We start from the raw sequence: 72,089 nt of genomic DNA, 5'->3' as shown, positions 1-72,089 counted from the left end.
GGTTGCATATGACTCTGTGGAGGTGAACACAATTGGCATATTTGCCACTACAGTCAGGCCAACAGTGTAAACTAAAAATAAAAATGGCTTAGAATCAAACAGACAAAAAAACAACAACAAATGTTACAGTTTCTTTTTAAATCTTTTTACTTCAGGATAAATAGCAGTGTCAGTATGTGAGATTTTTGTTTCCCTCCGAAAAATGTTAGAATATGCTCTGCCAGAGAAATATGTCCTGAAGGTTCTCGGAAAATCATGGACACGTAAGCATTGCTAACTCTTTCTGATATTGGGAACAGATGCTTAACCTAAAAAAAGATGCAGGAGAATTGTAAATCGTTACTAAAGAAACATTGAACTGAATTTAGGACACATCTTATTTTGGGAACACTAAAGTACATAAACAGGTTTTTATTTCCTCAGTTGAAAACGAACAAGTCAATTTCTGGAATTGCTCCTTTTAATACTAACTTGGGCTTAAACATAAATATTTAAAGGAGAGCTGTCGCTTCCTAGGAATTTAAATTTTATTTTAAAATATCACCTATGACAGATATGTATATATTTTTGAGATGTGGAAATGAAAATTAAATGTAGAAATCTACACCTTTTTATCCTGCAGATGAGTGCTGCCATCTATGTTCCTTGTCAATCATGGTCGCCAATGACACGCATGCCACCATGTTGTGCATGTCAGTCAGGACCAGATCTACTCTCCCTGCGGCCTGGAGGCCAGTTTTCTCAAGTGCTTCATACATACTGTACATGCGAAGTTTGGTGTATGTTTGGAATGGTGAATGGTGAATGTGACAAGTTTAGGGTTTGAGATTAGATGGTGAACATGGCTAGGTGTGTGGTTGGATGCCAGTATATGACCGGATGGTGGTAGGTTACATGTTATGTGGCAGAGTGTGTGGATGTGAGTCTATTTCTCCTGTCTCCAATCGTCCCCACTCCTACACTTTCATGTCCCACACTCATATTACTGCCTGCTGCTGGATAAATCTCTCCTTACCCTAGCCTCATAACACTTCCCTCAATTCCATACTCTAGTTCAATCTCCCGCAGTAAATACTTGATGTTAATGCAATTCTAACAATTTAATTTATGTTAAACCTCCGCGCTCATCCCCTTTCTTTTCTTGTGAACGCTCACTCCGTGTGTATACAACCTGTTTGTTTTGAACTCTTTCAACCTCCTTGCAATTACCAAAACCTGGCTATCTTCTTCTGACACTGCTTCCATTGCTTCTCTTGCACATGAGGTCCTCCACTTTAGCTGTACCCCTAGGCAAGGTGAAACACATGGTGGTGGTTTTGGGATCTTGCTCTCTCTCCTGAACCAATCAGCACCTGCCTCTACTCCCATCTCACTCCTTCTCCTCTTTTGCAGTTCACTGCATTCATCTGTTCCCTAATCTCTCTCTCAAAGTGGCAGTCCTCTATTGCCCTCCTGGACAATACTTCACTGTCTGGCTATATCACTTTCTCTCTCCATATGTGCCATCACTAATACTTGGGGACTTCAACATCCCCTGTGATAATCCATCTGCAATGCTCCCTCTCCGTCTCCAGTCACTCCATGACTGAATTAAAAATTTGTTATTTACATTCTTGTTCACACCTTACTAGCTGCACTCTTGACCCCATCCCTTCACTTCTAATACCTTCTCTGTCTTCAACAATCATTCCTCTTTTTAGTCACATTTGTTAGTGACTCATCCTTTTCAAGTTCGTGTCAATATGAGTATCTCAAGGCTCTGCCTTGGGTTCTCTACTATTCTCCATTATACTTGTTCTCTGAGTAAGCTTAATAACATATACGTCTTCAGATATCACCTTCATGCCGATTCACTTCTGCACTCTAGATATCTCTCCCACTGTCCTTCCTCAAGTCAACGACTGCTTATTTGCCATCTCTTCCTGGATAGCCTCACGCCACCTAAAGATCAATATGTCCAAGGCCTAACTCTTTCTTATTCCCCCACTAACTCTACTCCAATTTTCGCCTTCTCTATCACTGTTGATGGCATCACTATCTGTCCATCATCTGAAGTTTGCTGTTTTAGAGTTACACTTGATTCCAATCTGTCATTCATCCCACACGTCCAATCTTTCTTCATCCTGCAACCACCACCAAGGCAGTATCTACAAATCTCACCTATTTCTGAGTGCTGACACCACTAAGCAGCTCATCCGCTCCCTTGTTATTTCTTGTATTGACTAGTGCAATAAGGTCTAACAATGACCTGCTTCCTGCATCTTCTATTATCACCTCCTCCCATGCTAGACTGCAGGTTTTTTCTCATGAGGGACCAATTCTCTGGAATGCACTTCCCCGTGCTGTTAAACATTCCCTAGTTTCCCTTCCTTTAAGTGCTCACTAAAACTATTCTCAGTAACTAATGCATTCCACTAAACCAATAAATGCCCTCATCTCACTCTGTATTGATACCATTCTCACCTTTGCTTCTTGTTTCTCCTCCTTTCCATCTAGATAATATGTTCCCACTGGAATAGGGCCCTTAACATTTCCTGCATTTCTCAAATTTTGTATTTGATTGGATTTTGCCAAGACAATTTATTATTATTATGATTGGTGTTTATATAGCGCCAGCTTATTCCACAGCGCTTTACATTCGATACGATTACACAAAATAGTATTCAAACTCAAAAGAAATTGGTCTATATGTTTCAAAACTCTTTAAAGTAATACAATATGAGCAGCGTGTTACTCTGCTGCAAAGGGGTTAGATTGGGGGACTGTGCACTCAAATGGTAGATGAAATTTAATGTAGGGAAATGCAAAGTTATGCACTTTGGGCTAAAGAATCCAGCTTCCAGTGGGTAGACCTCTCCTAGTCCAGAGAGTGTAGCAGGAACAGCTCTTATAAGAGCTATTGAATATACTCAGGGGAGAATCGTGATATAGCAATCCCCAGAGTGAATATAGTTCTGCAATCCCCCAAACATGAGCCAAGATTATATGAAGGGGTAAACGAATCTCTCTTTAATGGGAGCCACACTTGGCCTTCTATGACAATCCCCATGCAAGGGGTACGCCCACATGGACCTTTGTCCAACACAAAGACACAGACCAATAAGAACAGTGATTAAATGCAAGAGACTCCCAATTGCTAATATGATTAAAGGGATGTAGCCATAGAGGCCACCGGTATGGATGTAAAGTACCAGTTTAGCTAACTGACTTCCTCACTCACTTATTTTAATTCAACACCAATCTACATATCTGCTAAAATGTTGCTCTGTATCGAATGTCTTGTTTTATTAGCAGACTAGTAAGTTCCAACATCTACCCCACTGCTGTAGAATATAGCGACACAACGCCAATATACACACAAACTACTCTACAATGCAGTAAAACTTCGACTAGGTTAAGCCTGTAATTAAGCTTTTTTATATTACCATAAAATTGTGCATACACACTAGCCACTGCCAAGCTTTTGTGAAAGAATGTTTTTAACACGCTGTTGTGGCGTTTGCCAATGCTATGTACCACCCTGCACAACTAAAATAAAGAATTTATAATAAAAAAAAAAAAAATGCAAGAGACTCCCATAACAAACATACAATCCCTCCTGAGAGCGCCAGGACAGTTTAGGGCTTAACCTTCTACTTGAGCAACAAATCTGCTATGAGAAGCCATCATTCAGACCAAAAGGTGCCAGAGTTTTAAGATTCTGGGATAGAGTGTATCAAAATGGCACAGACAAAAGGCAATTTGGACAAACTATTAAGGCATACAATTCTGGCACATCAGGCATGTTTGAATAAGGGCTTCTCATGTGCACCATTCAATGCATAGTAATCTTACACTCTTAGTCTCTTTAATGTAATGTTTGTGATTATTTTGTGTATCTTCTTTAGTGTATATGTAAATTGATCTCTTGAATTGTTGTTTATGATTCATTGTTTACATTTAATTTTGCAGTTTGTACCTCCTGCTTCTCTCTAAAAAGACCACGTAGTTGTCCTGACCCCATGCCTACAACGTATATTCAATAACTCTTCTAATTTGCCATCCATACAGTTAGTACATCAGTTTCTAAATAAATATCAGTTTGGAATGTCTCCTTTTATTTTTAATTCTACATTTATTTAAAAAATGGGGGGAAGTGCCATTAACCGGTTTCTCCCTTAATAAAAATTAGTACCCATTTTTAGCATGCTTGAGTATATTTGAAGTGCCAGGTCTATGGGACTACTAATGTCCGCACTCTACAGGCAGTAGGACATTTGAGTCAATATACCTTTAATACTATTGCTGCACTTCATTAATAAACACTGTTTTGATTGAATGTAGTTTAGGCAATAACTTCAGAATACTTTGCCCATACACCAGGTCTTTAATTTTGGAGGGGTTTTATACTTGCTGAGTTGCAAAATATGGTTAGATCAATGCTTTCACATAGCTGCAGGAAATTTGGCTCCTTATAAACACCTACTATACCCATCTGCAGCCTTGGATAATTATAGGGGAGTGGTTTACGTATCTTAGCAATACACCGCATACACCTCTCACACAGGTAGGATGGATGCAGAGCTCTGCCCTGGTATGCCCTCCTCAGAAAGTTAATGAGGTGTGTTAGCAGGCCTGTTACAGTAATATGGTGTGGCAAGCATTCTGAGGCAGACGTTTTTTGGGGGATGCAGACTAAGGAGGAGTTTTGGATTGGGGTACACCTTAGGGCTCCTGGCTCCAGCATGTATGGTTGGGCCGACGTTCCTTCTCACCATTACCATGTAAGGTACAATCTTCATTACCTTACATATTTTGAATTTAAAGTGAAATCAAAGTTCAAATTTGAAGGTCAAAAAGCTGAACTGTACAATCGTCAGACTGGACCTACATGGACCAATGGTGCGCCAATGACTGCCTCAAACCCATTACTGACTTTTCCACAAGACGCTCACGCAATTTGAATAAATCATATCTTTAGGGGTGTCTCAATGCTATATGCCATGTTACAGGCAGGGGGTGACAAAAAATCCCTAGGTTCATAGCAAGATGGGAAAAGGAGACTGGGGTGACTCTCACAAACCAGGACTGGAACATAGTATTTATTTAGCTCGATATACCAAGAAATAACCTATAAAATCCTAACTAACAGGTACAGAACTCCGGACATTATTCACTGCATGACCCCCGCAATCTCTGAGTTATGCTGGTGCTGTGGCTCCACCACTGACACTATGCTCCATATCTGGGTGTCCTGCCCTGATAGCTCAACCTATTGGACACAGATTCACTCAAAGATTAGGGAAATATCTGCTTCAGACATCCTTCTCCAACCCACTCACTATGATTTTCACCACTCTAAGATGCCACTAAAAGCTTACAAGAATTAATTGACCAAACATTCTTAGTGCCGCAAAATCCCTGATTCCGGTGTAATGGAAGCGTCCGGGAGCGCCGGCCCTCCAGCAATGGGTAACTAAGGTAGAAGAGATATATGAAATGGAGTCTATTACTGCAGATCTCAGAGGCACCTCTGAAAAGTTAATGAAAATCTGGACCCCCTGGTTAGACTACATATCTCATGCTAACCGTTAATGTGATCATTAAGGTGGAGTGTCTTAATGTCTCCCATTAAGAGACTGTAGCATGACATTTGCCGCAAAACCTAGACTTATTATGAACTAGACTGAAAGTCAGGTTTATATAGAAATATGACCACATCCTGCACCCCATTTTTTGTCTTCTCTTCTTCTTCTACCCTTTTCTACCTGCTGATATTCTCCTCTTTTCTTTGCCCCTCTTTCCTTTTATGATAGATCAAATATTTGACCCTTTTTACCAGGCCATTGATGCACATCTGAAACATCTTGCCTGTAGGGCACGATTCAATTGATTCCATGATTTTTACTGACATGGCTAAGCAAACATTATGATACACGTTATGATACATTAAACACTTCTGTTCTAAAGACATGATATCTTATAAATAAAGATTGCCAAAAAAAACAAATTCTCTAAGTCAACTATGCTTTCAGTTTGGCTGCTCTGACCTTAAAAATTTATATTCTCTTTGAATTCTCACTTTAATAAATAACCGAGAGTGTTTCTGACTATTCCTAAATTCTGGGCACAATGTGTTGCAATCTAATTATTGAAGTGAAGTTATATATGTGACTCTTTGGGGTGTTCTGTCATTCAAAGTAATTTTGGTATGAATTGTAAAGTTTAGTTTAGTCTGACTTGGATTATTTTAGGATTAATTTATTTTTGACTGCTGGTGTTAAAACTACTTTTCAAAGAGCTTGAATACATTGTGCTTGCAGTTTTGCTAGCAAATGTATAGATTGGGAGAAAGACTATCTTAAGAATAGTTTTTTTCCCAACCGTCTCACAATTCCCACAATAGATCCCTCTGCTCTCCATCCAAATGGTCATTTTCTAGTTGGCACTGCTAGTGACATGATGCCACTCCTTTCAGATGCCAACACGCGAAGCGCAGAGGAGGAGCATGGGTAGACTGGAGATGGGTTTTATAAACGTGTAACAACCACCTCTTTATGGATATTGCAGCGGGGGAGTGAAAGGACAGGTAAGTGGTGATGGTTATCTTTAATTCTTATCTGGTAAATTGTTTCTGAACCTGATCACAGTTATTTTCTCTGATGCATTATTGGTGTTTTGGTACATGTTAAATAGTGGTCTGTAAAACTAGATGTGCTAACGATGTTTTTTGTTATCTTTGCTGTAGTGATGGGTGTCACGAACGCACCCTACTCCAAGAGTGTGCGTGACGTAGCTGTGGTGGTGAAAGGGTTAAAGTACACTATTTGTCTTCACTAGACCGGAAATAATGACAAAATCCCCCTTTCTAACACCACCCACACTTAAACATAATAATATAACTATTACTATCCCACCAAATATTACTTAGTACAATATTTAAGGAATTACAAAAGTACTAACTAGTCTCTTCAGGTAACGTGATTCTTAACCAGACAAAGGCAGAACTTAATAAATGAATGTTTATTATGAACAAAGAATAGTCACAGTGCATATAACAATATATGATAAACAAGTTATTTACACCAACAACAGATAAAAACAAAAGGATAAAATACAGAAGTCCTAATTACTCACTGTAGCGGAGTAGCAGTATAATCACGGTATCTCCGCTGGTAGTCAGGATAAAGCAGGTAAAAACACAGGCAGCGTAATAATAATCCCTGTTCCCCAAGGACTAGACGACACCAAGTCTGGGAGCCAACTGTCAACTGACCTCTGTGGGGGTCCCAGCTTCAAAAGATGTAACCCCTGTTGACCTCAGCAATAACATCTCTGTAATTTGTACCATTACTACACAAACTACATTAAAGGATAATATTCCAAGGGTGTAATAATAAATTATACACCCTTGCCGTGACATGACGGGGATCTGCGAGTCCTGCTTAATCACCCCTTTCTGTATTCTTTCTATGAAAAACTTAAAAAAAAACAAAAACTTATATTTCCTTAAAACTAGATATGCAAGATCGTGTTCCTTGTTGTTGTGATTTACAACAGAATCAATGTCTATGCTTCTATATTAAGCTAGCTTGAATAAGCTCCAAAACAAGCCTTGTGCTCAAACTTGTGGCTATGGTACTCATCAGTCCAAATACATAGCACAAAAGTAAAAGAAAAGTTATGTGCTGACATGAATACCATAGATATTGCTGCCAGGTTGTGAAAATCCCTTGAATGACTGCAAAATACCTGCAGCAAGGCTTAGTGGCAACAGGCCCTGAGGTTTCAGTGAGCACAGTAAGGTGCAGTACTAAACGCAGAAGGTTTCCATGCCAGAACTCCAGGACGTTCCCCAATACTGACCAAAAAGCACAAGAAAACTTGGCTCCAATATGCTCAAAATCATATAAATAGATGTTTTGGGATTCTGTTCTGTGGAGCGATGATACAAAACTGGAACTTTTTGGCCCAATGGATCATCGGTATGTCTGGAGGAAGAAGAATAAAGCATATGCGGAAAAAAACACTCTGCGTACAGTTAAAGGACCACTCTAGTGCCAGGAAAACATACTCGTTTTCCTGGCACTAGAGTGCCCTGAGGGTGCCCCCACCCTCAGGGTCCCCCTCCCGCCTGGCTCTGGAAAGGGGAAAAGGGGTAAAACGTACCTTTGTCCAGCGCTGGGCGGAGAGCTCTCCTCCTCCTCTCCGCCTCCGTTCCGCCCCATCGGCTGAATGCGCACGCGCGGCAAGATCTGCGCGCGCATTCAGCCGGTCGCATAGGAAAGCATTTACAATGCTTTCCTATGGACGCTTGCGTGCTCTCACTGTGATTTTCACAGTGAGAATCACGCAAGCGCCTCTAGCGGCTGTCAATGAGACAGCCACTAGAGGCTTTGGGGGAAGGCTTAACCCATTAATAAACATAGCAGTTTCTCTGAAACTGCTATGTTTATAAAAAAATGGGTTAACCCTAGCTGGACCTGGCACCCAGACCACTTCATTAAGCTGAAGTGGTCTGGGTGCCTAGAGTAGTCCTTTAAGAATGGTGGTGGTTTGGTGATACTCTGGGACTGCTTTACATCCTCTGGCACTGGAAAATGGCAGTGTATGAAAGGCAAGATGGCTTCATTGAAGTATCCTAGGAGGAAACCTCATGCCATCTGTGAGGAAGCTGAAGATTGGACGTCATTATACTTTCCATAAGACAAGGATCCCAAACATACCTGAAATTCCACCAAGGCAATCATCCAGAAGAAGTCCTGTAAAATTCTACAGTGGCCATCACCATCACATGACTTGAATTCCATATAAAATGTTTAGTGGCATTTGAAGAAGGCAGTTGCAGCATGCAAACCCAAGAATATTGCTGAACTGGAAGCCATTGTTCATGAGCAATGGGCTAAGATTCCTCTGCAGCACTGCCAGAAAATGGTGTCTGTCTATGCTTCTCGTTTGCACCAGGTCATAACAGCAAAAGGGTGCTCTACTATGTGCTAAAGATGCCTGCCATGAATAATTTTGAGACATGAGAAGTCATTATAAGTTGCATTTTCTGTAGAATATGGGGAAACCACTTGAAGCATTCGTTGTGTTGAGCTATTTCAATTGATTTTGTTTGATTTGTTCATTACAAACAGCTGAAAGTCTTTACATTTTGACAAAAACCTGATTGGGGTTTTAATAGTGTTGATTACAACTGTATGTATTGGGGCTGATGAATACTAGAGTCAAAGCTGCCGCCCAGGAGTAGTGGGAGTTTGAGCACAGGGTTTAATTTTGTGTGTTTTTTTATTTGGTTTTGTATAACACAGCCATGTTACAATGCTTCCTCCCACCCTATGTTTACCCTATTAAGGGTTAAAAAGTGTGTAGGAGTTTAGAATAATACTCTGTCTTACAAATGCTTGTTGTTTAGCACAGAGCAGCAATGTAAATTGTTAGTGTAGGTCACATCTAAGAGGTTTGCCTTGACGTGGCAGGTGAGCTTGCACTTTAATGGCCATTAGAGTTTATACTAAAAAAAACTCCAATTATTTAAATGTCCATAGGGATTTTGGATAGTGCACAATCCAAAATTGTTTTGGTTTTTATTCTATGTATTGGGGCTAATGAATACTATAGTCAAAGCTTCCGCCCAGGAATAGTGGGCGTTTGAGCTCAGAGTTAAATTTGGGGTTTGTATTTACTTTTGTATTACACAGCCATGTCACAGTGCTTCCACCAACTCTATGTTTACCCCTATTGAGGGTTAAAACTTTTTTTTGTTTTTTATTCTATGACTTGGGCTGATGAGTATAGTCATTGCTGCTGCCCAGGAGTGGTGGGAGGGCTTTATTTTGTTTGTTAGTCAGAGACTTTATTCTTCTTCTGCTGGTGAGTGTGGACTTTTGAAGCTACACGTAAGAGTTCCATTTTTAGTGCAGCAGTAAATGGAATAGATGCTCTTCCATATAAAGCAGCCAGAAGGATGAGTAATGATGTATGATGATGTAAAATTAATTAGATGTCAAAGTAGGGTAACATTGTAGGACTAGGGAGATTCAGTGCGTCATGTCAGTGTTTACCAGATTAGATTGACAGAGATTTCATGAGGTGCTCAATATGCAGGGAATGTCCTAAGGACTAAGTGTCCTATAGAAAAAGTGGAGAAGAGAGTCAGCGCTAATGAATCCTAAGAGAAAGAGGCAGCAATCCCAAACAAGGACTCCCTCATGTGTCCTTGAAAATAATTGGAGCGATAGCAAACAAACAAAAGGATGGGGCTGTGCCCCAATATACAAAGTGGATACATATAAATCCTAGCTTGGATAAATTCCTGTATGTACAGAGTCCAGAAGAGTGGAACTGTGATCCAATGATCCAATACAGGAATTTATCCAAGCTAGGACTTTTATTTATCCACTTTGTATATTGTGGCACAGCCCCATCCTTTTGTTTGTTTGCTAAGTGTCCTATACTCCAGGTTGAACCATCAAGCTTAATTATATCTGAAGCTAGGTTTTCTGATGGAATAGGTACTAGGAAGCCAACTCACACTCCACAGTCCAATCCAAGTCAACAGCCAAGCAAACATTACATAGAAAAATCCAGTACAGAAATACTAGACCGAGTCAGGATCAAAAGCAGGACCAGCAAGCCCCAGGCTGGAAACTATATTCAGAAATCCCATTCAGTGAGGAAATCTGTAGGGGGCTGATGTGGAGCAACAGACAGAGAACAAGCAAGACAAGACAAGACAGAGCAGAAGATCAGGAAACACAGAGACAGGGCTAAATTGGTATGGGGCGAAAAATAGAACAGTGCCAGCATGCTAATGATGAAGAAAACAAAAAGCCCAGTGGTGTTTTAAGTAAATGGTTGCCAAATAGACGTGTGCACTCAGTTTTGGTCTGGTCAGCTGTTCAGTCGATTTTTTGTAACTCTAAAGCATCATGGTGATATAAAAAAACAAGCAAACAACAAGGTGGTATACAGGAATACAGTTTCCGAACGTGTGGCTAAAAGAAGGGTGATGAAAAGGAGAGGAAAGAGGGTAATTCACTAAACACTATATGGACAAATACGATGAAAATTACTCCATTCCGAACACAATGGCAATTCTCGTATTTACAAAAGCCATATACGGTTTGAATTCAGTCTCCCCGAGCGAATCTGCAGCAATTGCACACATGTATTTAATGTATGTGGCTTTATAACCTCCAGAAGATTAGTTACTACCGTCTAGGTTGTCCCTTCCCTCCATGTAGAAGCTCCAAAGTGATTAAGTTTTTCCGCAGGATCAGTTGCATCTCCAGGATTCATACTTGGGGGGACACATAAGGGGCCAGGGACAAAAGTAGGGGGGAAGTTATAAAATGTGTGTATGTGTATATATATATATATATATATATATATATATATAATGCCAGTCAGGGCTGCCATCAGAAATTTTAGGGCCCCTGACACAGCTCAAGATCTGGGCCCCCGGGGCCAGCCCCGAGTCCGCCCACAAGGATGAAGTGTGTGTGTGTGTGTATAGTGGATGCGGTATGTATGTCATAGATGCAGTATGTATAGTGGATGTAGAATGTGTATAGTGGAGGCGGTATGTGTGTCATGGATGCAGTGTGTATAGTGGATGCAGTATGTGTGTCATGGATGCAGTGTGTATAGTGGATGCAGATTGTACGTTTTGTGTAATGTATGTAATGTTTGTATGCATGCATTAGATGCAGAGTGTGTGTAGTGAATGTAGGTGTGTGTATAGTGCATGCAGAGTGTGTGTTTTTGTAGTGGATGTAGTGTGTATAGTGAATGTAGTGTGTTTGTAGTGAGTGAAACGTGTGTATAGTGAATGTAGTGTGTGTGTGTGTGTGTGTAGTGCAAAGTGTGTTTAGTGAATGTAGTGCGTGTGTAGTGCAGAGTGTGTTTAGTGAATGTAGTGTTTGTAGTGAGTGCAGAGAGTGTATAGTGAATGTAGTGCAGAGTGTGTTTAGTGAATGTAGTGTGTGTGTGTAGTGCAAAATGTGTATAGTGAATGTAGTGTGTGTGTGTGTGTGTGTAGAGCACAATGTGTATAGTGAATGTAGTGTGTGTAGTGAGTGTAGTGCGAAAATCGCTCTCTCTATATATATATGTGCTTCTCTATGACAAGCGTTCAGCGTCGACATGCAGAGCATGGAGATGTTGAATGTCAGTGCTGCAAAAACCCTGCAGTGGTAGACTATACTCACCAGAACAACTACATTAAGCTGTATAATATAAATTAAGCTGTAGTTGTTCTGGTAACTATATAGTGTCCCTTTATGTTTGTGTGTGCAAAGGGGAAGGGACTGCAGAGGGTGCCGAAAGGAAGGGGCTGTAAAGGGTGTGAGTGGAAGGGGCTGCAGAGGGTACAGGGGGGAATAGAGGCTGTAGTGGGTGCAGAGGAGGGACAGGATGTAGTGGGTGCAAAGGGTAATAGGAGCTGCAGTGGGAGCAGTTGGGTAGGGGATTCAGTGGGAGCAGGGAGGTAGGGGCTGCAGGAGGTAGGGGCTGCAGTGGGAGCAGGGGTAGGTGCTACAGATGGAGCAGGGAGATAGGGGCTGAATTAGGTAGGGGTTGCAGAGGGAGCAGGGAGGTAGAAGCTGTAGGGGGTATGGGCTAGGGGCTGCAGAGGGAGCAGGGGGTAGGGGCTGCAGAGGGAGCAGGGGGTAGGGGCTGCAGAGGGGGTAGGGGCTGCAGAGGGAGCAGGGGCTGCAGAGGGAGCAGGGGCTGTAGGGGGTATGGGCTGCAGTGGTCGCAGGGGGTAGGGGCTGCAGAGGGAGCAGGGGCTGCAGAGGGAGCAGAGAGGTAGGGGCTGTAGGGGTTATGGGCTGCAGTGGTCGCAAGGGTTAGGAGCTGCAGAGGGAGGTGGGAGGTAGGGGCTGTAGGGGGTATGGGCTGCAGTGGGTAGGAGCTGCAAGGGGTATGGACTGCAGTGGGATCAGGGGCGTAGGGGATGCAGTGGGAGCAGGGGGGTGGGGATGCAGTGGGAGCAGGGGGGTGGGGGCTGCAGAGGGAGCAGGGGGGTTTGGGCTGCAGAGGGAGGAGGGGATACAGTGGGAGCGGGGGGTAGGGGCTGCAGAGGGAGCAGAGGGGTAGGGGCTGCAGAGGGAGCAGGGGATGCAGTGGGAGCAGGGGGGTAGGGGATGCAGTGGGGGTAGGGGCTGCAGAGGGGCTAGAGGCTGCAAAGGGAGCAGGGGGTAGGGACTGCAGAGGGAGCAGGGGATGCAGTGGGGTAGGGGCTGCAGTGGGAGCAGGGGGGTAGTGGCTGCAGAGGGAGCAGGGGGTAGGGGCTGCAGAGAGAGCAGGGGATGCAGTGGGAGCAGGGGGGGTAGGGGATGCAGGGGGGTAAGGATGCAGTGGGAGCAGGGGGGGTAGGGGATGCAGTGGGAGCAGGGGGGTAGGGGATGCAGTGGGAGCAGGGGGGTAGGGGATGCAGTGGGAGCAGGGGGTTAGGGGCTGCAGAGGGAGCATGGGGGTAGGGGCTGCAGAGAGAGCAGGGGATGCAGTGGGAGCAGGGGGGGTAGGTGATGCAGTGGGAGTAGGGGGGTAGGGGATGCAGTGGGAGCAGGGGGGGTAGGGGATGCAGTGGAAGCAGGGGGCTAGGGGATGCAGTGGGAGCAGGGGGTAGGAGATGCAGTGGGAGCAGTTGGGTAGGGGATTCAGTGGGAGCAGGGAGGTAGGGGCTGCAGGAGGTAGGGGCTGCAGTGGGAGCAGGGGTAGGTGCTACAGATGGAGCAGGGAGGTAGGGGCTGAATTAGGTAGGGGTTGCAGAGGGAGCAGGGAGGTAGAAGCTGTAGGGGGTATGGGCTAGGGGCTGCAGAGGGAGCAGGGGGTAGGGGCTGCAGAGGGGGTAGGGGCTGCAGAGGGAGCAGGGGCTGCAGAGGGAGCAGGGGCTGTAGGGGGTATGGGCTGCAGTGGTCGCAGGGGGTAGGGGCTGCAGAGGGAGCAGGGGCTGCAGAGGGAGCAGAGAGGTAGGGGCTGTAGGGGTTATGGGCTGCAGTGGTCGCAAGGGTTAGGAGCTGCAGAGGGAGGTGGGAGGTAGGGGCTGTAGGGGGTATGGGCTGCAGTGGGTAGGAGCTGCAAGGGGTATGGACTGCAGTGGGATCAGGGGCGTAGGGGATGCAGTGGGAGCAGTGGGGTGGGGATGCAGTGGGAGCAGGGGGGTGGGGGCTGCAGAGGGAGCAGGGGGGTTTGGGCTGCAGAGGGAGCAGGGGATACAGTGGGAGCGGGGGGTAGGGGCTGCAGAGGGAGCAGAAGGGTAGGGGCTGCAGAGGGAGCAGGGGATGCAGTGGGAGCAGGGGGGTAGGGGATGCAGTGGGGGTAGGGGCTGCAGAGGGGCTAGAGGCTGCAAAGGGAGCAGGGGGTAGGGACTGCAGAGGGAGCAGGGGATGCAGTGGGGTAGGGGCTGCAGTGGGAGCAGGGGGGTAGTGGCTGCAGAGGGAGCAGGGGGTAGGGGCTGCAGAGAGAGCAGGGGATGCAGTGGGAGCAGGGGGGGTAGGGGATGCAGGGGGGAAAGGATGCAGTGGGAGCAGGGGGGGTAGGGGATGCAGTGGGAGCAGGGGGGGTAGGGGATGCAGTGGGAGCAGGGGGGGTAGGGGATGCAGTGGGAGCAGGGGGGGTAGGGGATGCAGAGGGAGCATGGGGGTAGGGGCTGCAGAGAGAGCAGGGGGGTAGGGGATGCAGTGGGAGCAAGGGGGGTAGGGGATGCAGTGAGAGCAAGGGGGGGTAGGGGATGCAGTGGGAGCAAGGGGGGTAGGGGATGCAGTGGGAGCAAGGGGGGTAGGTGATGCAGTGGGAGCAAGGGGGGTAGGGGATGCAGTGGGAGCAAGGGGGGTAGGGGATGCAGTGGGAGCAGGGGGGTAGGGGATGCAGTGGGAGCCGGGGGTAGGGCATGCAGTGGGAGCAAGGGGGTAGGGGATGCAGTGGGAGCAAGGGGGGGTAGGTGATGCAGTGGGAGCAGGGGGGTAGGGGATGCAGTGGGAGCAGGGGGTAGGGGATGCAGTGGGAGCAAGGGGGGTAGGGGATGCAGTGGGAGCAAGGGGGGTAGGTGATGCAGTGGGAGCAAGGGGGGTAGGGTATGCAGTGGGAGCAAGGGGGGTAGGGGATGCAGTGGAAGCAAGGGGGGTAGTGGCTGCAGAGGGAGCAGGGGGTAGGGGCTGCAGAGAGAGCAGGGGATGCAGTGGGAGCAGGGGGGGTAGGGGATGCAGGGGGGGTAAGGATGCAGTGGGAGCAGGGGGGTAGGGGATGCAGTGGGAGCAGGGGGGGTAGGGGATGCAGTGGGCGCAGGGGGGGGTAGGGGATGCAGGGGGTTAGGGGCTGCAGAGGGAGCATGGGGGTAGGGGCTGCAGAGAGAGCAGGGGATGCAGTGGGAGCAGGGGGGGTAGGTGATGCAGTGGGAGTAGGGGGGTAAGGATGCAGTGGGAGCAGGGGGGGTAGGGGATGCAGTGGGAGCAGGGGGGTAGGGGATGCAGTGGGAGCAAGGGGGGTAGGGGATGCAGTGAGAGCAAGGGGGGTAGGGGATGCAGTGGGAGCAAGGGGGGTAGGGGATGCAGTGGGAGCAAGGGGGGGTAGGTGATGCAGTGGGAGCAAGGGGGGTAGGGGATGCAGTGGGAGCAAGGGGGTAGGGGATGCAGTGGAAGCAAGGGGGTAGGGGATGCAGTGGGAGCAGGGGGGTAGGGGATGCAGTGGGAGCAGGGGGGTAGGGGATGCAGTGGGAGCAGGGGGTAGGGGATGCAGTGGGAGCAGGGGGTAGGGGATGCAGTGGGAGCAGGGGGGTAGGGGATGCAGTGGGAGCAGGGGGGGTAGGGGATGCAGTGGGAGCAGGGGGGGTAGGGGATGCAGTGGGAGCAGGGGGTAGGGGATGCAGTGGGAGCAGGGGGTAGGGGATGCAGTTGGAGCAGGGGGGTAGGGGATGCAGTGGGAGCAGGGGGGTAGGGGATGCAGTGGGAGCAGGGGGGGTAGGGGATGCAGTGGGAGCAGGGGGGGTAGGGGATGCAGTGGGAGCAGGGGGTAGGGGATGCAGTGGGAGCAGGGGGTAGGGGATGCAGTGGGAGCAGGGGGGGTAGGGGATGCAGGGGGGGTAGGGGATGCAGTGGGAGCAGGGGGGTAGGGGATGCAGTGGGAGCAGGGGGGGTAGGGGATGCAGTGGGAGCAGGGGGTAGGGGATGCAGTGGGAGCAGGGGGTAGGGGATGCAGTGGGAGCAGGGGGGGGTAGGGGATGCAGGGGGGGTAGGGGATGCAGTGGGAGCAGGGGGGGTAGGGGATGCAGTGGGAGCAGGGGGTAGGGGATGCAGTGGGAGCAGGGGGTAGGGGATGCAGTGGGAGCAGGGGGTAGGGGATGCAGTGGGAGCAGGGGGTAGGGGATGCAGTGGGAGCAGGGGGGTAGGGGATGCAGTGGGAGCAGGGGGGTAGGGGATGCAGTGGGAGCAGGGGGGTAGGGGATGCAGTGGGAGCAGGGGGTAGGGGATGCAGTGGGAGCAGGGGGGGTAGGGGATGCAGTGGGAGCAGGGGGGGTAGGGGATGCAGTGGGAGCAGGGGGGGGAAGGGGATGCAGTGGGAGCAGGGGGTAGGGGATGCAGTGGGAGCAGGGGGTAGGGGATGCAGTGGGAGCAGGGGGGTAGGGGATGCAGTGGGAGCAGGGGGGTAGGGGATGCAGTGGGAGCAGGGGGGTAGGGGATGCAGTGGGAGCAGGGGGGGTAGGGGATGCAGTGGGAGCAGGGGGTAGGGGATGCAGTGGGAGCAGGGGGTAGGGGATGCAGTGGGAGCAGGGGGGGTAGGGGATGCAGTGGGAGCAGGGGGGGTAGGGGATGCAGTGGGAGCAGGGGGGTAGGGGATGCAGTGGGAGCAGGGGGTAGGGGATGCAGTGGGAGCAAGGGGGGTAGGGGATGCATTGAGAGCAAGGGGGTAGGGGATGCAGTGGGAGCAAGGGGGGTAGGGGATGCAGTGGGAGCAAGGGGGGTAGGGGATGCAGTGGGAGCAAGGGGGGGTAGGTGATGCAGTGGGAGCAAGGGGGGTAGGGGATGCAGTGGGAGCAAGGGGGGTAGGGGATGCAGTGGGAGCAAGGGGGGTAGGGGATGCAGTGGAAGCAAGGGGGTAGGGGATGCAGTGGAAGCAAGGGGGGAGTAGGGGATACAGTGGGAGCAGGGGGGTAGGGGATGCAGTGGGAGCAAGGGGGGGTAGTGGCTCCCAAAACCCTCCCAAACCTTACCTCTCTGGTGTTGATAGATATCCCTAAGTGATATAAAGTGAAAAGAACAAAGAGCCCATAGAGCCTCTATGGGCTCTTTGTTCTTTTCACTTTATATCACTTAGGGATATCTATCAACATGTGTAGGCAACCAACACTCTAAGTCTGGTTATGCACATGTAGTCACCCTTATCTTTGTCTTTTTCACCTCTGACTGTACCTGGGGTTATGTCATTTTTTATTATCTGCTGAGATTTTCTCACAGAATCAGCTTTAGGGATTTCTAAAGGTACTACTGTAACCATTATTTTTTAGTGTTACAGTTGTATTGCCATTTATGCATCTATTTAGGGGGACGCTAAGAGGATTGTGTGTATCCCCCATACTTTAGATTCCGTAGGTTATGTATGCTAGGACATTATTTACCCATACATGACAACCCTATGCTAGCCAGTCCATTACTTAGTACACTGCAGACCAGATACTGCGGATGTATAGGTACCTAAGTATTGTAGACCGCTGTACAGTCACAAGGCTCAGCACTGGGCACAGCTGTACATGACTGCACCCCGGACTCCCATGTTAGTAATTTACTTATACCTACTCTATGGGCCCCTAGCTCTGGACCTGGACATTTGTCTTTACTTAATAAAGTCACTAGCCAGCTAGCATTTTGGGAGCTCTGTAGGCGCATAGGGAGTATATTAGTTTATGTGCACAGAGGTGAGCCATTTAGGCAAGTGCTTCACCACTATTTACTGGTGTTTTCACTTCATTATATTTACTTTATTTGTAAATTTATTATTATTTTGTCTATCATTTCCAGCTGTACACTCGACCAACCTGGTTTATTCCAGCGGTTGAGGGTCCTTTTTCATGTGTTGCTGTATTATAGTGCACGGTACCATAACCCTGTATATTTACTGACACTGTATATAAGTACTAATCATTGTCGTCCATTGCATGTTTAACACCATAACCACTAATAATTGTATTGTGACCTTAACTTGTGCTTTGACCTATGCTAACCGTACTGTAACCGCTATTTGTAAAAGACGATGTTACTGGGGTGTGTTATAGACGGGTAATTCATATATAGAGAATTATAGCGTGGGTGACTGTATAGTTACGCCAAAGGGCATAATATTGATTATATAGTGACTGGTGTAGCAGCTGTGTGTGTACGGGAATTCCCTGAGTGTTTATTGTTATTGTGTACGTTTCACTTGGTAACCGTACCACGTGGTGCTGTTGCCAGAGGAAACGGGTGTGACTGTTGAATAGTACGCGTGTATAGTATTCGTTGTCGACGACGTTCCATTGTTAAGTATGGGTGCGTCGCAGTCAACGATTCCGGATCCCTTAGGTTGTATGGTGAAGAATTTTAAAAAGGGATTTAAAACTTGTGATTTTGGGGTTAAAATGTCTCCTGTACGTTTGGTCACTTTGTGTACTAGGGAGTGGCCTACTTTGGTTGCGGCATGGCCGCCACGTGGCAGTTTGGATCCAACTCTGGTACAGCGCTTACACGTGGCTGTATCAGGTAGGCCTGAACTTTACGGCCAGTTTCCTTATGTTGATTGTTGGAGACAGGCCGTAAATGACTCGCCAAAATGGCTCCGGACATGCCACGAGGAGCAGTGTCGCCTCATGGTAGCTAGGACTTGTTCGTCCACTAGGACTGGTGTTAGGCCCATTTTGGACACGCCCCCTGAGTCCGAGATCCCTTTGCCGCCCCCTTACTTTCCGTTAAGAGGAAGTGACGCAAACGCAGGAAGTCCTGCAACCCTCCCCTCATTACCCCCATCCACTTCCGCTACCTCCTCCAGTACAGGATCCACCCCCCGCGTACTAAATCTCCCCTTCCGGAATCAGAACCAACCCCCATTAAAAACGAATATCCTGATTTGGCGCCACTTCAGACTTCCGGTCAAGCTTCATCTAGCTCGACTCGAAGTGTTCTATTTACAACCTTTTCCCAAAACCAAGCTCCCACATCCCCATACCCTATTTCTCCCCGACTGGAACCTATGACTGACGCCCCTCCACGTAGCCCCATACAGACCCGACAGTTGACCGGTGCCCAACAATTAAGACACTATCAGATGCCTCTTCGTCTGAATCCTGGGCCAGCCTATATCGATGCCGCAGGCCAAATGGCACATGCTGACCCAGTCTTTGTATACGTCCCATTCACGACAACCGATCTTTTAAATTGGAAGACCCACAATTCCTCGTATACTGAGAAACCACAAGCTATGACTGATCTGTTCACCTCAATAGTACAGACACATAACCCGACATGGGCTGATTGCCAGCAGTTATTAATGACTTTATTTAACAATGAGGAAAGGACAAGAATAAATCAAGCAGCCATTAAAGCACTAGAGGATAAAGCCCGTACTTTAAACCAAGCCAATCCATCAGCATGGGCCGCAACACATTATCCCAACACCGATCCCGATTGGAACGTAAATGGTGCTGATATGGCTCAACTCAGAGCCTATAGAGACGCTATAATTGCTGGCATGAAAGCCGGAGGAAAGAAAGCTATTAACATGTCGAAGACAGTTGAGGTGATTCAGAAAAGCGATGAAGCGCCCAGTGTCTTTTATGACCGATTATTGGAGGCATACCGCTTGTATACCCCCTTTAATCCGGAAGACGCTGATAATTCCCGAATGGTGAACTCCGCCTTTGTCAGCCAAGCTTACGGAGATATTAAGCGCAAGCTACAAAATTTAGAAGGGTTTGCAGGTATGTCAATCACCCAACTAATGGAGGTAGCGAATAAGGTTTATATGAATAGGGAAACAGACAGCAAGAAAGAGGAAGAGCGCAAGATGCGTAAAAAGGCTGATATGCTAGCGGTAGCGATCGCAGGCGTAGATAGACGGGGCCCAGATAGAGGCGATAGTAGATGGAGTAGGGAGCCTTTGAGTAGGAATCAGTGCGCGTATTGCAAGGAAGAAGGGCATTGGAGGAACGAATGTCCGCAAAGAGAGCAGTACGAGAGAGACCAACCCAGGGCAGGCTACGGAAACTTTAGAGGCAGAGCGAGAGGTAGAGGAGGCCCCGGAGGGAGTAATGGTAATAGAGGGAGTAATGGGAACAGAGGAAGTGTTAGGGAAGACAGGTATATTCCAGCAGCGCAAAGGTCCCGCGATAGAGAAGGCAGGGACTTCGTAGGATTGGCTGACACGGTCATGGAGGACTATTGATACCGACCGGGCTCCATCCCCCTTGGTCGAGCGGAGCCTATGGTCGATGTATCAATAGGGGGGAAAAGGAGTGCGTTCATGATCGACACTGGTGCTGAACATTCAGTGGTGACTAATCTAGTTGCTCCTCCATCTGGAAGGACTATTACTGTGATAGGAGCAACTGGAAGAAGTGCTGAAAAACCGGTTCTTAAAAGTCGACTCTGTACATTGGGAGGCCACGTAATAATACATCAATTCCTTTATATGCCTGAATGTCCAGTCCAATTGCTGGGACGTGATATGCTATCAAAATTACAAGCGCAGATTACGTTCCTACCAAATGGAACAACATCTTTAAAGTTTAATGGACCTTCAGGTATCATGACATTATCCGTACCAAAGGAAGAAGAGTGGCGACTTTATACAGTGTTGACTAGCCAAAACCCTAGGAGTGATGAGACATTATTTAACATACCAGGAGTTTGGGCAGAGAACAACCCACCAGGACTGGCCCGCAATATTCCACCTATAAAAATTGAACTAAAACTTGGGGTTTATCCAGTGAGCCTAAGACAATACCACATCCCGCAGAAGGCTAAGAAGAACATCCAATCCTATCTGGATAAGTTCATACGGTATGGTATCCTAAAATTCTGTACTTCCCCCTGGAACACCCCATTGCTGCCTGTTCAAAAGCCCGGTACAGATGAGTTTCGACCTGTGCAGGACTTGAGAGCAGTCAATGATGCGGTTGTTAGTATACATCCAGTTGTACCCAATCCATATAACCTGCTTGCTTTAATTCCGGGCGGGGCTACTTACTTCACAGTCTTAGACCTCAAAGATGCCTTCTTTTGCCTCCGAATTGCCGCAGAAAGTCAATGTATTTTCGCTTTCCAATGGGAGAACGCTGTAACGGGCTCAAAACGCCAAATGACTTGGACAAGACTGCCCCAAGGGTTTAAAAATTCACCTACCCTATTTGGTTCAGCCCTAAGTCAAGATCTACTGGATTTCGAGTCCATCCCAGGAGAGTGTGTATTGTTACAATATGTAGATGACTTGTTGATAGCAGCAGTTACAAAAGAAATCTGTCAGCAAGCAACGCACGATCTACTGCACATTCTCTGGAAGGCAGGATACAAGGTGTCTAGAAAGAAGGCTCAGTTGTGTTTGCCAACTGTCAAATATCTGGGATTCCATATCTCTGAAGGTCAAAGAATTATGGGGCCAGAGAGAAAAGAAGCTGTCTGCCAAATACCAATACCCAAGAATAGAAGACAAGTGCGAGAATTCTTGGGGGCAGCAGGCTTCTGTAGGATATGGATTCCCAGCTATGCGATACTGGCAAAACCTCTGTACGCAGCTATCAAAGGTACAGAGCACGACCCCTTCTTATGGACCCAAGAACAGCAAACGGCATTTGAAGATGTGAAGAAGGCTTTGATGAGTGCCCCAGCATTAGGTCTACCTGATCACACACGACCATTCTACTTATATGTACACGAGCAAAGAAGAATGGCTGTGGGAGTATTGACACAGTACTTGGGATCATGGCAAAGACCTGTTGCCTACATGTCTAAGCAATTGGATGCAGTGGCCAGCGGACTTCCACCTTGTCTAAGAGCCGTAGCTGCAGCCGCCCTGCTAGTAGCTGAAGCCGATAAACTCACTCTGGGTCAAGAACTTTATGTACGAGTCCCACATGCAGTACAGACGTTGTTGGATTACAAAGGAAATCATTGGTTTAGTAACAGCCGTATGACCAAGTATCAAGCAATGTTGTGTGAAAACCCAAGAGTGCATTTAGAGACTGTAAACACCTTAAATCCAGCTACCCTTTTGCCACAACCTACTGAAAGTCAACATGATTGTTTGGAAGTAATGGATGAAGTATTCTCAAGTAGACCAGATCTTCGTGATTTTCCCATCCAGAACCCCGATGTTCAATATTATACCGACGGCAGTAGTTATGTGAAAGAAGGGATCCGCTATGCAGGATATGCAGTGACAACAATAGACAAGGTGATAGAAGCTCGGCCACTGGCGAAAGGAACATCAGCACAAAAGGCAGAATTAATAGCACTAACACGAGCGTTACAATTGGCTGAAGGTTTAAGAGTGAACATCTACACGGACTCCAAATATGCGTTTTTAACCACTCATGCCCACGGAGCTTTGTATAAAGAAAGAGGACTACTGAATTCAGAAGGCAAAGAAATCAAATACGCAGCTGAAATCCTACAACTATTGGAAGCAGTGTGGGAGCCGAAAGAAGTCGGTATCATACATTGTCGAGCGCATCTGAGAGGAGATGGTGATGTAACTAAGGGAAATCGGATGGCAGATAGTGCAGCTAAGCGTGCTGCTGAATCAGGAAGACAGGAGTATGTGGGGCATATAGCTGCTCTTATACCAACTCCACTGTCCCAATGGACTCCAGTTTATACAGCTCAAGAAGAGGAGTGGTTAAAGACTGAACCAGGAAAGTATTTGGAGAACAAGTGGTATCAGCTAGAAGATGGAAGAATAGTTATACCAGCATCACTAGCGGTAGAAATTGTCCAAAATTATCACAACGGGACACATTCTGAGAGAGACAGTACAGAAGAATCTCTCAGGAAACATTTCTACATACCAAGATTGTCCAACTTGACTCAGGCCATTGTACGAAGATGTGTAACGTGTGCTAAAAATAATGCAAGACAAGGACCAGTAAAGCCACCAGGAGTCCAGTTTATGGGGGGACTCCCCATGTCCGATCTACAAATAGACTTTACAGTGATGCCTAAATCGGGTGGACATCGTTACCTGCTGGTAATTGTGTGCACCTATTCAGGCTGGGTAGAAGCATGTCCTACTCGTACAGAGAAAGCAGGAGAAGTTGTGAGATTCCTGCTACGAGAAATAATACCCCGATATGGACTACCCTGTTCTATAGGATCGGACAATGGTCCAGCTTTTGTTCATCAGTGCCTACAACAACTGACTCATATGCTTGGTATAAAGTGGAGGCTTCATACTGCATATAGACCCCAGAGCTCTGGTAAGGTAGAGAGAATGAATAGAACTATAAAGAACCAGTTGGCTAAAATGTGTCAGGAAACCCAACTTAAGTGGAACGTTCTCTTACCCATAGCTCTATTGCGAATCCGCAGTACCCCTACCAGAAGGATGGGCCTCTCTCCTTTTGAAATTATGTATGGGCGACCACCTCCCGTACTTGGTAACTTAAGGGGGGATTTGAGTCAGTTGGGAGAAGGAATTACCCGGCAGCAGGTTGTAGAGTTGGGTAAGACTATGGAGGAGGTACAGAAATGGGTACAAGATAGATTACCTGTGAATATTTATCCCCCTGTTCATAGTTATCATCCAGGAGATCAAGTGTGGATTAAAGAGTGGAATAATGTACCGTTAGGGCCCAAGTGGAGAGGTCCTTATGTTGTTCTTTTGTCTACCCCTACAGCGATAAAAGTAGCCGAAGTGACTCCGTGGATACATCACTCCAGGGTTAAACCAGCAGCAGTCGATTCTTGGCAAGTCACAGCAGATCCAGAGAATCCCTGCAAGATCCGGTTAAAACGCACTACTCAGTCGGAGTAACGAGGAACTATTGTGGATTACAAATTTTATTATTTTTGGGATTTGGTGCGTGAGTGAGAAGGCCATAATAAAGCCTGTCCGCTTACCAACACATAGTATATAAGCCAGGAAAGTCTCGAAGGGACACCTGTGAAGACGAGCAGAACTCCATTCCCTGCAGCCCTCACATCCTGGAAGCTGAGGCGCCTTCGCACGGACGAAGACTGAGGATGACGGCGAAAGATGTGCTTTTGATAGTGTTTATTTATATGTGTTTTTATATTCAGGAAGGTAGAGGTACCGACACTCCTAGCTGTGAGGTATGCATTAAGACTACGAGAACAGGTAACCATATTTCCCAAACCCTAATTTGGCATTCACAATACGAGTGTAAAGGAGATGTATCGAGATGTAGATACTTAAATATAGACTATAGTGTGTGCCATTTAGGAGTAGGAGAACCTAAGTGCTTCAGTCCGGAGTATCAACCTCGTACAATTTGGTTGACTCTCAGGAATGGAGATCCTCAGGGGACCCTAATTAATAAGACGGTGTTAGAATCCGTACATTCTTCGGGTGTTCTGCTATTTGATGCATGTAAAGCGATATCGAGTGGTAGAAAGCCGTGGAATGTATGTGGGGATCTTAGATGGGAGAGGACGTATGGGTCTAATGATAAATATATTTGTCCCAGTAGTAAAAATAAATATGTAAGTCCTAGATGCCCAAATAAAGACTATAACTTTTGTCCATATTGGTCTTGTGTGGGGTGGGCGACTTGGGGACAGACAGTAGATAAAGACATGATAGTGACTAAGTTGCCGACTAGCCCATATTGTAAGTCTATGGAATGTAATCCCATCCATATACTTATAAATAACCCCGATAAGTTCTTAGACAAATATGGCAATTTATTTGGGTTTCAGATATACGGGACGGGTTTAGATCCTGGGACATTATTGTTTATAGGGATAGAGACTGATACGGTATCCTCCCAAACTCATCAAGTATACCATTCCTTTTATGAAGAGATGAGTATAGATAATAAGATCCCCCATAATGCTAAAAACCTGTTCATCGATTTAGCCGAAAGTATTGCCGGTAGTCTTAATGTTACCAACTGCTATGTGTGTGGAGGTACTAACATGGGAGACCAATGGCCTTGGGAAGCAAAGGAGGTAATGTCCGGTTCTGAGGCAGTTGACCAACTAATATCTACACAAGCCGATTATCATATGAGTGTTAGAGGTAAATCTGAGTGGAGATTAAAGACCTCCATCATAGGTTATGTTTGCATAGCAAGGAAAGGAATAATGTATAACACTTCTGTAGGAGAATTAACTTGTCTAGGGCAAAAAGCTTATGATGATGATACAAAGAATACAACTTGGTGGTCGGCTTCAAATGTCTCAGAACCATCTAACCCGTTTGCTAGATACGCCAATTTAAAGGATGTGTGGTTTGATTTATCCATCACATCTACCTGGAGAGCCCCAGCAAATTTGTACTGGATCTGTGGTAAGAAAGCCTATTTGGAGTTGCCACAGGACTGGGAAGGGGCATGTGTGTTGGGTATGCTCAAACCATCCTTCTTCTTGTTACCGATTGAAACAGGTGAGACTTTAGGTGTTAAAGTGTATGATGTGAATCATAGGAAGAAAAGGGGACCCATAGAGATAGGCACCTGGGAAGATAATGAATGGCCTCCCCAGCGTATCATAGATTATTATGGGCCAGCCACGTGGGCTGAGGATGGTACCTTTGGATACAGAACCCCTATTTATATGCTCAACCGTATTATAAGATTACAGGCGGTGGTTGAGATTATCACTAACGAAACATCACAAGCGCTCAATCTTCTAGCGAAGCATAACACCAGGATGAGGACAGCAGTCTACCAAAATAGATTAGCCTTGGATTACCTTTTGGCAGTAGAGGGAGGTGTATGTGGGAAGTTTAACCTGAGCAATTGCTGTCTTCAAATAGATGACGAAGGGCAAGCAATAGCTGAGCTTACTAGCCATATGGTTAAACTAGCGCATGTGCCTACTCAGGTATGGAAAGGGTATAATCCAAGTAGTTGGTTTGGTAGCTGGTATGAGTGGTTTGGAGGGCTTAAGGCAGTGGTAGGTGGAGTCCTACTAATTTTAATGTTGTGTCTAGTCCTGCCGTGTCTTATACCCTTAGTAGTTAGGTCTGTGCAAAGCCTGATAGGAAATATAGCAGAGAGGAAGGCCGCTGCACAGATAATTGCGATTTATAAGTATAAGGCTTTAGATCAGGGAGAACCAATGCAGGAAGATGAGTGTTAAAAGATTCACATCATATGATAAGTCTGGTCTGGTTCAAGGTAACTTGCGGTGTAAGCAAACCAAGGTTAAGTGATGCCTCAAGTAATTGTAAAATATCAAGAGGCATCAAAGGGGGGAATGTGGTGGAATCTCGGTAAAAATAAATTTAGTAGGCCGAGATTACCACGTGGCATGTGTACGTGCATATGCTGACGTATCGATCAGTTGGTTGCACGAGGCAAGATACGATCAGTAGTGTACGGAGCATGTGCAAGAATACAGGATGTAGTATTCCCCCTCCTCCATTGTGCTGGACAAGCCATGCGGTCAAACAGGAAGTTAATTCTTATTTGTGTTGATTGGTTAAGAGAATGTGCGGGTGGAGCTTAATATGGGAGGAGTTATGTGCCTATATAAGGAGCCTGCACTATTGTCCGGGGCTCAGAATTTGCTGTATTTTGGTGACGTTAGTCCCTCTGAGTCCCGATCGGTGATCCAATAAAGAATCTCTTCCTTCCTGAAGAAACCTGTGTCCATCTCTCTGTGCTTGGCTTCCGTCAGTTTCTCCGGTATCAGGAGCAGTAACCTTCCTGCAGTTCCTCTCTTCACCCTTGCGTGCTGTTTAGTGATATGATGTCACTCCGGCCCCAGCATCACTACAGAGAGTGCGCAGGGGAGCAGAGAGAAACTGCAGGAACATTGAGAGGAGACACACTGGACACCAGGGAAATATCCACTAAGCTCTCCCAAAGGTAGGGAGGCTGGGTGGATTTAAATAAAAATAAAAATTGCAATTTGTGAGTGTGTGAGAAAATGTGTGTGTGTTTGTGTTTCAGTCAGTGTGTGTCTCAGTCAAAGAGTGTGTGCCTGTTATTGTATGTCTGTCAGTGTGTGTCTCAGTCAGAGATTGGGGGCGGAGCTTGCATTCAGAACTAACGTAGAGTGAGCCCTGGTGCAAAAACTGTTTTGGGCCCCTGAAGACACATGCCCATCAGGTGGCCTTGACTACACGGCCCACTCGATGGGCCCTGGTGTAACTGCAACAACAGCACTCCCTGTAGTTCCACCGTTGTGCCTTCTTTATTACAGGCAAGACACTTTTTTTACGGAAACTGGAAAACCTTTTCAGAAGATGGCTGGCTGGGTGAGCACATATAGCTCATGTATAGGAGCTTTTGAGATTGTGTGTGTGTGCTGAAAGGGCCTGTAAGCTGTGTGTGTGTGCAGTACTAAAGTGCATCTGTATTGGGGTTGCATTGTGTGCTTAGCAAGGAGCTGTAGTGTGTATGTATGTGTAAATATAGGGCAAAAATAGAACAGGGACAGCATATATATATATATATGGGGCACAAATAGAACAGTGCAAGCATGCTAATGATAAAGAATGATGAAGAAAACCAAAAGCCCAGTGGTGTTTTAAGCAAATAGGTGCCAAATAGACTTGTGCACTCAGTTTTGGGCTGGTCGGCTGTTCAGTTGAATTTTGTAACTCTGAAGCATATATATGAGATTCGGTGTGTAATGGGGTGAAGCATGTATGTATGCATGCATGTGTGTGTGGGGGTGAAGGTATGTGGTGAAGAGATGATGTGTGAGAGGTGCACTGTGTGTGTATGCAAAGGTGTACTCTGTGTTGATGGGAGGTGTACTGTGTTCAGGGGGGTGTAGAGAGTGGGGTAGGGAGGAGCTTTACAATTTTTACTTTAATAATTGTTTGAAAAAAAAAGAATAATCCCCTTTCCCTGATCTTACCTTGCAGGGAGGGGGTTGGTGGCACAATCAGATATGTGGTGGTTGAGAAGGCTGCCCATCCATCGGGTACAGGGAAGGTCACAAGATGCGAGGTATCTCTCTTGGAGCTTAAGCACTTATACAGACTGACCCATACAAACCCACAGACTGACCCATACACACAAACACACACACACACACACACACACACAGACTGACCCCCCCACACACACACACAACCTGACCCACACACACACACACACACACACACACACACACAGACTGGTCAATTTACAGACCCATATACACACACAAACACACACTGCCCATACATACACAGATTGACCCATACACACACACACACACACACACAGACTGACCCATACACACACACACACACACACACACACACACACACACAGACTGACCCATACACATGCAGACTGACCCATACACACACACACACACACACAGACTGACCCCCCACACACAGACTGACCCATACACACACACAGACTGACCTCCCCACACACAAACGGAACCCCCACACACAGACTGACCCCCACACACAGACTGACCCATACACACACACACACAGACTGATCCATACACACACACACACACACACACAGACTGACCCCCACACAGACTGACCCATACACACACAGACTGACCCATACACACACACTCAGACTGACCCCCCACCGCACAGACTGACCCATATATACACAGACTGACCCCCCACCGCACAGACTGACCCAGACATATACAGACATATACAGACTGACCCATACACACACAGACTGACCCCACCCCACACAGACTGACCCATATACACACACAGACTGACCCTACCCCACACAGACTCACCCATACACACAAACTGACCCCACACACAGACAGACTGAACTCCCCACACACACAGACAGATTGACCCCCCAAAACACACACAGAGCCCCCCACACACACAGAGACTGACTAACTGACCCATACACATACACAGACTGAGCTCCCCCACACACACACAGACTAACCTCCCCCTGCCCCCCCCCCACACACAGAGAGACTGAACCACACACTGACTCACACTTACCAGCAGCTGCCTCAACCAGGAGGAAGCCCTCCCAGTACAGTGCCCCCTCTGGCCGCTCGTGGGAAAAGGGTGGAGCACAGTTCCACTGTGACAGTGCTGTTGCAGCTTGTGAAGAGAGCACTCCAAACCTTCAATTTCAGTTGGGGGGGCACTGCATGATGGGGGCATGGCCCCCTCTGGCCACCCCTAGTGACGCCCCTGCACAGGATATACCGCTGTCTCACCCAAACACTAGTCGAGACTTAGTAAAGGGTTAAAATTAACTGTTTTGGGTCAAGGTAAACAGAATTTATACACAGACCCCCAGCATGAAGTCTCTATTGTATTCAACATAAACCCGCCCAGGCGTCTTTGTGTCTGGGAGATAATTGAGTCAGCTCTCGATAAACCAATTATCTCCCAGATCAGGGTGTGACTTGGAAAAAATGTGGCTCGGAAATTTAGAGGCAGAGCAGCCGAGTAGGAGGGGCGGGAACAGAGAGAGGCCGTGAACATTTTAGTTTGCTGTTCCTCCGGGGCATCTCATGCTGAAGAGCACTTGCATGGAAACAATTCCCTGTGTTTTACATAGCACAAGCAAATGTAACTACACTATTGCAATGCATTTGCTGTTGATTACGTGTGTGCATAGAATTGATTGTCTGTGGTATACTGTGTGTAAAGCAGTCTGTTTGTGGTGTACTTTGTGTGGTTAGGGACTAAAGTGTGTATGTGTTTCCAGTGGCTGTAAAGATTGTGTGTCTAGGCGCTGTAGAGATTGTGTCTGTCTATCTGTCTAGGGCAGGCATAGGCAACCTTCGGCAGTCCAGATGTTTTGGACTACACCTCCTATGATGCTTTGCCAGCATTATGTGTGTAGGAGCATTATGGGGGATGTAGTCCACAACATCTGGAGTGCCAAAGGTTGCTTATCCCTGGTCTAGGGGTTGAATGTATGCATTTGTCTGTGGGATGTAGTGCATCTAGGGGTGTACTGTGTGTATAAGGGCTGTAGTGTGTGTGCATACAGGGAAAGTAGTGTGCATGTTTTGAATACAGGGTGTAGTTTGTGTGCACAGGGTAGTTTGTGTTTGCTTTGGGCCTTTAGGTTGTATGTTTCTAGGGGCTGCAGAGTGTGTTTGTGTGTCAGGAGGATGTAGAGGATGTAGTGGATACATTTGTATATGGGATGTAGTGTGTGTCCAGATGGTGTGGGCATCTAGTAGATGTAGTGTGCATATATTTTGGGCTGTAGTGTGCATGTACATATGGGCTGTAGCGTGCATGTATATTAATATAGGCTGTACTACATGTATGTACACTACAGGGGTTACAATGTGTATGTACAGGGGCTGTTTTGTGTGTGTGTGTGTGTGTTTGTATAGGGACATTTCATGTGTTTGTATAGGGGCTTTACTGTGTATGTACAGGAGCTGTTTTGTGTGTGTGTGTGTGTGTGTGTATAGGGGGCTTTTGTGCGTATGTACAGGGGCTGGTGTGTGGGGGTGTGTGTATGGATAGGGGGCTTTAGTTTGTATGTACAGGGGCTGGTGTTTGTTTGTATAAGGGGGCTTTAGTTTGTTTAGAGCTTTTATTGTTTAGAAGAATAGGGCTTCAGGGTTCTGGAAGGGAATATTAAATATATGTACAATGTATTATAATAATAATTATATATATATATATATATATATATATATATATATACACACATACATACATTATGTATTATGCAAAATTAAATAATAGTTTTAAAAAAGTGATACCCAAGACAGAGAATTGACAGCAAAGGAAATTAGATATTTATTCACATAACAGGCAAATATGGGGTATGATGAGTGGACGTTTGACCAAGACACTAATACCTCACAAGCTAGTAAGATGTCTTTCAATGTGACTCTACAAGATGGTGTTGATATACTGTGTTGCTTGCACTGCAGATCTGGATGTACCATGCATGTGTATCAAATGTTTTGCCTCACAACGCTTTTTCTTTTCTGTACCCCAATTGCCCTTTTCCATGAATAAACAAAAACCAATAAAAATTGTAAATTGGAAAAAAAAAGGACATTTGTTCCCCTTCCCTTCTGTTACCTTTGGCCAAGAGAGGGGTATATCCTAGTGGTCTTATGGGCTGAGTGACCACTGACTGCTGCTTCCAGGGAGCTCCGGCGTTGCCATGGAAACCCGCTGTAACGCTCTCAGTAACCAAAGCTTGCGGGAGCAGAGCACATGGCTCCCTGGCCCAAGCAGGAGGTGAGATCAGCAGCTCCCTGCGAAACTCTGCCTGTCTGTGCAATGGGCCGGTGAGAAAGATCTCCAATCTCCTCAACGGCCCATCAAGGGACTTTGTTGGATGTTTGGGCTACGCTCACTGAGAGTCAGCCCTGCATGGGCCGGATGGGAAGATCCTTTGATCTCCCTGGTCGGCCTCGGCCCTTGGCCATCGAAGCCCACCGGGCATTTACACGGTTTGTCAGATGGCCAGCCCAGGCCTGTCCCAGATACAGAAAGCAGAACATACAAAAAAACTAAAATACATACAACATAGCAAAGCACAATACAAAAAAAGGTGTAGCACTACATACAAATATTAGATCGTCCAGAATCTGAATGAGTATCACTCCAAAAAAGCCACAGTGATGATGGTATAGGAAAAATGATCTGAAAGAGAAATTAAATTCTCATAGTGTGAAACTGTAATCCAATATACTTAATATCGCTCTATATAAGGAACCACTCACATATTTCTGAGCTATCAACCAAGCTCAGGGATAAACGCTCTCAGGTCCGTAAAGGCGACCTTCCCCTTCTTCAAATTAGATAGTTCCCCACGATGTAGCTAGGGCTCAAACAAAGTAACATATGGTGCATATGGCTGGAACCAGTATTTCAATAAATAATAAAAGTATATTGTACTCACAAGGATGGAGCCACTCATAAGGCTTGTTTTCAACACGTTGTGTAGTTAAGGACGACACTCCTATATAGCAGGAACCAATAGCCCAATGGATCAAATTAAAATACTTTATTAAGTTAATCTGAATATAAAATTCTAATGGCCAATTAGAATATACTTAAAATCAAATACACTCAAATATATAAAAAAAATATCAAAATAAGGGCATAAAGGTGATAGTATAAAAGTCCCCAGGACGCGTTTTGCCGAACTTCTGTCGGCTTCCTCAGCTGGGTAAAAGTCACAATACAATCCTCCTTCTGCCAGGAGTCCTGCTAATATACCTTGTCCATAATTCTGAGCACGATGTACAGCTGTTGTTTAGCGCGCCGATACTGCTTCGTTCTCGGCGGGCACTGTGTGTATTCCAAGCCTCCCTCTCATTGGGGTCCACTTCCGCATATGACGTAATCCGGATTCTGTTCAGTTAACGATGTAATCTCCTCTTTAGTAAGAACGTCGATCTCACATATCGAGTGTTCATATAAGTGCAGAATACCGTCCAAGGGACGGAAAGAAAAGAAAATCATAAATACAACTTGATGGACGCAAGTCTCTTTTCAGCTATGTAACTATGTAACTGCTAAGATAGAAAGAATATATAATTAATACATTGAATCCAAAATAATCTTATATTACAAATATATATGAAGGGCAATACAACAAAAAATGCATGTCCTGAATATAACTACTTATATCTAATGTCCTTATATGTAATGTTATCCCAACATGTGCATTTAAACTTCAATATCTATTTCAAAGCAATTTTCATGAATATCTATAACAGAGGTTCTACAGAGCAATCCTCACTATTTTCATCATGTCAAACTTCCTGCAACAATGTACACATAAGGATACATTTGTGTGTTGCTACAAATGTGTCAATTCCCATTTAAAAATATTGTTTCTATATTCTTAGTATAGAGGAAGATTAAAACAAATCTTAAACTCATATCTATGTATAGCGTGGCTATGTATATTTTGTACATTATTCTATAGTTTTCACTTCCCAATTTAGTTGGTGAACCCCTACTTATGAAGAACAAACCCCCAAAAATGGCAAAAGATAAAATAAAATTAATTAATAAACTAATTTGAAAAACAAATCTTAAAAATGGCTTAAAAATGGTTGTCCGCTTCTATACAATGCAAACATGAATCAAAAAGTGGCAGATTTCAAATTCGGAGTTTAGTTCGTAGGGGATAAGGGTATTTAATTTGAAGATCCATTTCATCTCTTCTTTACTAAGTTTCTGGTCAAAATCCCCCCTCTCCAGTCTTTTTCCACTCTTATTAGTCCTAAGAAAGTACTACCTAACGGCGATTGATTATGATGAAGTTTATAATGGAGAGGTACGCTATGGTTCTCAGCTCCCTTCATTATATTCCTGCTGTGTTCCTCAATCCTAATGTGGAGTGCCCGAATGGTTTTACCTACATAATTTAAACCACAGGGGCATTGCATTACGTAAATCACATTGTTCGTATGACATGTGATAACTTCTCTTATTGCATATTCTTTATTTTCCTTCTTCCCTGTTCTTCTGCATGCCAAGCACTGACCACAACCGAAAAAAAGTTTTCTTGCTTAAAAAACTTATCTTTCTATTTCTTATCCCTAATATAGCTCGACGTTAAAACACTTTGTAAATTCCTCATTCCTCTATGGATAAATTGAGGTTGTACAGGTAAAAATCAGATCCTGGCGAAGAATGGGCCAGAACCTTTTAACAATTTTCCTAATTCTATCATTTTCAGTGCTATAATTGCAGATAAAAGGCACTCCTTCCATATTATGTTGTGTACGATCCTTATATCTCAAGAGGTTATTCCGTTCTCTTTCTTTAGCTTGTATCCTTGATTCTTCTAATTTAGTATCCTCATATCCCTTATCTAAAAAAAATCCTGTTTAATCTTCATTGATTGGTGGTTATAAAAAATGTAAAATTTACCTCTGGGGGCACCAGGGAGTAAAATGGCAGCTTACCCTTTCAATAAAACTATTGGCGTCTACAGCTTTTAAAAAAATTATTGTCTTGATTTTTCCTTCTTCTATAAAAAAGGTCAGATCTAAAAAAGATATTTCTTGCTCACTCCAGGTACTGGTGAGGCTAATCCCCCATGTATTTGAATTCAGGAAAGCTAGAAATTCTTGCAAAAATTGGACTCCTCCTTTCCAGATAAAGAAAATATCATCGATGTAACGGCCATAGGTGACCAAGCTCTCCCCCCAGCCATGCCCATCATATATAAAATATTGTTCCCAATATGACATAAATAAATTGGCATAGCTGGGAGCGAACTTAGTCCCCATGGCCGTCCCATTAACTTGCAAAAAACATAGCAAAGCACCCCCACATGTTATACATCCCAGGAAAGGTCTCTCTGTGGCACCCAATCTGTCTAAAAAGTGCTCGGATTAGATAGGTCTAGCCCAAATTAGATGTAAGTCAAAAGTTCAGCAGGATGCGGTTAACCTCCGATAGGGCTCCAGAGTGCTGCATAGAGATCCCCGTCACCTAAAACCACTGCGCTTTCCGTGAGTATCTGGAGCTCCCCCAAAATCTTGGTGTCGTTGGATGCCTCTGTCAAAAAGCGCCCTGTTTGCTGGTTCAGGTGCCAAGAGCGCTCTGTTTAAAGTTTCAGCAGACTGCTGCGACTCTGCGATCAGATGTAGAGTGTCACAATTACTATATGACCCAACACGCAGAACTATGTAACATATAATAGAACACACAAAGAACAAGTACAACGTCTACCGGGCCTTAGAATGGCTGAACTTAAGAATGGTCAAAATACTAGCCGAAGTCAGGGACACTGAAAGAGACACAACAAGGAAGCAAGCCAAAGTTCATGGATACCAGAATAAGGGAAAGTAAAAATACAAGCCAAAGTCAAATACCAAAATTAACTAGAACTCTCTGACAACCAACTAGTAGAAACCACGATAGGGCACTGACAAAATGCTATTTTGGGTTTAAATAACCCTCTTGAGGTTGTAATTGGTTGTACCTGGCCTCAAAACGTGCGTGCGCGTCTATGACGTAACGTCACACGCACTTTGGCACCATCTTTGTTGTGGGCGAAGGTAAGTTTCCTATTTAAACTGGAACTGCAGTGGCCGGCGTCCCTAAGAACGCTGGTGTCCCTAAGAACGCCGCACTTACTGGGGACCAGAACAAGAGGGGATCGGGCAGCGATCTGCCGCGACATGGGTAAGTATAAAACATTTCCGTCTGCGTGGCTGCTTTGTTTAAGACATAGAGTTCCATAAGATTTCAGAGCCACTCCCGGTCTACTGTACAAGATCTTCCCGGCTGGTCTAAGCTGCTCCTGATGCCGCGAACAAGTCTGTGTGGCTCGGGAGACACAGGATGGAGGGTGAGAACACATGGAGTATTTATAGTACTGCTGTGCCTGTAGTCACTGCCACTTACAGGTTTGAGTCACTGATTTACAGTTTGACAGCTCTTTTTTTGTTAACTATCTGTAGAAGCATACGCCTTTTTCTTTGCTAGTTTTGTTAGTGTTGTTTGCTAGTGTTGTTGCCTAACTAACTCGTTAGTGTTATAGCACCTTTAAGTTTGAGATAACCTGGGTCATTGATCCTAGTATGTGAGACTGATTAAGTTACTACTGTCCATTACCCCTGCCAAAGGCACAGTGCCATTTACTTACACAAACTTTGATTTGGAGATAGATATATCCAATTAATAATAGCTTAATTGGTCCTACTGTAAGACTGGTGGTTAGCTTACTGCTGTGCTTAGCCACTGACACACTGCTCGCAGTGTAAGTGTGCGAGCACTGTGTGCTTTGTAGTGTTTCCTAAAGTCAAACACAATAACGTTACACAATAACATACACACTTTTCCGCTGAATCAAGTTGTTACTTTATCCGATACACATTCAAATCAAAATGTTTTTTTTAATCATAAAGACAAACCCATTATGTTGCACTCTGCTAATCCAATGAAGAATTTGAGAAAGAGTATTGGAAGGGTTCGTGTTTCCTAATCCACCCTCAGCAGTAGTGCCAAAACCTCCCAAAGTCTTAACAGCTCTTCCTTTGCCACAAGGTGTGCAACCAACACCACTGACACAACCATCATAAGTACCACCTCTAGTAGTAGTATTCAGCCTCAGAATGAGGATAGTCCAATTTACCACAAAGGAGGTAAATGTGTTTTACTCTGCCTTTCAATGCTCCAATTTCTCAATCAAAAGCAGCAGATCTATTTGTAGCTGCAGTAGCAGACTCAGCTAGGCCCACAAAGTTGCACAATAATATATGCTGCTGCATCTACAGCTCCTTCAACCACAGCTAGTTCAAGTGTTGCAGCTACTGTGTTTTATGGTGCTCAAAGCAAGGGATTGGTGACACAAGAGGCCAACAGGGAAAACCTTTTCTAAAGAGGTAAAGTAGATTACCTAAGTAGATTCCTCAGTTTGTATTACCAAGGAAAGAAGCAGAAATAGAAAGTACTAGAGCATGAAGCAAGTACACTGGTACTGTGACTGATTCTGCATGACCAACTACCACCCATCAGTACCATCTCCACTATTACCACCCTTAGGTAGAGCATGGGGATGTTGTGCATAGTGCCACTAGGCATCAGGGACAGGTGGACTCCCAGTCCTCATCAGCCCAGGGATGATGCAAGGGTTAAAAATCATTATTTGTCCGCACTGGAAATAATGATTTAAAAAAAAAACACCTACACCTAACTCTAGAGTCAAAAGCTGCCACCACCAAGATAATTTATGAAATGGGGAGCCCTGGTCCCCCAAGCACAGGAGATAAAAAAAAACAAAAACAAAAAAAACACAAATACAATTTAGCACAACTTCTATGCGATATGAAAATACTAATAAATTGGTCTCTTCAGGTAATGATTCTTTACTAGACAAAGGCAGAACTTAATAAAAAAGGATTTTTATAATGATCAAAACAGTCACAGTGCATTCATAAACAAATAGATGACAAGAAAGAATTTACACCAACAGCAGTTAAAAATAACAAGGAGAAATTAACAGAAACATCCTAATTACTCACTCAGCTGTTACAGTATTGTTTTTTTCTGTCTTGGGAGCACCGGTAGAAATGTGCAATTACCAAAATTAGATCTGACTCTCAGTGAGGACATGGTTCATTAGCATTTTATGGATTTCATATCTTTCTCCTCATGTCAGATGTTCAAGTCATTCCGGAAGGAGGTATAAGATGGAAAGAGACGTATCTGTAGGAACTTCCCCCGGACACTACCCTCTTGATCAGTCTAGATGACAAAAAAGGTTTTATTTCTCTTCTACGCCTGCCACAGAAATAATTCTTACATCTGTGAATTTGTTGTAATTTATCAATTCTATTGACACGCTACACTCCATATCTAAGACCCAACACAGCAGACTCCACAGTTCCTTAAAAATGGCTCAAGTTACACTAGCCATGTTTAGACTCCTTCTGCAAGGTATGCTCTCGTTGTTATGAATTACATATGCCAGGAGGCATGGTTATTAATCTCTGGGTAATTGTTAGGTAGACCTTTATTAAATTTGGGTGTACAATTTCCCGCATGGCTGAGGGACACTGCTGGGAGCCTGGCTTCAAAGTGATGAATTTATTGTGTAAATCTTTTCTGTGAAGCACACATTCTTATACAACCATATTAACCCTTCCTGTGATGTAATCAGCCCTATCGTCTATACCAGGTAACCAGTTCATGCAAAAACTACGCACATCACACTTATTAACAATATTTCAATAGTGCAGCAATAGTACTAATGGGGTGGCCATTGGACTAAGCAATATTGTAGTCATTTTTGCATTACAGCACACTAAGCTTAATGGCTGCCCGAATGTTTGCCCAAATATTTTTCATGAACAGCATTAAAAAGATCCGAACCTTTACATGGATGAGCATCAGATGTTCCGAACAAGAAATTCAATTCTTGACAGCAGATTCGTAACATAATTGGGAATATAAGGGTGAGGCTGGCATTGGGACACTGGCAATATGGATGCAGCTGGCAATATGCACTGTACTTAAGGTTGTTGACATAAATGAAGTTGGCAATGTATCCCAGCAGCCTCTAGTACAGTGCGCATTGACAAGAAGTGGTTTGCTCACCAGACATGGATTCTCTCTCAACAACGGGTATGGTGACTACTAATAAGGTCAAGAAAAGCTTAAGTAGGACTCTGCGGTGGGTAAGTAAGAGAACTTGTGTGAGTCTGTCAGCAATCCTTTTGAGGGATATGTATGTCCCAAAACAATATTAGGAGCAGACTGAGTGTGTCTGAGGCCTATACGCAGACTGGACATTATTCACCAACAACCTAAATTCTACAACACATGCCCAGCCGCTCTCAACAGTTTCTCCAGGCAGCCATCATTCATTATCAATGAGACTCAGTAAGTGAGTCTGCGCAATGGATGGCAGAAGAAATTACAGTAGTCTAATAGTTTTTTTTTAACATCCTTAAAGGAAATTTGCCCAGTTTACTACGGGCAATAAGATTTTTCTTTTCAGTTTTCTTACTCCAACAGTTATCTGGTAGGGAGCTGTCTCAAGTGTCGCATTAGTGGCCTGAATAGCAATTCTATCATTAAGAAATATAACAACCATATTATGCAATGCTTAACACAGCATAGTCATATAGTGTGACAAGAAATGCATGTAATTATATGCATATCATTTCCTGAAAGATTTGACAAATATTGTGTGTGTGTGTGCAATGTTATCTATTTGTGCATCGCATCCCAAATTAAATAATGTATGCAGCACTGCTATTAAGAAATGCATGATCTGAGTGTACAACCCAAAACATTTTTATTGATTGAATTGATGCACTGCATATCAGAATTGCAATTATGAAGAAAATTCTGCAATTTTCTCAAAATGTTGCAAATCTGGAAATCCGTGAATAATCCTGACTGATGAGTAAAAAAAACAACAACTATATTTTAGGAAGTGCACAAATGAAGACCATTGCCATTAAATATATGTGTGTGTAACTGTCTTTCCCTAGCCACTAGGTGTAATGTAAAATTAAGTGTTAGAATGGCTTTGACTTAAAATCATATATTGTTTTAGAATGAAGAGCACCATTTTATTTCATAACTTTAATTACACAAATCCCTTTAAAATAAAAAGACATTGGCCCATATATTTAATCAGGAATCACACATTTAGATGTATCGGTGACATCCAGCAGTGTGGTGTTTAGACTCCATTCTAATTAATAAAACAGCACCAAATAACTTTGGGAAGTTAATTTATTTTGTTCAGCATATTTCCAATAAAGAAGTGTGAACTTCAAGCCTGGGAGTGCAATAACTATAATCGGCCACTAGATGGAAGCATAATACAACCTTTCCCCTTCCTCTTCCTCTACACACTGCCTGACTACGTTAACTCCATAATTTGAATAAATATTAAAATATGGTATCGTCAGTGCCTTGCCATTATACATAAAGCCGGCAACTGCATTATGTCTCTAACTCTCAGCACGGAGCACGGTATCGCAGTTATACGGTGTTATATCAAATTGCACGGCCATTTTTATGAAGACCAAGTCTCCCTCTTTTCAGGAGGCTTCGATAAAATGGCTCCTTTAATGGGACAAGTTTCCGTATCGGGCGCCATTTCGGTGGAGCCAGACCAAAGAAAATGTCACCATAGAGTTTTAACATCTTCTTTGATTTTCAAGCTTTTTAATTTTTTTATTTTTAAAAATCTAACGTTTCCAAAGCGTCAGAAAAACAAACGCGCGGTATTATACTGTAGGTATAACGGCGGACAAGCTGACGGTCTGTTATGACCGTATGCTCGTCTCTATGGTACTTCCGGTCGGCGAGACACTTCCGGTTGGTTGTCAGGGTAACAGTTGTATGGGGAAATGCCTAAGTGCAGGGCTGTAGAAGTTTGTTTATACAGTATAGCAGCTTGCTGGAGAGACACTCACTGTGTGAAATGATGGCTGAGCTGAAAGAAGCCAGTAAGTAGCTGTGAATGGCATGGCTATGGCAATAAAGGATTACATGAAGTGGGATGATACTAGTATGTGTATGATGTAAGTGGAAGCATTTAACATGGTGCGTGAGAATAAGGAAAATAAGATGACATTCAGGGAGGAGATTTATTAAAGTGCTGTGATGTCAGAATCTCAAAGTGGTAAAAGCTGACACCAAGTCACCAAATGTAATGTAAATTCTACCACCAATGGCCAACATGGGGATCGCTCAATGCTAAGGTTTTACATCACCTTTCAAAATATCTTCATTCAACTTCAAATTATAGCAAATTAATAATAATTATATATATATATATATATATATATTTCACAATATGTGACTGTAGTTGAGTAGGCACATGTTTCCACATTGTTTTTATTATTTGGATTTTAGTTTGTGACAATTCACTGTCCACAGATTAAAGTGGTGATGGTGCCTGGAATCTGCTGGTGCTGGGACCTGCCTCACAACTAATCGGGTTACTCATTGTTCGGTAGAGATTTTCAGTCCTCGTCAGCCTGAAGCCCAGTTTCTGATCACAATATGGCAGAGGCGGAGTTCTGCTGTGCTTCACACCGAATCAGGGGTAATAGTCAGTGATTGGCTGAGAGTGTCGGCTGAGAGTTCTCGACTAATCACAGCCCCAGTCCAAATTATGAAAGGATATGGAGTGAAGCGGAAATATAGCTCCAACTCCATCATCGCTATTGGAGGCCAAGCTTCAGGCTGCTAGTGAATGTCTCTACCTGGCACCTGCATATTCCATTACCAGAGTTAATGTTGGTGACTAACTTTCTGCAAGTTACTTATTACTCTCAACTTTAAATAAACTGTTCTTAAGTTGCTTCCAAGTGAGAACTTAATAAACTCCACTGAATTTAAACAGTTGTTTACATGACAGAGGGGAACAGAGGGAAGCAGTGCCTTAAAAGTATCCTCAAAATCCAATCAGAAAAATTAAATTTTAAAAGAGAGGACAAAAACGAAATATAGTGTAGTATTTAAAAGTTCTTGAGATAAATTAAAAGAAAAGCACCTACACTTTTATTGGAACTATTAATTAGTTCCAAATTTATATTATCAGGCGCTAATCCCCACCTGTGGATCTGTGGAATATCTTGATCTTGCGTGTGGGAGTATTTATGTTTGTCAGTTGTTTTGATGTTCAATAGAACACTTTGAGAACACTTTGAGAAAGACTACAATTTTTGGCAAAATGCATTGATGTTTATTTCTTTTATGGTTTTAATCTTTATTTTAAATAAATTTAGTTATTTTAACCATATTTGGACCTGCCTTATTTTATTCAGAAGATTCTGACATCATATTCCTTGGTGGGGAACATACCACCTAAGCAATAACGATAGAGCAAAACCCATTTTTTTGCTCTCCACTAGTGAATATATCTCCTTTTATCACCTATATTTATCTTACTACAGAGAGCATTATAAATCTGTATATTTTATTAATTTATATCCTGGTGACCCTTTGCCGATACACTCATGTGTACTAACAAGCATAAATCCTGAATACCTTGAGTTAAGATGCTCATACCACACCAGCTACTAAAACAACTATCAACCGTGAATAATCCCACATGCTAGATCAAGATATTCCACAGATCTATAGGTGGGGATTATACCACTCAAGCGTGTGTATTTGGAGCTAATTAATAGCTACAAAACAGTGTAAGTGCTTTTCTTTTTATTTATCTCACCAACTATCTGAAAATACTACACCATATTTTGGTTTTGTTCTTTCGTTTGCAAATGGAATTTTCCTGATTGGATTTTGAGGATACTTTTACGGCTCTGCTTCCATCTGTCCCTTTTCCACACCATTGACGACCAGAAAGAAGATACTCTGGTTTGCTTTGTTCAAGCTACATATATGCACTACAAACACGTGCTAGAGACCTTACCTTTTGTACTATTTTAGGTGTTTACATATCTGTACTATTTTTTTTGTCTGTAGGGTCCAAATCAAAAATGATCCCTTTCTATATGGAGAGAGAAGTTGAGTTAGGCAAAAGACATGAAGCCATGTAAGTATGGACCTATATGTTGACTCATGTCATTAGGTTTTGGCTTTATAGGATTACTAATATATGAAAGGAACACTCCAAAGTTAGAAAAATATGTTTGTTTTACATAGTTTTTATTTTGAAATGCCATTTGGGATCATACATTCTACTAACTGCAAAAATACTGTTTTGGTTGCCTACGCAGAGGCATAGCAAGTCAACATTATGCAATACCGTCTTGAGGAGCCTTCGCAGAGGCTCAGGACAACAATAATAAGAGACAAAGCGTAAATATATTTCACTGCCCCATATAAAATCTTGCAGCAAATACATTCAAGGGAGCATGTAATGACTCGTCATTATATAAGTGAATCAGCAACATAAGCCTGTGTTCAGAAACTTAGAGGCGAGAAATTCGTAATTTACAGGTGAGACTGTTGTAGTGTAGCGGTATAGTGACTAGAGCAGGTGTCATTGCTAGGTATGAGACTTGTATGGTATATGGTTCCCAAATTAACAGTACATCAAGCAGTTGGATCGAAAACGTGTCATAAATTAAAGCAGCAAAATATTGATCCTTACAGTTAGAAGTAACAGTTGAGATACTGGATGAACATAGCAGTAGTGATATTAATAAGACCATATTCGCTAGGGCGTATTATTGCAATCCCCGTATTCCCTTATTAGTTAGGCAGACAAGTAAAAGTATGTGCCATCTGCAGTTGACTTGCTGCTGTAATCATGGAGATATATTGGATCAATACATCTCTATGGAGAGTGTGAAGATTGCAGGACTGCTCAAGGAAGGCCCTATAGAGGCTGTCTGAGTGACAGCTACTAAAATTGGTCTTGGGAAGCAATGTAAACACTGCAAAAATGCAGTGTTTGCAATGCTGTGGCTGCAGAGACAATCTCTTTGCACCAGAAGAGAACCTTTAAGACTAAGCTGTTGTGGTTCTGATTCTTAAAGTGTCCCTCTAATAAAAATAAATACATAAATTATATATATGTTATGCCAAATAACACATTGTGATATTTTCACATCTGTTTGAATAAGGAAATGATCCAAGACTTCTTGGAGATATCTGGCAATGAGAGCCACAGGGAAGTATGGAAACACTGTATGTACTATAGCAAAAGGTAGTCTTGTGAATAAAAACATAAAACAGTTACCATCACAATTCTAATTATTGATTAGTGTTAAAAACAGTACACACATACTTATATAAGGAGCTGACATTCCCTACAGGCAATATACGGTACTACACAGCTGAAAAAGTAAAGTAAAATGAAAAGAAAATGATTAAAAATAAAGTGAAAAATACAAAATGAGAAAATATGGCATTAGAAACTACATTTGTCAAGGGAAAAACCTAAAACAATCTTAGGACTAAACCCGAGTCATTGCCCCCCAGTACTTAATACGATTTCCCTTGACCAGTATTGAGAAAATACTTGAAAAGCAGTCTTTGAAGCTTGTTAGATCCATATGTAAAAGCTGGTACTGACAATGCATGCTATATAGAACATAGAGCACAATGCAAAACACCACATGTAAAAAAAAAAAAGTGTTCTCATTTAGAGATGCACTTTTCACAGTCATGTATGGATGGCCATCTACATGAATACAGTATAAAAGAACAGTGTATCACATTGCAGTATACGTATGTAACCTGAATACCACATAGATGCTTACTTAACCCCTTAAGGACCAAACTTCTGGAATAAAAGGGAATCATGACATGTCACACATGTCATGTGTCCTTAAGGGGTTAAAGAGTTCATAGTTCTTTCGAAAGCCCTGTAGTGGGTTGCTGACTGTCATTACTACCGTGTTTAATGACATTGTTAAAATTTTATTTATCACCTCATCATCAACAAATATCATTGTAAACAGAGAAGACTCTCATTACCAGCTTTAACAAAATTCACTATCATAAGAAAAGTGATAAAAATATGAAGTGAAAGTAAATACAGCTGCATGTATGGTAAACATGATTGTTTTGGATCAAATACCAATGGTTGATTAATTTGTCTATCTACTCCTTCCAAATTAATAAGTATACGCGTGCACACTCCCTAGAGTAATTCACACAGGACACAAGTTGCTGGTCAATGAAATCCCCAGGAGTGGTTTATTTCAAGGGGTGGGACCCTTTTTTAAAGCAGAAATATGTCATGTACAGAGTCACAGTTAACATAAAGTATACATTCAACAATTGGTTAAAAGTTAGGAGGTTTTGTCTAAACCCACCCTACAGGATGTAATGTCATCATTACAGAGCTCTCCCACCCACATACCAGCTCTATCTTGGTTACACGATGGGAGGGGGAGTGAGTAGTTACTGAACAAAGAAGGGGCTGAAGGGGCTGAAGGGGAAACAGTTACTTTAACAGCAATTCTCCATTTTGTTACATGTGGCAGAGAGCTGTTAGTTGCACAAAGGAAGTGGGGGAGGGGTTAGTAAAGGAAGCTGTTCCTTTAACACAGGAATCTGTTACACGAGGTATGCTCGATGGGAAGGGGGGAGGGGAGCAGGATGGGAGGAGTTTACAGAGAAAATAGTTACTGAGCACACAGAGGGGGAAGGGAAGCTTTTACTGAATAGGAACACATGTACAGAAAAATAGACATTTTATCCATTCAAGTATTTTGTCCATAACATGATTACACTGGAAATCTTAAAATAGCAAAACATGATTGATACACAACAAGTAGTTGTCTATCAATCTTGCAAAATAACTTGGAAAGCAAGTGATAGGGAAAAATATGAGGGACTACCTTTTTGTGAAAAGCAGAATAATGGTAGCGTAAGAGTATATTTTCATTAGACCATAATACCCGAGTCATAGAAAGTTGTATGGCTAATTCTGTACACACAAGAATGCTGCATAGTCCTACAAAAGATAAGAGAGAGGGTTAACTGTAACAATAACAGCTGCAAAAGAAACAAAATACTCACAAGTACACAAATACCGTATATACTAGAGTATAAACCGACCCGAATATAAGCCGAGGCCCCTAATTTTACCCCCCAAAACTGGGAAAACGTATTGACTCGAGTATAAGACTAGGGTGGGAAATGCAGCAGCTACTGGTAAATTTCTAAATAAAATTAGATCCTAAAAAAATTATATTAATTGAATATTTATTTACAGTGTGTGTGTGTATGAGTGCAGTGTGTGTGTATGAATGCAGTGTGTGTGTGATGCAGAGTGTGATGCAGAGCCTTGGTGGGGGGTGGGCATTTTTATTATTATTATTTTCATTTTTTTTTTTGTCAATCTTTATTTTATTAAGGCATATATGAAGGGTACAGAGTAAAGAAAGGGAAATGCAAGGGTATTCCACAAAAAAGGGTTATCACAGCGAAAAACAGCGTTATTTACATCTCCGGATTATGAATGCCTCAGTGTTTTATTTTTTTAATGACGTTGAACAGAAACATATTTTAAACAAGTCGTGGTAAGATGCCGTATAACGGGTGCGGCCTGTCCATTGTATCTAGTGTCGTGGTGTCTCTCTAGGTATCATAGGCTCGTCTAAGGTTCAGTATACCCTGTGGGACACAGGACATGCGGCGTCTATGACGCCGTGATATTGCAGGCTAACCCTACTGCTTAACCTGCCGTGTGTCTAGGAGATTGTTGTGGTCAGGACGTGAAATCTACGGTAGGCTAGGTCTACATTGAACGGTTAAACAATTAAACAATTAAACCATCTATTGCACCCAAAGTAGACTGTCAGTAAGTATGTATAACTATGCGGTGGTATATAGTGGGATTACATGCGATGGGCCCTCAGGCCCGTCTGGGAGCTAGCAATTACATCAAAAGTAACTTAAATTACCCCAGGGTTAAGCATACACATGGGTGGTGGAACCGAGCCTGCATTGTGGGTAGTCATTTACCAGGCTTTACCAGGCTTCTTGATATGGAGAACAACGTAGATGCTCATGGGTGTGTAGTCTAAGTATGCGGTAGCTAGCAAGAGTGGTAGCTTGGGTAAGTATGTCTATACGGTTGCGTGCTGTCTGCCTGAACTATATTTTTATAGCATTGAAAAATCAAGGCTCAATCTGGTCTGCTGCCCATAAGCGTATCTGAGGGCCTGTTTATACAGTACATATTCATAACTGTTAGGTACAATTGTCGCGGTATTACCTAAGCTGGTTTGGTAGCCTTACAGGTACCGAGGGTATACTATGCTAGGTATTTAAACGTGTTAATGTGATTAAGGTCCGTAGTATTAGAGCGTAAATAAGGTACATAAGCCTCTATCTATTACATGCAATACTCTCACATGGCAGGGACACGCCAAGTTGACCACAGGCTGAGCCAAGAGATACTGTGTGCGCTGTGGTAGGATTAGGGCGTAAAACAGTAGGATTGCTAGTTTCAACATGGGCAATATATAAATAAAGAATAACAAACAAACAGCAAAAAGAAAATGGAATGTAGACAACGTTAAATCATGGTGATAGAATATAACTGGCTGTTACCCTGGTTATATTGGGTCTGGTGTGAGTCCGTTTATGGCGTTTAGCCTATGCCACTTACAGTCCAAATACAGTGATGGCGCCTGAGAGCAGTCTCGGTTTCCCCCACCTGTTCTCTCTGTGTGCGGTGCAGTGGCAGGTGTGTCTCTGCTCCCCGGGTTGCATCACTCCCCCTGATCTTCCTGGGTGCCCGTCGTCCAGGCGCCGTGTTTCTTCGACCCGAAGCCTTAGCAGGGGCCCTTGCCACATGTCCATTGACCCCATCAACAGGGTCGAGGGCCCAAGGATCCGCTGGAGTTCGGCTGTCCCCTCGGGTGTATGGGTGACTTACAGTGGGACTTGCAGAGGGAGCTGACCGGAATGCAGGAGAGAGAAGGGAGCTGACAGGAGCTGCAGGAAAGGTAAGTAAACGCTTCCTGCCAGCCCCCAACAGCCCCCTGGTCTGTATTATGGCAATGTAAGTTGCCATAATACAGACATTGACTCGAGTATAAGTCAAGTTGGGGTTTTTCAGCACAAAAAATGTGCCGAAAAACTCGACTTATACTCGAGTATATACGGTATGTAAAACAAAATGCTTGATCTAGAAGGACCAGAGAAGGCAGAGCAATTCTAGTCTACAGGTTAAAGCCAGGCTAGAAGGAGAACCATTATTAAGAGTTGCATCTTTGAAAGATTATACCTCATTAAATTCATTAGTTTGTAAAGCTGCAAGAACAGATACATTCATGGGGGAAAATACACCCTCTTTGAATTCTATGGTTTAGATATTTAACAGGTCTTAAAATTAGGTAAATAAAACCTTAGATGATCAATAACACATGACGTATTACACCATGTCATGATTTATTTAACAAAAATAAAGCCAAAATGGAGAAGACATGTGTGAAAGACTAAGTTCGCCATTACTGCTTCCATAGGAATTAAAAGGTTTAGTAGCAGACAGGTGCTGCTAGTCAAAGGCCCTTGAATAATTGATAATCAGCAAGTGTGATCATCACCTCTATAAAAGTCAAATTTTTAGCAGCTTGCTGGTCTGAAACATTCAGGTGTGTGTTAACACAATGTCAATATGGAAAGACCTCAGCAATGATCTTAGAGAAGTAATTGTTGCTGCCCATCACACTGGGAAGGGTCATAAGGCCATTTCCAAAAATTTATTGTCCATCATTCTACAGTGAGAAAGATTATTCAAAAGTGGAAAACATTTGAGACAGTTGCTAATCTTACCATGAGTGGACATCCCAACAAATTCACCCCAAGGTCAGACTGCGCAAAGCTTAGAGAAATTGCAAAAAAAACAAAAAACAAGAGTTACATCTCAGACTCTACAAGCCTCAGTTAGCATGTTAAATATTAAAGTTCATGACCGTACAATTAGAAAAGGACTGAACAAGTATGGTTTGTTTAGAAGGGTTGCCAGGACAAGGCCTCTTCTCTCTAAAATGAACATGGCAGTACAGCTGAACAAACCACAAGACTTCTTGAACAATGTCCTTTGGACAGACGAGACCAAAGTGGAGATATTTGATCATGATGCACAGCGCCACGTTTGGCGAAAACTAAAACTGCATATCAGCACAAACACCTATCAAGGATTTTGGCTTGTTTTGCAGCCACGGGACCTTGCAGTCATTAAGGAGTCAGTAATGAACTCCTCTGTATACCAGAATATTTTGTAGTCAAATGTGAGGCCGACAGCTAAAGCTTGATTGAGTCATGGAAAAGGACAATGATCCCAAGCACACTAGCAAATCTTCAACAAAATGGCCGAAAAAGAATCAAGGGGTTGCCATAGCCCAGTCAAAGACCAGACCTGATCGAAATGCTGTTGCAGGACATTAAGAGAGCTGTGCAAAAACAAATGCCAGCAAACCCCAATGAACTGAAGCAACGTTGTAGAGTAGAGTGGGCCAAAATACCCCCACAACAATGTCAGAGACTGATAGTCATACAGAAAATGATTACTTCAAGGTATTGCTGCTAAAAGTATTAAATCATACGTCGTACTTAGTTTTTCACACATGGCTTCTCCATTTTCATGAAACAGTGTAATATGTCCTGTGTTATTGTTTATCCGAGGTTGTATTTATTTAATTTTAAGACCTTTTAAGGAACAGATGATTGTTATTATGTCCTGATATATTAAACCACAGAATTCAATGAGAGAGTACTTTTTTCCCATGACTGTATATTGGTCTCTTTATGCTTGTGCTATAGCTCAACTTTTCAATAGTCAGCTGGATATCACCTGTGTGTTCACTTATCCTCTCTAATAATATGTTCTTGCCAATATGAATTGTGCCACGTGGGTATTTCAGTGGGTACACCACATAAGCCAAGTTCCTGGTGTAATAGTTAGAAAAACTCACCCACTCCCAGGCAAAAGCAAGATGCCTGGCCTCTTTGATAATATCATAACATTGAGAGCACCCCGAACAGGGAGAGGTGCCTATTGTAGGTATTGATATAAATATAATTATACAGGGCGGCTCTAAAGTAGGTATAAAGTTGAATCAATGAAATTCATCACAACAGATTGTATGAGTACACACACACACTGACACACAACAACACAGGGATAGTTTTATTTCAGGCATTTAAATATCAGTGTGACAGTTGGAAGGAATAGTGGATGGCAGTAAATATAATTATACTGTATGCCTACTATTGGGCCACCCTGCATTTACTTATTTATTATTTTACCACCAGGCTCAGATTTTACAAATGTATCACATAAAGATATATGATATATGTAGAAGATGTATTTTACCCACTAGCAAATCCTCTGTGATTTTTCTGACGATTATGTCAGTATCTACCTCTTACAGAGATTTCATATTACTCTCAACACATATTTAATGCCAGGTAACTGAACAATGTACGTAGTGTTAGTAGTGCTTGTGTGTCTGCACCTCCATTCCCAGTTACAGTTGCTTGAAAGCCCTCAAGCCCCTCACCAGAACCAATTAATAATTAATCACTGGAAACCAATAACAATGCATTATTTACAGGCACTTAAAATATACAAAAATATAGAAGAACACTTCCGCAAATATACTCAAAAATAATTTAAGCAAAAAAAAATACCACAAAATGGGAGGTGCACACTATAAAAACAATAGTAAAAATCCACAAAGATAAAGAGATAAAAAACGTATCCATAACAGTACATGTAAGAAAAAAAAGAGATTGTATAACACTATGTGACACTCACTACCCACTATAGAAGAACCACACTTACTCCAATAAGAGCCTTCAAACCGACTCTGAGTGACTGCACATGTGCAAGGAGAAGCACTTTGAAGCTCCAACTAGGCTACTGTGTATATTGCTGCATTCAGCCTGTATGGATATAGTCAGACAACAATTAGCAACTTTGTTATTATGCAGTTTAACAATTTATTAAAAACCTCACACAAATTCAATTGTAATTCTACAGAAGAGCTGAATGGTGGGTGGTGTCTGCAGCAAGTTCAAATGGCCACTAATATATCACCATTCATTAAGGAGTAGCACACCTCTCCAATCTCTCAGCTAGTAATGTAGCAATTATTATTATTTATTATTGGTATTTATATAGTGCCAACATATTCCATAGAACAATACAGTATTATCAGAGGGGGAGATTTAACAATAAAAGAGACAATTACGAAAACTTACGGAAAAATAGGTTGAAGAGGACCCTGCCCAGACAAGCTTGCAGTCTATAGGAGGTGGGGTATAAAACACAATAAGATAGGAGATAGCAATCAAACAAGCTGGGAGTGAGGCAGAGCTGGAGGAGGGAATAGAGTGCTGCCCTTTAGGAGAGAGCAAAGGATGGGTATGTGAGGTAGAGGTTACTCTGGGAGGCTGTAAGCTTTCCTGAAGAGAGTAGTTTTGAAGCCCTTTTTAATGATTGAAGACTAGGGGATGGTGGTAGGCAGGCTATTCCAAAGGAAAGGAGCCTGCATGCGTGAGCAATAACACGTTTCACACAAGAGGTGCTTTCTCAGATTACAACGAGCCAGAGTCCTCATTTATAGTACATAACACTGTTCCATATCAACCCAAATTTTGTTCACTGCCCATAAAGATCCAAGGCATTCATAATTGAACGTAATAAAGACATAATATTTCCTGTACCAAGATACATATCTTTCCCAACACTAATAAACAAGCTTATATATATATATATATATATATATATATATATATAAACAATACACAAGATCCAGCGCACTCTCCTATCTACTAAACAGCAACTTCAATGTTGACAGATTTTATTAGTTTTTCAAAAGTTTTTTTAAAAACACCTTATCTAGGCAAAAAATAATGGGGATTTAGTTACATTATATGATCATACATTGCATAAGCCTGCCACAACGTCAATGTACCCCATCTTTGGCAGGTCCTACTCTCACAGTCTAATGTCTGCTCTTATGAGATTAACCCACTTACTTGGGGAAAAAATTCCATCTGAGGCTCTCTGCAGTACAAGGCTAAATAGGGACCTGAGATGAGGCACCTGTAACAGGGAGGGGTGCAGAACCAAGGAGTTGGCTAGACTCCCAAATATATATATATATGGAACATGGGGGGGTGGTTGCACTCACCTGAACATGCTTAAATGGGGTGCTGCTGGGGGCCACATTATACAATAAACAATAAGGTGTTTTTAAAAAAACTTTTGAAAAACTAATAAAATCTGTCAACATTGAAGTTGCTGTTTAGTAGATAGGAGAGTGCGCTGGATCTTGTGTATTGTTTATTGTATAATGTGGCCCCCAGCAGCACCCCATTTAAGCATGTTTAGGTGAGTGCAACCATCCCCCCATGTTTCCTATATATATATATTTGGGAGTCTAGCCAACTCCTTGGTTCTGCACCCCTCCCTGTCACAGGTGCCTCATCTCAGGTCCCTATTTAGCCTTGTACTGCAGAGAGCCTCAGATGGAATTTTTTCCCAAGTAAGTGGTTAATCTCATAAGAGCAGACATTAGACTGTGAGAGTAGGACCTGCCAAAGATGGGGTACATTGACGTTGTGGCAGGCTTATGCAATGTATGATCATATAATGTAACTAAATCCCCATTATTTTTTGCCTAGATAAGGTGTTTTTAAAAAAACTTTTGAAAAACTAATAAAATCTGTCAACATTGAAGTTGCTGTTTAGTAGATAGGAGAGTGCGCTGGATCTTGTGTATTGTTTATTGTATAATGTGGCCCCCAGCAGCACCCCATTTAAGCATGTTCAGGTGAGTGCAACCACCCCCCCATGTTCTATATATATATATATATATATATATAAAACTAGTGCATGCACAGCATTATTGTTATATTAAAGGACCACTATAGTGCCAGGAAAACATACTCAGGGTCCCCCTCCCGCCGGGCTCTGGAGAGAGGAAGGGGTTAAAATCTTACCTTTCTCCAGCGCCGGGCGGGGAGCTTTCCTCCTCCTCTCCTCCTTCCTAGCGACATCATCGGCTGAATGCGCATGCGCGGCAGGAGCCGCACACTTATTCAGCCAGTTCATAGGAAAGCATTTGCAATGCTTTCCTATGGACGCTGTCGTCTTCTCACTGTGATTTTCCCAGTGAGAAGCACGCAAGCGCCTCTAGCAGCTGTCAATGAGTCAGCCACTAGAGACTCTAGAGGCTGGATTAACCTTCAGTGAAAACATAAACTTAAAAGTCATGCATAAAAATCTATGAAAGTTTCCTTCAAAGAAGAATATACATAAAAAAAAAATGTAAAGTAAAAAATGATTTACTATAAAAGGAGTTTGAGAGACAAGTGTTGGAGAGTGGGAACCTTTTAAACGTCTTCTATTCTAAAATGAGGAAAACAAAATAACATTACACATATAAATAAAACAATAAAAAATGGCACAATTCAACATCTACGTCCAACCCCTGAGATACATAGTATTCAGCTTATAAATCCACTAAATTGCCTGTGCACCAAATTTTTTATTAACTAATCTCCTTTCTGAACATTTTAAATCCCTTAAAAACAAGTTCACAGGGATTATTTAAAATAAAACAAAAACAGAGCTAAACACACTGGGATTTAAAAACCCTTTTTGATATTTCTCACATGTTCTTCCACTTTGACATGTTGAGAATATGTTGCCCTACCTACTTAACAGAATTCAAAGCACAGGATAGCTAATATGTCACATTTCTACTGTTTCACACTATGAGCTGTCCAATACTGTAAACTTTCTAATCCTTTTTGTAAATTTTAAAAAATGTTCCTTGGTCACAGAGTTATACAATTATTTGGATGCTTGGTGTTAACTGTAGTCTCACTATTACAAGAAAAATAAAATGACAGGAAAATGGAAAAAAATTAAAAATTAAATGCAGTGCATTTGTTTGAAATACTCTGGAAAATATAACCCTCATCATGTAATTTTATACTTAGAATGGTTGAAAAACATCAACTTTTAGAGGAAATTATGCTCTATCAAAAACAGGAAGCAGATGAAAGAAAAGCATACCGCCTAGAAACTAAAGAAGCACATATTAGAAACCAGTCTATCTTACAAGTAAGTTTTTGAAGTTTATTGCTATTTAATCAGTTCTTGATTTGGAAAACAAATCAGTACCTTAAGGACTGAGGCAGTTGTACAAGTTGTGATCAAAACAAAACGTAAACAAAAACTTGAATTTGCGCTATATGTCTGTTCAGGCAATACATTTTACTGTTGTGAAACACTAATATTTGTGTTCAGCAAAGTCTTCGGAGTAAAACAGTACCCCCCATGTACAGGTTTTATGGTGTCTTGGAAAGTTACAGGGTTAAATATAGTGCTAGCAAATTAAATTCCCTGGACTTTGGCCTGGGTTGTCAGGCAGGTCCCGCAAATTGTAATTGATAAAATGACCTAATTATGTAAAATTATTACGTAAATATATACGTACAATTATTATATATATGTGTGTATATATATATATATATATATGTATATAATTTTTTTTAATTATTTTTATTTATATATAGATATATTGTGATATATACGTATATACTTATGTATGTATGTATATATATATATATATATATATATTATTTCGTTCCACATGTATTTTGATATCGATATATATATATATATAAATTTTAAAATATAGTAAGAACGAATTTACACACATATATATATATATATATATATATATATATAATAACATATTTACATATTTTTTTTACATTATATATAAATATATATAATGAAAATTATATATATATTTAATCAATATCATTGTACGTGTATTTTGATATTAATATATATTTATAATTATATATATTAATATTAAAATACACTTAGACAGTGTATGTGTATGTATGTACATGTGTGTGTGTATGTATATATATATATATATATTTATATTATAGTATTATATATATGATCTAAGTATATATTTTATTTTAAACTGTATCTTGAACTTTTATTTGACCTTTTTCAGGCAGCAAGTCATTACAGGCACTTCCCCTGCTGGCATTGCTATGGACAGCTATGCCGTCCACTATGGGAGGGAGGGGGGGTATAAGGACCACTATGGGAGGGAGGGGTGGTATAAGGACCACTATGGGAGGGAGGGAGGGGGGGGTATAAGGACCACTATGGGAGGGAGGGAGGGGGGGTATAAGGACCACTATGGGAGGGAGGGGGGGTATAAGGACCACTATGGGAGGGGGTGGGGGTATAAGGACCACTATGGGAGGGGGTGGGGGTATAAGGACCACTATGGGAGGGAGGGGGGGTATAAGGACCATTATGGGAGGGGGGGGGTATATGGACCACTATGGGAGGGATGGGGGGGGATAAGGAACACTATGGGAGGGAGAAGGGGGATAAGGACCACTATGAGAGGGAGGGGGTGGGATAAGGACCACTATGGGAGGGGAGGGGGAAGTAAGGACCACTAGGGGAGGGGAGGGTAAGGACCACTAGGGGAGGGGTGAGTCAGGACCACTGGGGGGGGGGGAGTGAAGGAACACGGGGGTGGGGAGGTAAGGACCACTGAGGGAGGAGGGGAAGTCAGGACATATGGGGGGGAGGGGGCGGCAAAATTTTTTTTGCCTACGGCGGCAAATATCCTTGCACCGGCCCTGCACACACTGCATTCACACACTGCATTCATGCACACACACACTGCATTCATACACACACTGCACTCATACACACACGCTGCACTCATACACACACACATACGCACACACTGCATTCATTATACACACACTGTAAATAAATATTCAATTAATATATTTTTTTTAGGATCTAATTTTATTTAGAAATTTACCAGTAGCTGCTGCATTTCCCACCCTAGTCTTATACTCGAGTCAATAAGTTTTCCCAGTTTTTTGGGATAAAATTAGGGGCCTCGGCTTATATTCGGGTCGGCTTATACTCGAGTATATACGGTATTTGATGCTGGACGTCCTCATTGCAATCAGAATTTATTTTATGTTCATTTATGGTTCTTATATGGTGTTTTTTATTATTAAGAGTTATATTTTAGCAATTACTGTTGTCTGTGTGTATATACATTAAATATTATTATTATATTATATATTATTGGTTCATATTTTATCAATAGGAGCGCACACACTAATACTTTTTGAGTATTAATCTTCTTTCAAGTCGCTCTCTTAGGTGTGTAGCTGCCCACATTGATTTGGTATTAGGTCATCCCCTATTTTAGTTTTGTATTTCATAACCCTACTCCAAGAGTGTGCGTGACGTAGTTGTGGTGGTGAAAGGGTTAAAGTTCACTATTTGTCTGCACTAGACCGGAAATAATGATAAAATCCCCCTTAACACCACCCACACTTAATAATAATAATAATATAAATATTACTATTTTAACGCTGCCACCACTAAGACAATTTATAAATGGGGTGCCTTGGTTCCCCAGGTAACTGAATAATAAAAACCCATCATATACAACTTGGCACAATATTTAACCCCTTAAGGACACATGACATGTGTGACATGTCATGATTCTCTTTGATTCCAGAAGTTTGGTCCTTAAGGAGTTAAGCAATAGCAAAACACTAATTAGTATCTTCAAGTAACATGATTTTTTTTACCATACAAAGGCAGAACTTAATAAAGGAATATTTATTATGAGCAAAAATAGTCACAGTGCATACAAAAATATAGATGACAATCAAATTAGTTACACCAACAACACATAAAAACAAAAGGGATAACATTTAAACTTCTGCCTAAGGGGTCTCTGGCAAGGAAGATCGTGACTCACAATAAGATTTTGGCTCAAAGCAAATACAATACACATTTGAGTACCATTAGATATATACCCTGTGGATTACCAAGCCCGTCCCAGAGGTGGAGATAAGGCATGACAATAAGTGACCACTCCTTGGTTTTATTTCCTCTTGAGTACTTGCCATAGAAATAATAATCACATCTCTGAATTTGTTACCATTTTTCCATTCCATAGATACAGGGAGTGCAGAATTATTAGGCAAATGAGTATTTTGACCACATCATCCTCTTTATGCATGTTGTCTTACTCCTAGCTGTATAGGCTCGAAAGCCTACTACCAATTAAGCATATTAGGTGATGTGCATCTCTGTAATGAGAAGGGGTGTGGTCTAATGACATCAACACCCTATATCAGGTGTGCATAATTATTAGGCAACTTCCTTTCCTTTGGCAAAATGGGTCAAAAGAAGGACTTGACAGGCTCAGAAAAGTCAAAAATAGTGAGATATCTTGCAGAGGGATGCAGCACTCTTAAAATTGCAAAGCTTCTGAAGCGTGATCATCGAACAATCAAGCGTTTCATTCAAAATAGTCAACAGGGTTGCAAGAAGCGTGTGGAGAAACCAAGGCGCAAAATAACTGCCCATGAACTGAGAAAAGTCCAGCGTGCAGCTGCCAAGATGCCACTTGCCACCAGTTTGGCCATATTTCAGAGCTGCAACATCACTGGAGTGCCCAAAAGCACAAGGTGTGCAATACTCAGAGACATGGCCAAGGTAAGAGGCTGAAAGACGACCACCACTGAACAAGACACACAAGCTGAAACGTCAAGACTGGGCCAAGAAATATCTCAAGACTGATTTTTCTAAGGTTTTATGGACTGATGAAATGAGAGTGAGTCTTGATGGGCCAGATGGATGGGCCCGTGGCTGGATTGGTAAAGGGCAGAGAGCTCCAGTCCGACTCAGACGCCAGCAAGGTGGAGGTGGAGTACTGGTTTGGGCTGGTATCATCAAACATGAGCTTGTGGGGCCTTTTCGGGTTGAAGATGGAGTCAAGCTCAACTCCCAGTCCTACTGCCAGTTTCTGGAAGACACCTTCTTCAAGCAGTGGTACAGGAAGAAGTCTGCATCCTTCAAGAAAAACATGATTTTCATGCAGGACAATGCTCCATCACACGCGTCCAAGTACTCCACAGCGTGGCTGGCAAGAAAGGGTATAAAAGAAGAAAATCTAATGACATGGCCTCCTTGTTCACCTGATCTGAACCCCATTGAGAACCTGTGGTCCATCATCAAATGTGAGATTTACAAGGAGGGAAAACAGTACACCTCTCTGAACAGTGTCTGGGAGGCTGTGGTTGCTGCTGCACGCAATGTTGATGGTGAACAGATCAAAACACTGACAGAATCCATGGATGGCAGGCTTTTGAGTGTCCTTGCAAAGAAAGGTGGCTATATTGGTCACTGATTTGTTTTTGTTATGTTTTTGAATGTCAGAAATGTATATTTGTGAATGTTGAGATGTTATATTGGTTTCACTGGTAAAAATAAATAATTGAAATCAGGGGCGGACTGAGAACCCTCAGGGCCCCCGGGCAAAATAAATCAAGGGCCCCCTTACAGGCCCCACCCATACTCCGCAGCAAGCGCCACCCATGTCCCGCCTCCATGCACCGCCTCCAGCCACACCCTACACAATCTTTAGACACAAGGAACAAAAGTGCAATAATCCCTTCGAGGCCCCAGTAGAGACTACAATTGAGGGCTAATGGGCCATGGAGGGGGGTCTTTCTAGCAGAGGCTATCTCAGTGTCCTTTAGAGAGTGTGTTAGAAAGAATCTCCTCCAGGCCCTATTAGAGACTACAATGGAGTCTAATAGGCTTGGAAGGGGGTCTTTCTAACAGAGGCCATCTCAGTGTCCCTGCTGGAAACAGTCGCCTCCAGGCCCCTGTAGAGACTACAATTGAGGGCTAATGGACCATGGAGGGGGGGAGCATTCTAGCAGAGGCTATCTCAGTGTCCTTTAGAGAGTGTGTTAGAAAGAATTTCCTCCAGGTCCCATTAGAGACTACAATGGAGTCCAATGGGGCCTGGAGGGGGGTCTCTCCAACACTCTGGTTCCTATTCACAATATAGCAACACAACATAGCTCGCTGATATCCTCTTACCTTAATTACAGTGTCGCTGGCTGGCAGTCTGTGGGCTTGCTGGAAGGCTGTGGGCTTACTGGCTGCGGCTGGCAGGCTGTGGGCTTGCTGGCAGGCTGTGGGCTTGTTGGCTACTGCCGGCAGGCTGTGGGCTTGTTGGCTACTGCCGGCAGGCTGTGGGCTTGTTGGCTACTGCCGGCAGGCTGAGGGCTTGCTGGCTGCGGCTGGCAGGCTGTTGGCTTGCTGGCTGGCAGGCTGTGGGCTTGCTGGCTCCGGCTGGCAGGCTGCACCTGGCAGGCTGTGTGCCTACTGGCTTTGGCTGGCAGGCTGTGTTGTTGCTGGCTGTAGGCCTGTGGCTTGCTGGCAGGCTGTGGGCTTGCTATAGGCAGGCTGGCTGGCAGCCTGTAGTGGCCGGCTGCTGGGCTGTAGCCGGCTGCTGGCCTGTGGGCTGCTGCTGGGTTGTGGCTGGCTGCTGTGGCCGACCTGTCGCCGGCTGCTGGGTAGTTGGCCTGGGGCCTGTGGCTGGCTGGCTAGTTGGCCTGGGGCCTGTGGCTGGCTGGCTAGTTGGCCTGGGGCCTGTGGCTGGCTGGCTAGTTGGCCTGGGGCCTGTGGCTGGCTGGCCTGGGGCCTGTGGCTGGCTGGCCGGCTAGTTGGCCTGGGGTCTGGGGCTGGCTGGCCTGGGGCCTGCTGGCTGGCCTGGGGCCTGTGGCTGGCTGGCCTGGGGCCTGTGGCTGGCTGGCCTGGGGCCTGTGGCTGGCTGGCCGGCTAGTTGGCCTGGGGCCTGTGGCTGGCTGGCCTGGGGCCTGTGGCTGGCTGGCCGGCTAGTTGGCCTGGGGTCTGGGGCTGGCTGGCCTGGGGCCTGCTGGCTGGCCTGGGCCCTGTGGCTTGCTGGCTGGGCCCTGTGGCTTGCTGGCTGGGCCCTGTGGCTTGCTGGCTGGGGCCCTGTGGCTTGCTGGCTGGGGCCTGGGGCCCTGTGGCTTGCTGGCTGGGGCCTGGGGCCCTGTGGCTTGCTGGCTGGGGCCTGGGGCCCTGTGGCTTGCTGGCTGGGGCCTGGGGCCCTGTGGCTTGCTGGCTGGGGCCCTGTGGCTTGCTGGCTGGGGCCCTGTGGCTTGCTGGCTGGGGCCCTGTGGCTTGCTGGCTGGGGCCTGGGGCCCTGTGGCTTGCTGGCTGGGGCCTGGGGCCCTGTGGCCTGCTGGCTGGGGCCTGCTGGCAGGGGCCTGGGGCCTGCTTGCTGGGGCCTGTGGCTTGCTGGCTGGGCCCTGTGGCTTGCTGGCTGGGCCCTGTGGCTTGCTGGCTGGGGCCCTGTGGCTTGCTGGCTGGGGCCCTGTGGCTTGCTGGCTGGGGCCCTGTGGCTTGCTGGCTGGGGCCCTGTGGCTTGCTGGCTGGGGCCCTGTGGCTTGCTGGCTGGGGCCCTGTGGCTTGCTGGCTGGGGCCTGGGGCCCTGTGGCTTGCTGGCTGGGGCCTGGGGCCCTGTGGCTTGCTGGCTGGGGCCTGGAGCCCTGTGGCTTGCTGGCTGGGGCCTGGGGCCCTTTGGCTTGCTGGCTGGGGCCTGGGGCCCTGTGGCTGGGGCCCTATGGCCTGCTAGCTGGGGCCTGGGGTCTGCTGGCTGGGGCCTGGGGTCTGCTGGCTGGGGCCTGGGGTCTGCTGGCTGGGGCCTGGGGTCTGCTGGCTGGGGCCTGTGGCTTGCTGGCTGGCCTGGGGCCTGTGGCTTGCTGGCTGGCCTGGGGCCTGTGGCTTGCTGGCTGGCCTGGGGCCTGTGGCTGGGGCCCTGTGGCTGGGGCCTGGGGCCCTGTGCCTGGGGTCTGGGGCCCTGTGGCTGGGGGCCTGGGGGCCTTTGGCTGGGGCCCTGTGGCTGGGGCCCTGTGGCTGGGGCCCTGTGGCTGGCCGGGGGCCCTGTGGCTGGCTGGGGGCCCTGGGGCCCTGTGGGTCTGTGGCTGGCCTGGGGCCCTGTGGGTCTGTGGCTGGCCGGGGGCCTGTGGGTCTGTGGCTGGCCGGGGGCCCTGTGGCTGGCCTGGGGCCCTGTGGGTCTGTGGGGGGCCTGGGGGTCTGTGGCTGGCCGGGGGGTCTGTGGCTTACCTGGCTGGTTGCTGGGCCTGGGATGTGAAGATGGCCGACCCATGTGGATTCCGGTCCCGTGCAGGCGGCGCCCGTCGACGTCATCGCGTCACATAGTGACGTCGACGCGCCTCCGCGCACAGGACCGGGCCCCTCCTCCTCCTCCTCCTGATACAGCAGTAAGTGAATATTACAGCGCCGGGCCCGGGCCCCGATCTCCCCGATCTCCACACTGAATAACTTTGCAGCCGTGCACATTATGTGCACGGCTGCGGCGGGCCCCCCTCCCGGCCAGGCCCTCGGACCACGTCCAAAGTGCCCGACCGGTCAGTCCGCCCCTGATTGAAATGGGTATATATTTGTTTTTTGTTAAGTTGCCTAATAATTATGCACAGTAATAGTCACCTGCACACACAGATATCCCCCTAAAATAGCTATAACTAAAAACAAACTAAAAACTACTTCCAAAAATATTCAGCTTTGATATTAATGAGTTTTTTGGGTTCATTGAGAACATGGTTGTTGTTCAATAATAAAATTAATCCTCAAAAATACAACTTGCCTAATAATTCTGCACTCCCTGTATGTCATACTTCTTACTTGTGACCCAATATAGTGGACATCACAATCCCTTCCCATATGATTAAGCTATGCCAATCATGTTTAGGCTTGATTAGAAGATTGTACTTGTCCCATTCTAAATATAATAAAAATGAGTCTTAATTATTAATCTGTGGGTAAGTATTCATATTTCTTTTGGATATGATACTGTTTTTTTTTTCCTTGAAAGCTAATGACCATTCATATCAAATGACTCTCTATCTAAGAGGGAATCTAGACATATGGCAAATTAGAGAGTTAGTTTATATTTAAACCAGACTTCCAGGCCACTTATGTGTGACTTTTCACACCTTACAGAGTAGCTCTGTTGGGGTCCCAGCTTTAAAGAGGAATTTAGGTTGGTAAGCTCTGACCTCCAATACAATCAAATTAACCCCTTTTGGAATTGACAATACCACGCAGCCAGTTCATCTATGCACTACACAATTAACATTAAATGACCATATTCAGTACTGCAACAATGAATTATGCACCTGTGTCGTGACAACCTAAGCAACAGACTGTTTTAAATACAGATTTGTTTTTTTTAAAGTCTGTGTATACAATAAAGCAGATTTTATCACATTAAGAAGATCTCAGAGTGAGCGTATGTATATCTCCTCTCCGGCATTGGTTGTGGAGGCAATGAGGAGTGCTTATAATGAGGAGGCACCAGGGCACTCATGGCACCATACCCACTACAGTATGCTGTAGTGGTTATGGTGTGTGGAGTGTTTCTTTAGTCTATGCATTGCACCTAAAGTGTGTCTGGAATACCTTTTCAGTATCATTGAAGACTCATTATATTCATCTCTTGTAAAATATTTCCAATGTTCCTCTAGTAATTTTATGCAGAAAAGCAGTACATTTACTTGAACATATTTGCAGTGGAGAGAGATTGGTTTTATTCGTATATTTATTGGTACTCTAGTGGTAACCTTAACCTTTGTCTTATTTTCTTTATCTACAGGATTTGCAAATAGCTGAAGACAGGTTTAAGCAAATGGAGAGATCAAGTCCCCATCCAACAGTTATTCATTTGGAGGTTAGTGTGAAATGGCATTTATCAGCACGTCAGGGACCTGTGTCATGATCCTTAGTATCAGGTATGTTGGTGCAAATCTATTGTGTTGATTGCTAAAGCTAACGAGATTGCAAAAAACTCCAAAATACATCTGCCAAAGTTTGGGTTTTTAGGCATGTACAGTATTATTAAGTATTTTTAAGGCTTAAATTATTACCCTTTTTTCTGAAGCTGGGCTCTATTTACTAGGTTCCCCCTTATAAACCTAAAAATAAAAAATTAGACTTACCTGGTATCCAGCATCGGGCAAAGGTTCCAGTGGTGCCCAATCGTGGTCCTGCAATGAAAAATCTCAATACTTCTGTCTCCAGCACCCTGAGATAACATTTGCACATAATTAAGTCATGTGTGCTGGGTGTGCATTTACAGGCTCCTACCACCATTACCACTTCTCAAAGAAGAAATATATATAACAAACCTAAAATCAGCTGAATTTCAAACCATGAATGTTCAGTTTATGTGCAGGTGTGTAAACTAATGGCATCCTGTTGTGCACTGAAATTTTTCTAGAGCAATTTAAGTAAAACTGCATATACCGTGGATTTTACAAAGGATATTGACTACTCTAAATGTTTTTAAAAACATGTTTTTATATATAACCTGACCTTTACTTGCATAATCAGTATCTTTATATATTAATAAAGAGTGAAAAATATACTTACCCTTTTCACTTAGATTTCTGAATAGGGTGCTACTGATAGGTAGAGAGTGCCACCTCATCTGAAATTTCCTGATTAAATCCTTGCACCAACAAAGGAAGTAGACTGATTGGGTGCCATCTTTAAAAGTTTGAGGCTAAACCGTTTGTTAACAGTTTCACCTCTTAAGGAAAGACAGCGCCTGGTTCTTCCTCACATCATACCTTAATTGGGATGAAGTTATTATGGTGTGTTGAGTATCCCTTTAAGATGAATCTTTACCATTGTATGCAGTTTTCACTCCCAGATCTCCATTCTATTTCTTAGGAGCACTACTGGGAGTTCGTGGAGGAGGAACTTCCCAAGTGGGAACAATTTCTTTTAGGAAAAACGTCATCTCCTTTTGGCATGAAGAAAAAGCAGCAATCAAGACAAAAATGTATAAATTCACAAACTATGCATTTACCAAAGGAAGTAAAAGTGTCCACATTGGGCTCCAAATTAAAAACATTTCCAATGTAACAGCCAAGTAAAAGAAACGTAAAAATAATATTTTTAAAATTTTTGAAAGAACTATTGACGTTGTAAAACAAAAAAAAAAATTAAACTAACATCTGAAAATCTATGTATAAATAACAGGAAGTTAAATATGAATGTAAACGTAATTTGCACTTCTTATTTCAAGAATAATAGATGAGTTACTAGTCATCACAACTTGCAATTAAAAAGATTTGTTACATAAATTTTGTTACAATAAAAGGAACACTCAGTATGGTCAGGAACACAAATGTATTCCTGACCCTAGATTGTTAAAATGCAGTTTAGCCCCCCTGACTTCTCCTTGCCCCTTTTGAAGCTAGAAAAAATTACCTTATTTCCAGTGCTGCCCATGGCCCGCCTCCTTGGCTGACATCATCAGAATTGATTATCTCAGCCAATTACAATACTTTCCCATAGGAAAACATTGAATTGGGTGCAATTGTCAATTCTGATGATCTCAGCCAAGGAGGTGGGCTGGAGCCAAACGCCCCCCTGGTCAATCAGCATCTTCTCATATAGATCCATTGAATCAATGCATCTCTATGGGGAAAGTTCAGCACTGACCGGGAAGCACCTCCAGTAGCTGTTTGAGGAGTGGCTACTATTAGAGATGTTCCAAGACTGTAATGTAAACACTGCTGTTTCTTTGAGAAGGCAGTGTTTACATAAAAATGCTCGCAAAGACTGACTATATATTTGGGCAAACTAGATGGGCCGAATGGTTCTTATCTGCCGTCACATTCTATGTTTCTATGTTTCTATACTCACCCGGACAACTACATTAAGCTGTAGTTGTTCTGGTGACTATAGTGTCACTTTAACTGTGCACATCCTGTAATAAGTAAAAGCATCCATTATTAAAGCTTAAAAGCTGATGTGTCATTTTTACAATACAGTGTCATGAATGCAATCAGCATCTCTTGAATCAATGCATTTCTGTGGGGAGCATTCAGAACATGGAGGTGCTGAACATAGTTGCTGCACACTTTGCAGCAATGACATGGGAAGACTTCTAGTGTCCGTCTGAGTGACGGCCACTAGAGTTTTTACTAGGAAGCAATGAAAACACTGCCTTTTTTTTGAGGTGCTATGACGGCCATGCAGTAGACACCATTAAGCTGTAGTGGTTTTGGTGACTATAGTGTCCTTTTAACTCTTATGCATTTAGTGCAGATGATCTTATAATTACATTACTTATGTTCTATATACAGTCAGAAGATGGACCATGACAATATTTGCAATCTGTGTTTAGAAATATGACTAGGAAGGGAGAGTTTAAGCTGTAGTGGTTCTGATGACTATAGTGTCACTCTAACCACAGTAAGCAAACCTGTTTTGTTGATTGATTCCACTTTGATTTCAAACATCACTCAGTCCAGATCATGAAGAAATGGGACTTAAAGGGTTACTAAAACCCTTCAGAATCTGCAATGTTTACATTGCAGTACTAAGACTGCCTCTAGTGGCTGTCTACCAAGAAATGCGGGATCCAGCTCTGCATGCGTCAGTGAAATCCTCATAGGAAAGCATTGATTTGAGCGCCGACACAGCTCCGAATCAATGCTTTCACTTCACTATGTATTCCAAAGTATTGGAAAATATTCCAAAGTCTCTGCTTGCCTGTCATTCAGCCTTTTTATATCCTGGGGCATACTTGGTACACACTTGCAAGGTAACACATTTTATATATATATATATATATATATATATATATATATATATATATATATATATGTGTGAGATATCACTTAAATAAAGATGAGACCAGACTTAGGAGTAGAATCAGAGCAAGATTAATAAAAGGCTCCCTGGGCCCATGGGTAAGGCAGGGGCCTGGAACCATGAATATGCTTGGCCTAATCAACCATGCCTATGTGAAGAATGAAGAGATGAGGCCTGCCTGGGACCTGTGGATTTTTAATCCTTCGCCGAGTAGAATCTAAAGCAAAGCAGTGCAGATCAGTGAGTAACCTCTCTCTTTGGTGACCATATTAATATCATCATTATTATTATTTGCAAAGTGCCAAAACTTTTTGTAGTGCAGTATGCTCACATTATATAGAGACATACGATAATACCTCTCTTACCATAGTTTGTTTGTATCAAAAGACAAACAAATAAATATAGATCAACTTAGAGTAATATGAAACAACATATGAGCAAAAATACATGTCACCAAATACAGAATTCAGAAATACATGTCACTAAACTTCTGCTAGACAGCATTACCTTTAATGTTTGAAAGAGCAGCACAGTATCCCAACGTTTTTTTCAAAACACCTTTTTCAAGGGTTAAAGCTTCAGAGGAAAAAAGCCAAATAAACCGCACTCAAGAAATGCCAAAAGAGGCGGAAAAAAGTCACATGGGCATGACATGTGCATGATCTTTAATGTAAGGTGAAAGGGAGGAGTAACTGGCATAAATGTTAAATGGGATAAGTAGACAGAATTAGAGTCTGAGATTGCAGTAGGATAGTGGCTTTTAGTGTACATGAGCGGTCAGGGACTTGCAGCCCTGCATGTCAGAGAGAAGTCTCTGTCAAATCACTTGTGTAGCAAAAGAGCGAAAAACAAAGGTGGATAGTGAATAACAAAATACTGATAGGGAAAACTCCTGACCAGGAGGGGTACTAAAATCATTAATAGAAAAAATAGAAATAACACAATAAAAGGCTAGGGCATCCATACTAAGACAAAAAAGGAAAACAAAAATAATAAATGATAAATCAATTAAATCCCTACAATGAGAATATTCTCATGACAGATAGTGGTATTGGACAATAGCTAGCACCAAAACCCAAAAAAGCTAATAGATAAATAAACAATATACTCCTAAGTATTATATAATGCAATGAATGGAAAATGCATAACTATTGTATGATTATATAGACACAGACACTGCACAAGTATATAAGCTGTAATCACTAAACAAGATCTATATGGTATAAACACACATTGTAATGACATGTCAATTGGTCCATAGTGTAATAATGAAAAGGTATCCACTATTTTCTATATGCGTAAAATCATACAACCAGTACAGACATAACAACCCACTGGGAAAGAGTAAATATATTATAGGTATTATAGCTGGAAGATGAACATCAGTCAGTTAATGGTATGTGGATCATCCCAAATGAGAATACTTGCCAACAACCAATCATTATTAGCTCAGTAGGCAGATCGTACAACATTCATGGGTTCAGTAGAGGAGTGAATGGTCACGCATGAAAAACAAATAAAAGTAGGATTAAATCGAATGAAGCTTGAGAATGACTGTCGGAGGCGATTGCATGATGATGTATAAAGCACACGGACACATGCATCCTGTGGCAGGAGGGCAGAGACTTGGTGGAGAGGAGATGGAAAGTGGCTAAAGGGCACCCGCTAGTGAATGGCGAAAGCAGCCAAACAGACCTGTGAGAGAATGGGAAGATGGAGGGGACGGTGAATTTGTTTGGAGGTTGAAGACAGAGTGTGGAGAGACGGGAAGTCTCTTGGTGTACGCCTGGGTCTGTCAGGAAATGTCCGGAGCTGGGAGGGACGGCTGGTCAGCAAACGCGGTCAGCATTTTGGTGCCCATGTGGAAGGATGCTAAGGAGATCTTGCTGAGACATTGGGAAAAAAACATTAATAACACAGATAAGTCATTAACAGTTCTCTGCCTAATGCTTTATGCTTAAAAAAAAGTATATAAAAACATAAAAAATGGAGAAAAAAGGCTAAGAAGGAAGAGAGAAGGGAAAGCAAAGATAAAAATTAGGAGTCACAGAGGAGAAATTACAAATGATCAAGTTGCAAAAAAAACAAGCACCCTTAGAAATGTCTTCTGACAGAATAAAAAGAAAGGAGAGTGAGGTTTTCTGGAAGATTAACTAAACTTCTATATTTCATCCTATTGATCTTTTTAATAAGTATTTCTCTCTTATTACTGTCTGTAAGAAGAAAAAAATATCAAAATAATAAAGAGTGGGGAGGAGAGGGAGCACAGGAGAGGAAATTAGGCAAGACTGTAAGGTGGAAAGAGAAAATAGAAGGAAAAATTCTGCTATATTTATGCGGCTAATGTTAAGAAAGTAAGAGATCTGACATAAAGAAAGCAAACTTACAAAGTTAAGAATAAAAAAAATTAATTGGCTTCTCTCCACAATTTAAAAGTTTTTCTTTTAAAAACTTTTCTTTTAAAAGAGAAGAGTGTTTTATAGTTTTACCTTTCTCTTTTCCTCTCCCTCTCCTTCCTCTGGCAGTTTAAGGAAAAATAAAAACTTACCTAAACAGAATTTAAAATGGCAACAAAACTGACAAAAATTCCCACAAGGAAAGGAAAAAAAGAAGGAACAAAAATGCATAAAACACGCATAAAAAAACTGAAAATTCCTTTCTTCAATAAATAAGCCAATCAAGGAAAAAAAACAAGATAACCTGTCATTCTCCTGGAAGATTTAACTCAAGTTTAGGCAGCACTAAATCAAAAGATGAAGAGAAGAAAAGGGAAAAAGAATGTATCAGTAGTATCTTCTTTCCTCCTGATTCTACCCATCCACCTAATACCCTGTATAGATCTTAGTGTGTACAAAGCTACATACATACACAAGATGGTTAGAATGAGGACTATTTTTAGAGCCTTCAGTATGAATGTTACAGTTATGTCAAAAGTCTGTGTAATATATATTTGGTTTGTATACGTCATTTTCAGTGTTGTATTAGTCATTAAGAGATCCTGTCACGACTACTAGTGTGGTCCAGCACGCAGAAACTATGTAAACATATACATAATAAAGAAAAAGGAAAATAAAAGGACAGAGAGTAAACCGGACCTTAGAATGGCCGGAGTAATACACTAGAGACAGAGAATGGTCAAAGGGAAAGCCAAGGTCAAGGAAGCCAGAAAATACACAATACCGTTTACACAAGCCAAGTCAGGGAAACCAGAATTCAGAATAACCATGGAAAAGCCAAGATCAGGATACCAGGAAATCAGATTCACAAAGATAAAGCACTCCCAGGAAACCAGGAAACCACGACAGGGCAAGGTACTGGGGTGAGTCAGGGATTTAAATATCCCTCTCTATGCTCTGATTGGTCACAGGGCGACCTCTGACCACAAAACGTGCGTGTGCATTGACGTCGTATAAACGATAACCCTGATTTACAAATAATGGACTATGATTAGAAAATTCATGAGTCGCATTATTCCTGGCGAACTCAGCCATGGGTAAGAGCTCATACCGGTTAGACTGATTGGCATTGATAAAACAGCGTAAATAGGATTCTAAAGACTGATTAGCTCTCTCTGCTGCGCCATTAGTTTGAGGGTGGTACGCTGAAGAAAATGAGAGTTCGATACCCAATTGTTTACAAAAGGAACGCCAAAACCTAGAAATAAATTGGGTACCGTCAGATACTATGTTTTTGGGCACTCCGTGCAACCGAAAGATCTCTCTCAAGAATATCTGTACGAGATCTTGAGCAGATGGTAATTTTTTAAGAGGTATAAAATGTGACATTTTTGCGAATCTATCGATGACCATAAGGATTGTATTAAACCCGTTTGAGCTTGGTAGGTCCACAATGAAATCCATGGCTAAATGGGTCCATGGAGCATTAGGTATGGGCAGTGGTTGTAACAGTCCAGGAGGTGACCTAGGGGGAACTTTAGAAACGGCACATATTTGACATGCCCCAACATAATCTTTGATGTCGTTCCTAAGTGTAGGTCACCAAAACCTCCTGGAGATAGCAGAGAGAGATTTATGGACTCCAGGATGACCTGCTGTGAGATTATCATGGAATAAATCAAGTACCTTTTTTCTTAATCTGTTTGATCTGCTACTATAGCACAGAAGAGTGGAGAAGACACTTCGGAAACTGTAGTGGCAATGAGGCATTCTGGAGGTATGATAGGAAATACCTCCTGTTCAGGAGCTTCATCTGTCTCAACCTGTCTAGACAGTGCATCTGCCTTAGTGTTCTTTTCCCAGGCCTATAAGTAATTACGAAATTGAATCGGGAGAGGAACAATGACCATCTAGCCTGACGAGAGGACAATCTCATAGCGTCCCCAATATAAGCCAAATTCTTATGATCGGTAAAAATCAGAAGTGGCTCTTTGGAGCCTTCCAAGAGATGCCTCCATTCTTTAAGGGCAAGTACAATGGCCAAAAGTTCCCTATTCCCAATGTCGTAATTTCTCTTTGCAGGTGTGAGTTTGCGAGAGAAAAATCCACAGGGATGTAAAGGCGCATCAGGACTTTCTCTCTGAGACAGAATGGCTCCTACTCCTGTTTCTAACGCATCTACTTCTAGAATAAACGGCTTGGTTGGATCGGGATGGGTCAGGACAGGTGCTGAGGAAAATAAAGATTTTAATTGTTCAAAGGCCTCTCTCGCTTCTTTGGGCTATGATTTGCAATTTGCTCCTATTTTGGTTAAGTTGGTAATAGGAGAAATTACAGAAGAAAAACCTTTAATAAATTTGCGGTAATAATTTGCAAAACCTATGAAGCGTTGTGTAGCCTTAAGGCCCTTGGGCAACAGCCATTGTAAGACTGCTTCCAGCTTGCGGGGGTCCATCTTGAAACCGGACGGAGATATAACGTATCCGAGAAATTGTATCTCCATTTGGTCAAACTGGCATTTCTCCAGCTTACAGTAGAGACCGTTCTTTAACAGGGTTTTGAGTACTATTCTCACATGTTCGTGATGTGTCTCTAGGTCTGGGGAATAGATGAGAATGTTGTCTAGATACACTAAAACGAACATGTGGAGGTATTCTCTAAGGACATCGTTAATAAAATCCTGGAATACTGCTGGAGCGTTGCATAATCCAAACGGCATAACCAGGTATTCGTATTGTCCCATTCTAGTATTAAACACCGTCATCCACTCATGACTGTCCTTAATCCTGACTAGGTTGTACGCACTTCTGAGATCGAGCTTAGTGAAGACTCGAGCTCCTTTCAACCTGTCGAATAATTCAGAAATAAGGGGAATGGGATAGGCGTTTTGTATCGTAATTCTATTCAAACCCCTATAGTCTATACAAGGGCGTAGGTCTCCTTCTTTTTTAGAAATGAAGAAGAACCCAGCCCCAGCGGGTGAGGAAGATCTACGGATAGAGTTTTCACCCCTTCAGTAACCGGGGAGTGGGAGGTGGGAGGGAGAGGGACCCTCCAGTGCCCGGAAAACGGATCGTTTTCCTGGCACTGGAGTTTCCCTTTAATAATTATAAATAATAAAACTTTTCTAGTACTCGAAGAGATAGGAGAAGCTTTTAACCAATATTACCCAAGATTATATAATCTTCCAGATAAAATTCCATCAAATTTATCAAAAGATTATATTAATTTTACAAATCTACCTAAGCATTCAAAATGAACAGTTGTTTTAATTAAATAAAAAAATAACTAGAAAAGAACTTATAAAAGAGCAATAGAAAATGTAGCTTGATACAAAACTTCAGGATTAGATGGATTTGGAAATGTTTTTTATAAAATTCTGAAACTTCAAATTGTAGACCATCTAACTAATACATTTAATAACGTTGTCTTAAAAAAAAGTTCCTGAATGAGATCTTAAAAGAAAATATTTTACCTATATTAAAATCAGGGAAATCCCGAACAATTCTTCTGGCAGCTATGGATGAAATCTTTCTTGGTCTACCTGACCTTGGCTTGGTATGAAGAGATCCCGAATTTTCCACTTCTTGTAGTGTGCCCTTTTAGAACCTTCCTTCTCATAATAATATAACAAAAAAAGGAAAAAAAAATGTATAATATATGATTGTTGTTAAGAGCAGAAATTTATTAGCTATGAAAGTGTGCCAGAGTACCTATGTGAATAAGGATAATTTTACGCCTCTAGATGCGTGGGAGAGACATGACCTGAGGTGAGGGGGAGGATGTGAGATGGGTCTGAGACCTGCCGGACCGTGTGGGTAATAAGCAACCGAGCCGTTGCTCCGAACTGTGGTTGATAAAAAATAAGTTAACTATCCAACGCTGAGAATGTAGTGAAACACAATAGAAAAGAAAACAACTTCTCCTCTGGTATGCTCTTGGAAACCCCAAGCACCTTAAGATAGTTTCTGCATCTAGTATCCTCCTGGGCTGCAAAGTGGCGTTTATACATCTGGGTTTGATGCTGCAACTCTTGTATGCGTTCCAACCAGTGACCCGAGTTGGTACGTGAGGCTCTGTAAATCCCAGCAGACTGCCACATCATCAGCCAAAATATTCTTTTGAAGGTCGGCCAGGGGTTCTTGTAGCACAGCCTTCATCACCGGAGAGGTGTTTGGGTCCACCGAGCTTAGCTTTAGCTTTGCTGGTACAGGTAGGTGTTCATCCTCTTCTAGTCGTCATCTGAAAAGTCGGAGCAGCACCCAGAAAAAGAGGCCATCTTGGGCCCTGCTGCCACAGAACACCGATGGTGTGCCCCATACTGGGCTTGTCTAATTTATGTTTTTTGGTTTGGCACCCCATGATGGTGAGGCTGCGCAGAGGGGTCTCCCAAATCATGATGGTTGCGGGTAGGAAGGCAAAAAGGACACATTTTAGTGGTATGTTGTCAGGGCACCAAGGTATTGTGACTGTTATCTTCTGCGTTCAAGCTCCGCGGCCAACATCACTCTTTTAAAGAACGCCAACTCAAGGCATACAAGCCATACTAAACTTACTAAATGTGCACCATTTGTTATAAAAAAGACCCATACTAAGTAACATGTGTAACTATAATAACAGTAAAACCTGTATAACTATTAACTAATAATTTATAGTACTGATACATTTACTTGAGACATGACAAAACAAAATTAGCTCTAGTGGTAAATGCAGATAGTTTACTCCAGGTCTGTGTTCTACCAGCAAATGGTTATTTCAAAAAAACTGATATTATTAAACCCATGTACCATTGTTATTTCTTTTAAAGAGAGTTGAAATGTTCAGTCAGGGGATCACTATTTTAATGCGCATAAAGTTTGGTTGATTTTCTGTCACTAGTGTCTGAATATCATTTGTCAATTTGCAGCAAATTGGATTGCTACATTATCGTAAGTACTTTTGAGAAGTCACTAAGTTGCACGTTGTGATTGTTCCAACATAGTTACCAACTTTAACAGCTAGTCGGATGTTTTTTTTTTTTTTAGGTGGGGTGGGTTCAGTGTGTTTGAGTTTTAGTTTCTTATTGGAACATAATATTTTTTTCCCTCCACATCTGGTTACTAGCGGTATTCATTGCATTAGGGTTATTTCCTTTAGGA

The 72,089-nt window shown here is 43.3% G+C and overlaps 1 protein-coding gene across 2 annotated transcripts; it reads left to right on the top strand.

The window, feature by feature from the left end:
- Positions 1-39,939: 39,939 nt before the first annotated feature.
- Positions 39,940-62,823, top strand: CEP15 (centrosomal protein 15). 2 transcript variants are annotated; one of them, XM_063427553.1, is made up of 5 exons: positions 39,940-40,010; positions 42,001-42,070; positions 52,963-53,086; positions 61,542-61,616; positions 62,621-62,823. In XM_063427553.1, exons 1-5 carry the CDS (start codon positions 39,986-39,988, stop codon positions 62,813-62,815), a joined length of 489 nt encoding a protein of 162 aa, XP_063283623.1. In that variant the 5' UTR covers positions 39,940-39,985; the 3' UTR covers positions 62,816-62,823. The 2 variants fall into 2 exon arrangements, with proteins under 2 accessions (XP_063283623.1, XP_063283624.1); XM_063427554.1 differs by lacking the exon at positions 42,001-42,070 and having other exon boundaries at positions 39,960-40,010.
- Positions 62,824-72,089: the final 9,266 nt, after the last annotated feature.

This window comes from Pelobates fuscus, chromosome 7 (assembly GCF_036172605.1).
Source record: "Pelobates fuscus isolate aPelFus1 chromosome 7, aPelFus1.pri, whole genome shotgun sequence".
Lineage (NCBI taxonomy): Eukaryota > Metazoa > Chordata > Amphibia > Anura > Pelobatidae > Pelobates > Pelobates fuscus.
This window is presented reverse-complemented; position numbering and strand designations above follow the sequence as displayed.

Excerpts from the sequence above, each read along its gene's own strand:
- CEP15 (XM_063427553.1), top strand. The coding sequence starts at position 39,986 with ATGATGGCTGAGCTGAAAGAAGCCA. Across the intron at positions 42,071-52,962 it reads GGCAAAAGACATGAAGCCAT|AATGGTTGAAAAACATCAAC; the intron begins GTAAGTATGGAC and ends TTTTATACTTAG. Across the intron at positions 53,087-61,541 it reads GAAACCAGTCTATCTTACAA|GATTTGCAAATAGCTGAAGA; the intron begins GTAAGTTTTTGA and ends CTTTATCTACAG.